This window comes from Pseudophryne corroboree, chromosome 6 (assembly GCF_028390025.1).
Source record: "Pseudophryne corroboree isolate aPseCor3 chromosome 6, aPseCor3.hap2, whole genome shotgun sequence".
Classification (NCBI taxonomy): Eukaryota; Metazoa; Chordata; class Amphibia; order Anura; family Myobatrachidae; genus Pseudophryne; species Pseudophryne corroboree.
In genome coordinates, this window is record NC_086449.1 from 398,714,574 (window position 1) to 398,786,662 (window position 72,089).

Sequence of the window (72,089 nt, forward strand, 5' to 3'; positions counted from 1 at the left end):
GCCCTAGATAGCAACTCCCGAGTTCTGGCAATACCCGGGTGACCTGCCGACTTCTTGGCATGGAATTCCAGGAACACTCGCTGTCTTAACCTAGGAGGCACAAACAAAAGACCTACCGGAAGGTCTGGAGGAGCCTGCTCCTGTGCTCTAAGGCCTAATGATAAGAGGTCCTGGGTAATGCCCACTTTAATACATGATGGGGAAACAATGGGCAACGGCTCCTCGGTGGTCTCCTGGATTGGAGCAAAACTCTGCGAGAGCGCATCAGCCTTGATGTTTTTTGACCCAGGGCGATATGTTATCAAAAAATTAAAGCGAGCAAAAAACAAAGCCCATCGTGCCTGCCTGGCATTGAGACGCTTCGCTGACTCTAAATATGCCAGATTCTTATGGTCAGTGAGAATTGAGACCACAAACTTAGCCCCCTCAAGCCAGTGTCTCCACTCCTCAAGTGCATCCTTAATAGCCAACAATTCCCGGTTACCCACGTCATAATTCATCTCGGCAGGCGAAAATTTACGGGAAAAGTAAGCACAGGGATGAAGGCGATTATCAGACACTCCCATCTGAGAAAGCACTGCCCCAATACCCATCTCAGAGGCATCCACCTCCACCACAAAAGGACGCTCTGGATCTGGGTGTCGCAGCACCTTGGCCGAAACAAATGCCCTTTTGAGACGGGCAAAAGCCGCTTTAGCCTCACAAGACCAGTGAGCAACATCCGCCCCTTTCTTAGTGAGTGCCACTAAGGGAGCCACTATAGACGAAAATCCAGCGATAAATCGTCTATAAAAATTCGCAAAGCCCAGGAAACGCTGAAGCGCCTTCAAACTAGTGGGCTGCACCCAATCCAGGACTGCCTGTACCTTGGAACCCTCCATTTGGAAACCTTCTGGGGAGATAATATATCCTAGAAATGCGATTTGCTGAACTTCAAATTCGCACTTCTCCAGCTTCGCCCCAAGCCGGTGGTCTCTGAGTTTCTGGAGGACTAAGCGTACATGCTTCCGATGTTCCTCCATGGAATGGGAGAAGATTAGGATGTCATCTAAGTATACAACTAAGAATCTATCCAAATATTCCCTGAGCACATCATTCATGAAATCCTGGAAGACTGCCGGGGCATTACAGAGCCCAAAAGGCATCACCAAATATTCATAATGCCCTGAGTGGGTATTAAAGGCAGTCTTCCATTCATCCCCCTCTCTTATTCGGATTAGATTGTACGCACCGCGTAGGTCAATCTTAGAAAAAATGGTGGCAGTACGAAGCTGGTCAAACCAGACCGAAATGAGAGGCAGTGGGTATGAGTTTTTAATCGTGATACGGTTCAATTCCCTGAAGTCGATGCAGGGTCGCAACGAACCGTCCTTTTTACCCACGAAGAAGAACCCCGACCCAACTGGAGACTGTGAAGGTCTGATAAATCCCTTAGCTAAGTTCTCCTGAATGTACTCTGCCATAGCCTGAGTCTCAGGACGTGACAGGGAGTACAACCTGCTCTTGGGAAGCTTAGCATTTGGCAACAAATCAATGGCACAGTCATAGGGGCGATGGGGAGGTAGTACCTCTGCAACTTTTATGGAGAACACGTCCGCAAAATCTGCATAACACCCTGGCAATCCTGGCAAACTTAGCTGCGAGAGCCTGACTGGAAGGCTCAAGCAACTCCTGAAACAATCAGTACCCCAACTAAGAATCTCCCCAGAGACCCAGTCAAATTGAGGATTGTGGGCCCTTAACCAGGGTAACCCCAACACCAATGGGGCAAAAGTACAGACAGTCACATAAAAGGACAATTTTTCAGAGTGTGTGGCTCCAATAAACAAAGAAATCTGGCTAGTGCAAGAGGTAATTTTACCTTGGGATAATGGTTCCCCGTTTAACCCACAAATCTCAATTTCCGATGCCAAGGGTACTAAGGGAACAGAGTGTTTCAGGGCGAATTGGCGGTCCATAAAAACCCCGTTGGCCCCACTGTCCACAAAGGCCTCAGTCTTGACAGTTTGACCGAGGATCTTCAAGGTCACCGGAATGATAAAAGTCTTCTTGGGAAATTCTGACTTCTGGCCTGACAGGATATTTCCCATCACCCTCAGGCCCTGAAGTTTTCCGGCTTTTCTGGGCATGATACTACCACATGACCTTTATTCCCACAGTACAAACACAACCCCTGCTGTCTCCTCCGCGTCTTCTCACACGAGGAGAGGCGGGTAGCCCCAATCTGCATAGGCTCCTCGGAAAATTCCTCAGAGTCTGAGGTTCCCTTGGGAAGGAAGGAAATCTCAGTCTCCCTTTCAAGCCTACGCTCTCTCAGCCGTCTATCCACCTGGATGGATAACTGCATGAGCTGATCCAAGCTATCAGGCAAGGGATATTGTACCAGTTGGTCCTTTATCTGGTTAGAAAGACCTCTTCGGTACTGGTGTCTCAGGGCTGGGTCATTCCACTGGGTATCATGGGCCAACCTCTGAAACTCCGTACAGTAAACCTCAACTGGCCTTCGCCCTTGCTTAAGGATCGAAATCTGAGCCTCGGCTGAGGCCGTCTTGTCAGGGTCATCATACAACATGCCCAGTGCCGTAAAAAAAGCATCAACACTTTTAAGCGACGGACAGTCAGGCTGCAACCCATATGCCCAGACCTGTGGGTCTCCTTGTAGCAAGGAAATCACTATGCCCACCCGCTGAATCTCCGACCCAGAAGACTGAGGCCTAAGCCGGAAGTATAGCTTGCAGCTCTCCTTGAAACAACAGAACTGCGAGCGATCTCCAGAAAAACGATCCGGGAGATTTACTTTCGGCTCCTTAACCCCTGCAGGTGCTGCTGCGGGAGCTCCGCCAGCAGCCTGGGAGGTGTGCATTTTAATGAACAAATCATTAAATTGTCGAGTCAGGACCTGCACCTGATCGACCACCTGTTGCAACTTATTTTGAGGGGTATGCTCCATATTCCCACAAAATTTCAACAGGAGTATTAGGCTGCTGAATATGTTATGCACACCAGTACCTGCAGGAAAGTACTGGTGTCAGAACTATTATGCACTCCAGTGCCTGCAGGAATGTACTGGTGTTTGAACTGTTATGCAAAACAAATGGACTCACAGACAGACTGGGGAATATGACATAACGTACACAGAAGGTGATAGGGTAACAAAATACACACAAAGTGAACAGAGAAGCCCAGAGGCTAAGGAACTGGGTATCTCCCTTGTATTAGAAATGCTCAGATGGGAAAAGCAAGATGTTGTGTTTTAATACGTAGAGAACCCGAAATGCTGTTGCTAAGGGCAACAGCAAAACCCTAAAGGGTTACCAACGGGTGTGGCAGTAAACTCCTTGGTCAGAGATGGAATGATAGACACAAGGAGAGTCTCCACAATCCTAATTCTCACTTGCAGTGCACAGGTTCAGCTTACTGCCACTAAACTGACCCCTGACACCTAGCACAGTGAGACAGGATTAGACAGGCAAGTCTTAGAATACAGCCGCAAACTTGCTAAGTTCACAGAGTAATAACAGAACCCCAGCAAGCTAAACGACTGACTCCACTCTTACTGCTAGGTCTGGATTGGCAGAGTGTAATACCAAATCCCCAGGCCTATTTGCAGTAAGCAACAAACAAATACAAAGCTACACAGTACTGGTTAACTTTCAGGAACTGACTAACCAACAAAGATTCAGCAGCATCTGCTTACCCTGAGAAGAGGCCTTATAAAGCAGGTGCTGTCCACGCCCCACTCAGACCTCACAGACTGTGAGCACAAAAACCAGCACCGGATCCCCTGCCGTGCACAGAGCCTATAACCACTGCACAGCAAAAGACCCGAACCGAGGTATCAGCTGCGCTCAGGTTACTCCGCTAGCACTTGTCTCCCGGTTGCCATGACGACGTGGCAGCACAGGGCAGGAGACCCTAACAAATAAATGGAAAGGTTTACTAAACAAAACACATCTGAAAAATGTATCTATTAACTTCAAATGTGTCTGTCACCTACTGTATACACATCAGCTTATAAAACAGATGTCTAAGTAGACAACACAGAAATACGTGTGTGTATATCACCAGTGTGTTACAGCTTTATAGTTTCTCTTATTATCTCCTATTCACCATCTTCTGAACAGCTTTTAATGAAAGTGTGAAAAAACTATGTAGTAGCATAACTTAGTTAATGAAATATAAGGCACAATATAGGTTGGGGTTAGAACAGAAAACAAGGAGATGCTTATAACAGCAGAAATAAAATGCAGAATATAGTAACTAATCTGCAATTTATTCCATATATTAAAGTAGATGACTAATATTGTAAGAACAGAGGATGTACATTGGTAGTATAAGGAAAGAAAAAGAAAGAAAGAAAGAAAGAAAGAAAGAAAGAAAGAAAGAAAGAAAGAAAGAAAGAAAGAGAAAGAAAGAAAGAAAGAAAGAAAGAAAGAAAGAAAGAAAGAAAGAAAGAAAGAAAGAAAGAAAGAAAATAGTGCAAATTTGGGTATCCTATGTAATATATATGTAATAAGATACCAAATATAAAATAGTATATAAAATGAAATTATTGATGCGAATGGAAAATACATCAAAGAATTATGGGGTCCTATTTATAGGGATTCCAACTACCCATATTTAAACTGTGACCCTGAAGCTGAAAGTACCAATTACAGGGGAAGCATTAATGCACTTGCTATTAACTAATATAAATTATATTATATATAATACAGGTTGAGTATCCCTTATCCAAAATGCTTGGGACCAGAGGTATTTTGGATATCGGATTTTTCCGTATTTTGGAATAATTGCATACCAAAATGAGATATCATTGTGATGGGACCGAAGTCTAAGCACAGAATGCATTTATGTTACATATACACCTTATACACACAGCAGGAAGGTAATTTTAGCCAATATTTTTTATAACTTTGTGCATTAAACAAAGTGTGTCTACATTCACATAATTCATTTATGTTTCATATACACCTTATACAAACAGCCTGAAGGTCATTAAATACAATATTTTTAATAACTTTGTGTATTTAACAAAGTTTGTGTACATTGAGCCATCAAAAAACAAAGGTTTCACTATCTCACTCTCACTCAGAAAAGTCCGTATTTCGGAATATTCCGTATTTCGGAATATTTGGATATGGGATACTCAACCTGTATAAGGTAAGGGGCACTTATAGTAGATAATAGTGATCATAATGTGATAGCATATTAATTCTGTTCTAGGAAGATTTTCATTAGGTCTGCATAAGCCATGAATTTCGGAAAGGCTAAATTTAATCAATTTACAGAACCATTAAAGCTCATAGACTAGGAAAGCACCCTTCTAAAGAAAGGCACAGAGGGGAAATTGGTCATTGTAATAATATAATAAACAAGAACTGTTGTATGTATATTTCTTATGGCAGCAAAAGGGCTATTAATACAAATAAATTGGTGTGGAGACATAAAAATGAATTGAAGTGAAATGACATTGATAATATGTGAAAAACTAGTGTACCTGAATGATGGGATGTGCTGTATTTTCTTTAGAATGATAAAGTGAACCAACTTAAAACTCTTCTCAGTCTCCACTCTTCTCAAACTCTTCTCAGTCTCCACTTTGAAGATTCAAAGATAAGAGTAATCTTTCTGGAGGTGCTAAGACATGTTTGTGGATTAGACAGTATCCTGACTATTTGTAGGCCCCAAAAAACTGTGGAGCGTCATAAGGACTAAAGTATTGAAGTCAAAGGATTGCTATTAATTCATCGTGCTTTATAGTTAATATGGGTCCACTATATGGGTCCATTACATAAATCAGTATTAGGCACTGTACTTTTTAAAATATTTTTTTTATGAAAAGCCATATTTTCAAATGCCTGTATATAACCACAGGATAAAATAGCATGTCACTGCAAAATTACAAATTTTGACATTATAATAACATAATTATGGAAAATTATGGTTTAACATTGAAAATATATCTTAAATTAAGCAATCTGAATGCAGTTTTCTAGATATAAATATAAATAGCTTGTCACTGAAGTAGTGATCATTATGCCATCAACTATGCCTTGTGACCTGGTAGGTGGCACTAGTTGCTTAACCATCGGTAAACATGGTAAACTAGATATACTTGCAAGTAGTTTATTGACAAGTTATTCATTCTGAATAGTTGTTAAATGGGCATTTATATATTTGCTTCACAATTTTGTAATAAACCCATCAATGTTAAATCAGGAAGAGCTACAGTAGCACATTTATCATTACTAAACTGTCTTCTATAATTTCCAGAATTTAACTGCATGTTACGGTAGATAATATAAATGAGTCTCCGTTGAATTTAATTCTTCTGTACTAAGCTTATATAATGGATACAGCAGCAAATCAATATACTGACATTGGCCCTCATTCCGAGTTGTTCGCTCGCTAGCTGCTTTTAGCAGCATTGCACACGCTAGGCCACCGTCCTCTGGGAGTGTATCTAGCTTAGCAGAATAGTGAACGAAAGATTAGCAAAACTGCTACTAAATAATTCTTTGCAGTTTCTGAGTAGCTCCAGACCTACTCATAGATTGCGATCAGCTCAGTCCATTTAGTTCCTGGTTTGACGACACAAACACGCCCTGTATTCAGCCAGCCACTCCCCCATTTCTCCAGACCCTCCCGCATTTTTCCCTGACATGCCTGCGTTTTTTAGCACACTCCCAAAAAACGCTCAGTTACCACCCAGAAACGTGCCTTTCCTGTCAATCATTCACCGATCAGCAGTGCGACTGAAAAGCGCTGCTGAATCCACAGCAAAACTGCTAAGTTTTTAGTTAAATAACTAAGCGCATGCGCCCTGCGTGCCTTGCGCATGTGCAATTAGCAACTAATCGCAGCATAGCAAAAATCGGCAACGAGCGAACAACTCGGAATTACCCCCATTGTTTCTTGTTATAAATGTGCAACTACAGTTGAAAGTGCAAGATTTGCTTAATAAACCCTTACCTGATGAAGTGTTGCAAATCATTTTGACACATATTCCTCCAAACAAGTGAGCATGGTAAAACAACATATATTCTCCCATATGCTGAGTTATATGCATCAAGTGTTTGGTAATCTTTTATGTTGCATCTCAAGATATGACTGCTTTTATGTGTGCACCTTGTTTGCTACTAGTCATCTTCATCAGTAAGGACTTGCACCTTTACTAAACTGGATGCAAAAAAGGATAATGCCAAATACTGTAAGCATTTTTTCAATGAAGTCCAACCCTGCATAGCGAGCACTTTTGTCAACATGACCTCACTAAATGTAGCCTATGTGAGAATGCCCATTAAAATCCAATTTTGCCTCTTTGATCATAATTGTAGATGTGATTGAAATGCATATAGTTATGCAAACAGATATATGTACAATTCAGCATCCTGACACATGCTATATGTTAAATACACTTCAGGAAGCAGATTGATGACATACTGTACATCACCGGTTTACTGGTACTTAAAATATAAAATACATGTAGAATTTTTTTCAATACAGTATGCCCAAAATCAGTTTACAGTATATCTTTAAGATATTTAAGAGTAAAAAGTTTGAATGGTGTTTTACTGTTTTACTAGTCCTGACTTTCTTTCTGTTAGCAGACTTTCATTGATGAAATCCTCTTTCCATTTATCAATACTAAACCATCCCTAAATCAATGCAGTGCTGCAAGTCTGTTGGAATCTATCTGTTTTAGTGCACAGATTACAAACCTCAGAATCAATACTTGTCCTCTTTTAGCTTCTTTGAGTTATCAGCTACCAGATTTTGCATCATAAGGTGTCTTGAAATAGAATGCACTTTTTGAAGATGCACATTTCTACTACATGACTTAGATTCTATTATTTCTTTAAATGACAGCATTCATTATCTTATCTACATCGCCTTTCAAGCACTAAATGCATAGTAACATATTTACATAATGCATGTTATAGAGGCTAATTATTTTGCATAATTACTCTTTCTGTGCTAGTGAATTTACTAACAGTTGCAACAGAACCTCTCTAATATATTCACTAACAAATAATTGCTGCTTTTGATCTTGCTTCCATGAACTAAGCTGTCTTCTTGCAGAAGAGACGATATGTTAATATTTTAGGTTTGTTACATTTACATTTTCAATTTTTTCATGTTCTAATCTTGCTTGCTTTGGTATATCTTTGCAGGGTTTTATTTTCATACATGAACTATCTCTTGTGGTGATTGCTCACCATCCAACATGCACAGTTAAGGTGGTTGCATTTCATTATCAAGATCATTTTCTGAGTGCAAAATTTCTGGAAATCTTAAACAAAAAAACTTCTATTATACATAAAATGCCTGAAAAAAAAAAAAAGAAGTGATAAATGATATTTCTCATTAATGTCAATGGAAAATGTATTCAATGGGCACATATTGCTGATTGAAATTAAATAATATTACACTGCTTTGCTGCTAATGCCACTGCAATGGAGCTGAGCACTTCTGCAGTTTATAACGATGAGAAAACTTTAGCTTTTCACATTTGATATTCAAAACATAACACCACCTGTAGTTGGTTTTGTCTACTTACATGCTTCTCAAAGTGGAGAAAAACTGTGAGTAGAAAGATTTCTATCTGCTTTCTACCATTGTGTATCAGCACTCAGCATCTATTCTGTTCAGCTGTCCAGATATTACTCAGTATTTTCATTAACATCCGCACTGTTATTTTGCAATCAACCTTGAATTAGGCCCACAGTGCGGATGTTAATGAAAATACTGAGTAATATCTGGACAGCTGAACAGAATAGATGCTGAGTGCTGATACACAATGGTAGAAAGCAGATAGAAATCTCTACAATTTCTCAGTTATAAAAATTGTTCAAACATTATTAGTTGTATATCTTTTTGTAAAATAGTTGGCACACATTCTCTGAATTTACATAAATTGCTTGTTATAAAAAAAAATTGTGAATAGTGCAAATTATTATAAGGTACACAATTAAAACACCCCAAAAATAAAATACAACACCAGCCTGAGGCTGGGTACACACCAGAATGATGGGCAATTGGGCTGGACCATGCCCTATTGCCCGTACACACCAGCTCATTATAATAAAGGACAGAATGATCACTGTTCCATCCTTCATTACAAAGCACTGGGTCATATGTGAAATCTTATGGTTGGATGTGCAGCACATCCAACCGAAAGATGTCACATACAACCCGTGGGAAAGTTCTGGTGTGTACCCAGCCTAAGAAGTCATATATATCAAGGTAACCCAAACTGGGTCCTTAGGACAGGTTAACAGGCAAGGGTTTTAGGATATTTCTGCGTGTTCATTCACCTATGCTTAAAGATGCATTCTCTTAACACCAGGTCTGTTAGGTGACCTGAGAAGCCATTTTGAGACCCATTGCTGTACATCGTTGAGGTAACAGTATATAAAATATTTAAGTGTAAACATAACACTCTATAAAAATCCCATAATGTTTGGCTTTCTACATATCATGGTAACCCAAACATTTGGGACCCACTGCCGTACATCCTTCTTGTTAGATTGTGCCAAAAATTGCACAATCCCATTACAAGTAGCTAGGGTGTGCAGTTCATGCCCCTCCCTCCAATAAGTTCCACATGGGCCTGGTGCTGAAATTTATGAAGGGTCTATTGTGTGCTGCCGCAGGAAGTGTGATCAGTGCTGCAGAGAAGTTCTCCCTTTGTGAGAATGGAAGTGCGGTGGAATACTACAGCAATACTCTACATCCCCACACTAGGGGTGAAATTGAATAGCCTGCGAGTTGAAGGCTGTGCAGGACTTTATGCGATTCTGCCTGTATTTTTAAAGCTGCAATTATGTACACAGTAAAAACAACCTCATTGTGCTGTGTAAATGGTTGGAGATTTTAAAAAAATGGGCAGAATTGGATAATAATAATAATAATAATAATAATACATTATTATATAGCACTTTTCTCCTAATATGATTCAAAGTGCTTTACATATACCTTTAAATCACAAAATATAACATAAACTTAACAGTAGATATTAGTGAAATGCTTGAGTAAATAAGCAAGTCTTGAGTCTATTTTTGAGGTAGTCGGAGCCACAAAGAAGAAATCTTGTTCCCCAGATGAATTCAGGGAGATTCTAGGTATTGTTAGTAGTCCTTCAACAACAGATTGCAGTAATTGAGTGGGACAGTAATGAATCAGCACTTGAATCAGAAGTTGCTTCAAGTATCTTGGGCCCTGGTCATATAGGGCTTTGAAAACAATTAGTCATCTTACAGGTAGCCAGTGAAGAGTGTAGAGCAGGCATTCCCAACCACGGTCCTCAAGGCACACCATCAGTGCAGGTTTTAGTGATATCCAGGCTGCAGCACAGATGATTAAATCAAAATAACTGAGGTGCTAATTAAATTACCTGTGCTGAAGCCTGGATATCACTAAAACCTGCACTGTTAGTGTGCCTTGAGGACCGTGGTTGGGAATGCCTGGTGTAGAGAATGGGTGTTATGTGGCTGGAATGGGACTAGTTGGTTAATAGCCTGGCAGCTGCATTTTGTGCCATCTGCAAGTAGTGAAATTCTTGCTGGGATACCTAGTTAGAAGGCATTGCCATAATCTAGGCGTGATGATACAAATGCATGTATGACTTTAGGCAGATCTTCTGAGGAAATTAAGTGCTTGATTCTGGCTATGTTCTGCAGATGAAAAAATGAGGATTTGATCGTGGCTGATACCTGATGTTTAAGCCCTGTTGGTTGGATATGCTGCAGTCTTGTCTTGTGATCTATCATAAGGACTTTTATTTTATCAGGGTTTAGTTGCAGCCAACTGGCACTAATTTACTTCTGGAGCTCAGTTAGACAGCCATTTAGGAATGTTATTGAGTTATCAGTAACTGGAAAAAAATACAGGTATAGTATAGTTGTATATCATCTGCATAGCAGTGGTAGACCAGGCCATGATATCTGATTATTTCACCCAGTGATAGCATGTACAGTATACTGCAAAAAGCATGGGAAATGGTATAGAACTCTGTGGGACACAACAAGTCAATGGCCTGGTGAAAATGAGTATACTCTGTGACCTGCCAGTGAGAAATGGTCACCAGTTGATGGTGAGAATCAACTAAGGATTGTGCCATCCAATCCTTGTGCTCAATTAGAATCCTATAATCCACGGTGGCAAATGCAGCAGAAAGATACAGTCACCTCTATCTCTTGCCATTAGATGATATTTAAGCACAGATACCAGGGCTGTTTTGGTGGATATGACTTCTCCTAAAACCTGACAGGAGTGGATCAAAAATATCATGGGTTGACAGGCAGGTTGAGGGCTAGTTGAGTTGCAACCACTTTCACAATAACCTTTTCTAGAAAAGGAAGGTTTAATACTGATCTGTAGTTGGTCAAGCATTCGGTGTCTAAATTAGATTTTTAAATCTGCACAGCCTACACCTCACAGGCTAATACATTTCACCCTACATCACTTCACTATATCACTACTACACTACATCTCCATACTAAATACCTGCACTACTTCTCCTCACTACACTTCCACAGTATATCACTCCTACACTACAACCCATACTATATCACTGCATTACATCCCTGCACTATATTAATACAGGATATGTTCAGTTTGCTGGCTGTCATAATCCCGGCGGTCAGGACACCAATGCTGTAATCCTGACAGCTGACAATCCCGCCAGCCAGAATCCTGGCAAAACAGGACTATTCCCACTCATGGGTGTCCACGACACCCATGGAGTGGGAAAAGATCCTGTGGCAAGCGCAGTGAGCCCGCATGGGTACTCTATGCACTCGGCCCGCTTCTAGCATTCTGGTGGGTAGGATGCTGCTGTCGGGATATGGACTGCTGGCATCCCGCCCACTAGTAAATCATACTGAATCCATTATAATACACTACATCTCCACACTGTCTCCCTGCGCTACTCCACACTACAACACTGCAGTATATTACTCTTACACTACCTCCCCACACTACAACTCTGTACTATATCACTGCATTACATCTAGAGATGAGCGGGTTCGGTTCTTGGAGAACCGAACCCACCCAAACATTGAGATCCGAACCGGTATCCGAGTCTGGCTGGGGACTTCCCGCCATACTTGGGTCCCAAAGCGAGGCCAAATCATCTTCCCGCTGTTGGATTCTTGTGGGCTTTGGATTCTATATAAGTCCCCTTGTATTGGTGTCATCTTTGCACCAGCTGTGGAGAGTGTACTGGACAAATGTGACCATCTCAGTACTGAAAGGGGTGCTCTGACTGCTGTATCAGTCCAGGGGTCCTCTGTCTGCTGTATCAGTCTAGGCAGGGTGCTCTGTCTGCTGTATCAGCCAGGGGTGCTATCTGCTGTAGCAGTCCAGGGGTGCTAAGTCTGCTTTATCAGTCCAGGGGTGTTCTGCCTGCTGTATCTAAAAAAAGGGTGCTCTCTCTGCCTGTTGTATCTGAAAAAGAGGTGCTCTGTCTGCTATATCTGAAAGGGGTGATCTGTCCATCAATCCAGGGGCTCGGCCCCAGTGTAAAATTAAAAGAATAAAAGCTAAAAACAAAAAGCTTAAAAAATATATAAAAAATATATATGTTGTGCTGTACCCCAGTGTAATATACAATTTTTATTTTATTTTCATAAGTACTGTCACAGTGCCAGTCAGACTGCAGTATATTATTTTGTACTAATACATGTATTGTGTGACACTGTTGGTGAAGGTCAACCACAGTGTTCAACTACCATTTCTGACTCATACACATATTGTGCAATGCTGTTGGTAAAGCTAAACCGCAGTGTGTAATAATATATATTTCTGACTCATTTGTGTGACACTGTAACTGCCATTGTGTGATATAAAAAATAGGATTTTGATAACCTACCAGTAAATCCTTTTCTCCTAGTCCGTAGAGGATGCTGGGGATGACATCAAGACCATGGGGTATAGACGGGATCCGCAGGAGACATGGGCACTCTAAAGACTTTTCATTGGGTGCGAACTGGCTCCTCCCTCTATGCCCCTCCTCCAGACCTCAGTTGTAGGAACTGTGCCCAGAGAGACTGACATTTTTAGGAAAGGAATTACTTAACTAGTGGTGAGATATCTACCAACTCACACCCTCAACCATGCCGCACACATGGCATTCAACATAACACATGCCAACAGGCATGAACTAATTGCAGCAACATGCTGAAACCAAAATAACACAACTTGTGTAACTGTAATAACTAAACTGCAGGTAAAGTACGCACTGGGATGGACGCCCAGCATCCTCTACGGACTAGGAGAAAAGGATTTACTGGTAGGTTATCAAAATCCTATTTTCTCATATGTCCAAGAGGATGCTGGGGACAACATCAAGACCATGGGGTCTATACCAAAGCTCCAGTACGGGCGGTAGAGTGCGGATGACCCTGCAGCACCGATTGACCAAACTTTAGGTCCTCATCGGCCAAGGTGTCAAACTTGTTGAACTTAGCAAATGTGTTTGACCCTGATCATGTTTTTGGAAGAACACCGGCAAGGCTGAAATTTGGACCTTGATTGATCCCAATCGTAGGCCCGTCTCCACACCATCCTGCAAAAAATGGAGAAAACGTCAGAGACACATATTTTCTCCAAATACGGTGGTAATGTTTTGACATTACTTCCTTTCTGGCCTGAATAAGGGTGGGGATGACCTCCTTAGGAATACCCTTCCTGGCTAGGATACGGCGCTCAACAGCCATGCCGTAAAGCGTAGCCGCGGTAAGTCTTAGTACACACACGGCCCCTGCTGAAGCAGGTCCTCCCGAGGAGGAAGAGGCCGAGGATCTCGAATGAGTAACTGCTGAAGATCTGGGTACCAAGCCCTTCTTGGCCAGTCTGGGGCAATGAAGATTGCTCGAACCCTTGTCTTTCTTATGATCCTGAGTACCTTTGGGATCAGCGGAAGTGGAGGGAAAACATACACTGACGGAAACACCCACTGGGTCACCAGTGCATCCACTGCTACTGCTTGAGGGTCTCTCGACCTGGAACAGTATCTCTGAAGCTTCTTGTTGAGACGAGATGCCATCATGTCAATTTGAGGAACTCCCCAAAGACTTGTGACCTCTGCAAAGACTTCTTGGTGGAGACCCCACTCTCCTGGATGGAGATCGTGTCTGCTGAGGAAGTCTGCTTCCCAGTTGTCTACTCCCGGAAGGAATATTGCCGACAGAGCTTGTAGATGTTTTTCTGCCCAGTGGAGGTTTTTTGTTGCCTCTTCCATTGCCGCTCTGTTTTTCGTTCCGGCCTGCCTGTTTATGTATGCGACTGCTGTTCCATTGTCCGCCTGGATCTGCATGGGACGGTCTTGAAGAAGATGTACCGCTTGTTGAAGGCCGTTGTAAATGGCTCTTAGCTCCAGCACGTTTATTTGAAGGCAGGCTTCCTGATGTGACCAACGTCCCTGGAAGTTTTCTCACTGAGAGACTGCTACCCAGCCTCTGAGACTTGCATCCGTGGTTACTAAGACCCAGTCCTGAATACCGAACCTGCGTCCCTCTAGCAGGTGAGAGCTGTACAACCAACACAGGAGCGAAATCCTGGTTTTTGACGACAGGATTATCTTTCTGTGCATGTGTAGGTGTGACCCCGACCACTTGCCCAACAGGTCCCACTGGAATACTCTGGCATGGAACCTGCCAAACTGTATGGCCTCGTAGGCCGCCACCATCTTCCCCAACAACCAAATGCACTGATAGATCGACACACTTGATGGTTTCAATATCTGTTTTACCATTTTCTGGATTTCCATAGCCTTTTTCAGCGGAAGAAATACTCTCTGAACTTCTATGTCCAGAATCATCCCGAGGAAGGACAACCTTGTCGTCAGTTCCAACTGTGACTTTGGGTAATTTATGATCCACCCGTGTTGTTGGAGTATTGACAGGGAGAGGGGTATGTTTTGTAATAACTGCTCCCTGGATCTCACCTTTATCAGGAGGTCGTCCAGATAAGGGATTGTATTGGCTCCTTTCTGACGAAGGAGGACCATCATCTCCGCCATCACCTTGGTGAATACCCTCGGTTCCATGGAGAGACCGAAAGGTAACATCTGGAATTGGTAATGGCAATCCTGAATCGCGAATCTCAGATAAGCCTGGTGAAGAGGATAAATGGGAACATGCAGGTAAGCATCCTTTATGTCCACCGACACAAGTAGTCTCCCTCCTCCAGACTGGCAATCACCGCCCGAAGTGATTCCATCTTGAACTTGAACCTTTTCAGAAAGAAATTCAGATTTTTTAGAGTTAGAATCGGTCTGACCATGCCGTCCGGCTTCGGAACATCAAAAAGGCTTGAATAAAAACCCCGCCCTTGTTGTGACAACGGTATCAGAACTATGACCTGGTCTTGACATCATTTTTTGGATTGCCGCTGTTACTGCTTCTCTCTCTGGCGGAGAAGCTGGCAAGGTCGATTTTAAAAATCGGCATGGGGAACATCTTGAAACTCTAGTTTGTATCCCTGGGATACTATTTGCAACACCCAGGGTTCCAGGCCAGACAGAATACAATCCTGGCTGAAGAGTTTGATATGTGCCGACACCCGAGCGGCCTCCCGCAAGAGAGTTCCAGCGTCATGCTGGGGATTTGGCAGAATTAGGGGTAGACTTTTGCTCTTGGAAACCTGGAGCCGGTGTGGGCTTCTTTCCACTTCCCCTTCCTGCAAAGAAGGGGGAACCTCTCGTCTTTATGTATTTATTGGGCCAAAAGGACTGCATTTGCAGGTGATAGGTCTTTTTTGCCGGTGCAGGTGCAGAGTACAAAAATGTTGACTTACCTGCGGTAGCCGCCAAGACTAACGCATCCAGGCCATTGCCAAATAAGGCCTCACCTTTATATGGGAGAGCCTCCATGTTTCTTTTGGAATCTGCATCCGCGTTCCACTGGCAAATCAATTATGCCAGCCTAGCCGATACTGCCATGGTAGCGGCTTGTGAAGTCAAGAGTCCAATATCCTTCATTGCTTCCAGCATGTAGGCGGCAGCGTCCTTGATATTCCCTAACTTAAGGAGTATCTCATCTTTATCAATCATGTCAATTTCTGATGACACGCTTTCTGACCATTTTTCAATAGCGCGACTCACCCATGTGCAGGCAATAGTGGGCCTGAGCAGTGTACCATTGGTAACATAAATGGATTTCAATGGCATTTCCATTTTGCGGTCTGCCGGCTCTTTAAGAGAAGCCGTGCCAGGAGCAGGGAGAATTACCTTCTTTGCCAACCTGGAAAGTGCACTGTCTAACACAGGGGTGGGCAATTATTTCAGCTGAGGGGCCACTTGACATTTCCTGTCAGTATCCGAGGGCCACATACAAAATAGCAGCTCGCCCCACTTGCCAAAAATATAGGGACGTGGCTTCATGTGGAAGGGGTGTGGGCAAAAAATAATACAGATTCATATTAGGCTGCACAATAGTCTCCATTATTCAAATTGCGCCACACAGCGCCACTTACACACATTACACCAGGTAGAGCCCCTTTTACACACATTACGGCAGGTAGAGAGCCTTTTTACACATTAACATTCTATTTAGGATAATTATTGTGCAGCAAGCAAATTATCCAGTGTCTTATGGCCCCTGGGGAAAGGTGTGACACGGTGACAGAACACGGTGGGGGTGACACAGTGACAGAACACGGTGGGGGTGACACGGTGACAGAACACGGTGGGGGTGACAGAACACGGGGGGGTGACACAGTGACAGAACACGGTGGGGGTGACACGGTGACAGAACATGGGGGGTGACACGGTGACAGAACACGGGGAGGGGGGGTTACAGTGACAGAACATGGGTGTGTGATACGGTGACAGAACACGGTGGGGGTGACACGGTGACAGAACATGGGGAGGGGGGGGTGACAGTGACAGAACACGGGTGTGTGACACAGTGACAGAAAACGGTGGGGTGACAGAGTGACAGAACATGGGGGGGTGACAGTGACAGAACACGGATGTGTGACATGACAGAACACAGGGGGTGTGACACAGTGAAAGAACACGGGGAGGGGTGGTGACAGTGACAGAACATGGTGGGGGTGACACGGTGACAGATCACGGGGAGGGGGGTGACAGTGACAGAACACGGGGGGTGTGACACAGTGACAGAACACGGTGAGGGTGACAGTGACAGAACACGGATGTGTGACACGGTGACAGAACACGGGGGGTGTGACAGTTAAAGAACACAGGGAGGGGGGGTGACAGAACACGTGGGGGTGACAGTGACAGAACACGGGGGGGTGACATGGTGACAGAACATGGTGGGGTTGACAGCGACAGAACACGGGGAGGTGACACAGTGACAGAACACGGGGAGGTGACACAGTGACAGAACACGGGGGGTGTGACACAGTGACAGAACATGGGGAGGTGACACAGTGACAGAACATGGGGAGGTGACACAGTGACAGAACACGGGGGGGGGGTGACGTAGTGACAGAACACGGGGGGTGTGACACAGTGACAGAACACGGGGGGGTGACAGTGACTGACCACAGGGGGGTGACACAGTGACAGAACACGGGGGGGTGACACAGTGACAGAACACGGTGGGGGTGACAGTGACAGAACACGGATGTGTGACATGGTGACAGAACACGGGGGGTGTGACAGTGAAAGAACACAGGGAGGGGGGGTGACAGAACACGGTGGGGGTGACAGTAACAGAACACGGGGGGGTGACATGGTGACAGAACATGGTGGGGTTGACAGCGACAGAGCACGGGGAGGTGACACAGTGACAGAACACGGGGAGGTGACACAGTGACAGAACGCGGGGGGTGTGACACAGTGACAGAACATGGGGAGGTGACACAGTGACAGAACATGGGGAGGTGACACAGTGACAGAACACGGGGGGGTGACGTAGTGACAGAACACGGGGGGTGTGACACAGTGACAGAACACGGGGGGGGTGACAGTGACAGAACACGGGGGGGTGACACAGTGACAGTGACAGAACACGGGGGAGGGGTGACACAGTGACAGAACACGGGGGGGAGGTGACACGGTGACAGAACACGGGGAGGTGACATGGTGACAGAACATGGTGGGGTTGACAGCGACAGAACACGGGGAGGTGACATGGTGACAGAACATGGTGGGGTTGACAGCGACAGAACACGGGGAGGTGACACAGTGACAGAACACGGGGGGTGTGACACAGTGACAGAACACGGGGAGGTGACACAGTGACAGAACACGGGGAGGTGACACAGTGACAGAACACGGGGGGTGTGACACAGTGACAGAACACGGGGAGGTGACACAGTGACAGAACACGGGGGGTGTGACACAGTGACAGAACACGGGGAGGTGACACAGTGACAGAACACGGGGAGGTGACACAGTGACAGAACACGGGGGGGTGACGTAGTGACAGAACACGGGGGGTGTGACACAGTGACAGAACACGGGGGGGGTGACAGTGACAGAACACGGGGGGGTGACACAGTGACAGAACACGGGGGGGTGACACAGTGACAGGACACGGGAGGGGTGACAGTGACAGAACACGGGGGGGGTGACAGTGACAGAACTCGGGGGGGGAGGTGACACAGTGACAGAACACAGGGGGTGTGACATGGTGACAGAACATGGTGGGGTTGACAGCGACAGAACACGGGGAGGTGACACAGTGACAGAACACGGGGGGTGTGACACAGTGACAGAACACGGGGGGTGTGACACAGTGACAGAACACAGGGAGGTGACACAGTGACAGAACACGGGGAGGTGACACAGTGACAGAACACGGGGGGGGTGACACAGTGACAGAACACGGGGGGTGTGACACAGTGACAGAACACGGGGGGTTGACAGTGACAGAACACGGGGGGGGGTGACACAGTGACAGAACACGGGGGGGGTGACAGTGACAGAACACGGGGGGGTAACACAGTGACAGAACACGGGGGGGAGGTGACACGGTGACAGAACACGGGGGTGTGACATGGTGACAGAACATGGTGGGGTTGACAGCGACAGAACACGGGGAGTGTGACACAGTGACAGAACATGGGGAGGTGACACAGTGACAGAACACGGGGAGGTGACACAGTGACAGAACACGGGGGGTGTGACAGAGTGACAGAACATGGGGAGGTGACACAGTGACAGAACACGGGGAGGTGACACAGTGACAGAACACGGGGGGGGGTGACGTAGTGACAGAACACGGGGGGGTGACACAGTGACAGAACACGGGGGGGTGACAGTGACAGAACACGGGGGGGTGACACAGTGACAGAACACGGGGGGTGTGACACAGTGACAGAACACGGGGGGGGTGACAGTGACAGAACACGGGGGGGTGACACAGTGACAGAACACGGGGGGGTGACACAGTGACAGGACACGGGAGGGGTGACAGTGACAGAACACGGGGGGGTGACAGTGACAGAACTCGGGGGGGGGAGGTGACACAGTGACAGAACACAGGGGGTGTGACATGGTGACAGAACATGGTGGGGTTGACAGCGACAGAACACGGGGAGGTGACACAGTGACAGAACACGGGGGGTGTGACACAGTGACAGAACACGGGGGGTGTGACACAGTGACAGAACACAGGGAGGTGACACAGTGACAGAACACGGGGAGGTGACACAGTGACAGAACACGGGGGGGGTGACACAGTGACAGAACACGGGGGGTGTGACACAGTGACAGAACACGGGGGGTTGACAGTGACAGAACACGGGGGGGGGGGGTGACACAGTGACAGAACACGGGGGGGGTGACAGTGACAGAACACGGGGGGGTAACACAGTGACAGAACACGGGGGGGAGGTGACACGGTGACAGAACACGGGGGTGTGACATGGTGACAGAACATGGTGGGGTTGACAGCGACAGAACACGGGGAGTGTGACACAGTGACAGAACATGGGGAGGTGACACAGTGACAGAACACGGGGAGGTGACACAGTGACAGAACACGGGGGGGGTGACAGAGTGACAGAACATGGGGAGGTGACACAGTGACAGAACACGGGGAGGTGACACAGTGACAGAACACGGGGGGTGTGACGTAGTGACAGAACACGGGGGGGTGACACAGTGACAGAACACGGGGGGGGTGACAGTGACAGAACACGGGGGGGTGACACAGTGACAGAACACGGGGGGTGTGACACAGTGACAGGACACGGGGTGTGTGACACAGTGACAGAACACGGTGGGGTGACATTGACAGAACACGGGGGGGGGGTGACACAGTGACAGAACACGGGGGGGGTGACAGTGACAGAACACGGGGGGGTGACACAGTGACAGAACACGGGGGGGAGGTGACACAGTGACAGAACACGGGGGGTGTGACATGGTGACAGAACATGGTGGGGTTGACAGCGACAGAACACGGGGAGGTGACACAGTGACAGAACACGGGGGGTGTGACACAGTGACAGAACACGGGGAGGTGACACAGTGACAGAACACGGGGAGGTGACACAGTGACAGAACACGGGGGGTGTGACACAGTGACAGAACACGGGGAGGTGACACAGTGACAGAACACGGGGTGTGTGACAGAGTGACAGAACATGGGGAGGTGACACAGTGACAGAACACGGGGGGGTGACGTAGTGACAGAACACGGGTGGTGTGACACAGTGACAGAACACGGGGGGGGGGGTGACAGTGACAGAACACGGGGGGTGACAGTGACAGAACACGGGGGGGGGGGTGACACAGTGACAGAACACGGGGGGGGTGACAGTGACAGAACACGGGGAGGTGACACAGTGACAGAACATGGGGGTGTGACATAGTGACAGAACACGGGGAGGTGACACAGTGACAGAACACGGGGGGTGTGACGTAGTGACAGAACACGGGGGGGGGTGACATAGTGACAGAACACGGGCGGTGACAGTGACAGAACACGGGGGGGTGACACAGTGACAGCACACGGGGGGTGTGACACAGTGACAGAACACGGGGAGGTGACACAGTGACAGAACACGGGGGGTGTGACACAGTGACAGAACACGGGGAGGTGACACAGTGACAGAACACGGGGTGTGTGACACAGTGACAGAACACGGGGAGGTGACACAGTGACAGAACACGGGGGGGTGACGTAGTGACAGAACACGGGTGGTGTGACACAGTGACAGAACACGGGGGGGGTGACAGTGACAGAACACGGGGGGTGACAGTGACAGAACACGGGGGGGGTGACACAGTGACAGAACACGGGGGGGTGACAGTGACAGAACACGGGGAAGTGACACAGTGACAGAACATGGGGGTGTGACATAGTGACAGAACACGGGGAGGTGACACAGTGACAGAACACGGGGGTGTGACGTAGTGACAGAACACGGGGGGTGTGACATAGTGACAGAACACGGGGGGTGACAGTGACAGAACACGGGGGGGTGACACAGTGACAGCACACGGGGGGTGTGACACAGTGACAGAACATGGGGAGGTGACACAGTGACAGAACACGGGGGGTGTGGCAGAGTGACAGAACATGGGGAGGTGACACAGTGACAGAACACGGGGAGGTGACACAGTGACAGAACACGGGGGGGGGGTGACGTAGTGACAGAACACGGGTGGTGTGACACAGTGACAGAACACGGGGGGGTGACACAGTGACAGCACACGGGGGGTGTGACACAGTGACAGAACACGGGGAGGTGACACAGTGACAGAACACGGGGGGTGTGACACAGTGACAGAACACGGGGAGGTGACACAGTGACAGAACACGGGGTGTGTGACACAGTGACAGAACACGGGGAGGTGACACAGTGACAGAACACGGGGGGGTGACGTAGTGACAGAACACGGGTGGTGTGACACAGTGACAGAACACGGGGGGGGTGACAGTGACAGAACACGGGGGGTGACAGTGACAGAACACGGGGGGGGTGACACAGTGACAGAACACGGGGGGGTGACAGTGACAGAACACGGGGAAGTGACACAGGGACAGAACATGGGGGTGTGACATAGTGACAAAACACGGGGAGGTGACACAGTGACAGAACACGGGGGGTGTGACGTAGTGACAGAACACGGGGGGTGTGACATAGTGACAGAACACGGGGGGTGACAGTGACAGAACACGGGGGGGGTGACACAGTGACAGCACACGGGGGGTGTGACACAGTGACAGAACATGGGGAGGTGACACAGTGACAGAACACGGGGGGTGTGGCAGAGTGACAGAACATGGGGAGGTGACACAGTGACAGAACACGGGGAGGTGACACAGTGACAGAACACGGGGGGGGGGTGACGTAGTGACAGAACACGGGTGGTGTGACACAGTGACAGAACACGGGGGGTGACAGTGACAGAACACGGGGGGTGACAGTGACAGAACACGGGGGGGTGACACAGTGACAGAACACGGGGGGGTGACAGTGACAGAACACGGGGAGGTGACACAGTGACAGAACACGGGGAGGTGACACAGTGACAGAACACGGGGGTGTGACATAGTGACAGAACACGGGGAGGTGACACAGTGACAGAACACGGGGGGGGTGACGTAGTGACAGAACACGGGGGGTGTGACATAGTGACAGAACACGGGGGGTGACAGTGACAGAACACGGGGGGGGTGACACAGTGACAGCACACGGGGGGGGGGTGACAGTGACAGAACATGGGAGTGACATGGTGACAGAACACTGGTGGGGTTGGTACAGCGAGAGCTAAAGATCTCTCCCCCAAACCTAAAAACAGTCTGACGCCACTGCCAGGGGCAAACGCAGGATTTAGTGAGGGGGGTTTCCATGGGTGGGTGTGTATGTATATGCGCATGTATGTGTAATAAATATATGTGTGTATATATATATGTGTGTATATATATTTGTGTGTATATATATATATATATATATATATATACACTTACATACATACATACTGTACATACACACGCACATACATACAGTACATATATATGTACGGAGGCAGGACGGCACTCATAGAGACTGGTAAACCATAGAAAATCAGCAGAGGACGCTGAAGCTGTTTGTCAATGTTTCAGAGTTAGACTCCTTTAAAAGAGTCTAACTCTGAAACGTTGACCAACAGCTACAGCGTCCTGTGCTGATTTTCTATGGTTTACCAGTCTCTGAGTGCCGTCCTGCCTCCGTACATATTATCTAACTCTGACGGGCACCGGAGCATGTTGTGCGGTACTAGTAAGGAATGCCATTCATCATTTGCAGATATATATATATATTATATACACACACACACAACATCGAGGGTGCGGCACTCTTGGCGACTTGGAGAAAAAACTTGTTAAACAGCGTGTAGAAGCAACGTTTCAATGACTTTTACTCCGTCATTTTAATCAGGTTTAACAATTTTTTTCTCCAAGTCGCCAGGAATGCCGCACCCTCGATGTTGCATGGACATACCTGTGAGGGCACCCGGTGCATTTAATTCAGTATTGGGAGAGTCGGGCATGCTGGTATATATGTGTGTGTGTGTGTGTGTGTGTGTGTGTGTGTGTGTGTGTGTGTGTATATATATATATATATGTATATCAGTACAGCAGCAGCCAGCACTCACAAAAACACACAGCCTGCTCAGGTGCCCGAATCCAACAGTCTGTGTAATATGACAGTCAACGTTTCGGGGCTTAAAGCCCCGTCGTCAGGACCAAAAAATACAATTGGTACACAATGTGACAAGGAACTTACCCACATAAATACCCCCAGTGGATTGGCACCATCACTCGCGAAGCTCCACGAGCATCTCACTGCCAGGGTCGGCTTCCGTCACCGCACTTCCGGTCCCGGCGCTGTCCGTCACCATAATATATACATAAATAACACGCATTTATATATACATACACAAATACACACATGTAAACACACACACATACATACATACTGCACATACACAAGCACACACACAAACCCACATACATACATACATACATACATACATACATACATACATTCCATACAAATACACACATGAACAAAGATTAAAAACTTACATATAGTATACAGCGTTGCACTACACCAGGGCTGGGAGCAGAGAGGCAGCCGCGGCAGCATGAGGGAGAGTGAGGACGGAGGGAACTGCTGTGGCTGCGCATGTGCAACCAGCAGCTCCCCCGTCACCCTGGACATTCTGTAAACAGAGAGCTGCATAGCTCTCTGCTCTTGCTGAAGTTCCGCGTCCGCGATCGCGGCTTTTGCTGAGACGGAGACAGCTGTGTCTCCGTCTCAAACAATGTTTTGCAGTCATCAGGGGGGGTTTCCAGGTACTCGGAAACCCCCCCTGCGTGCGCAACTGACTGCCCGCACACACAAATATATGCACACTATCACTCACACACACACACAACACACACACACACACACACACACTTTCTTTTACTTTTCCCATTAACTTACTGATCTGGCTGGCAGTGGCAGGAAGGATGGATCTGTAGCAGTCTGGCTCTTGTCCCGTGTAGCTCCGCCCCCTGAGGGCCCGTGTAGCTCCGCCCCCTCATCGGCACGTAGCCCCTCCCCCTTCTCGGCTGAACACAGCCGTTGTCACTGGGGACTCTGGAGGAGGCTGCTACAATGCAGCAGCAGGGGAGAGAGGCGCCGCCGGCAGCTTGGAGGTACTGCAGTGCAGAGCAATGACAAGCAGCTCAGCCGGTCGGGCCGCTTGTCATTGCTCGCTGGTGGGAGGCAGTGGGCTGGGCAGGATCGGTTTGCGGGCCGCATCCGTCCCGCGGGCCGTATTTTGCCCACCCCTAGTCTAACACATGGGGTGATTCCCATTTTTTCCTGTATTCAACCGTGAAAGGAAAAGCTATGTGAATCCTTTTGGGAATACAAATTTTTTTATCAGGATTCACCCACATGCCTTCAAACAGATCATTTAGTTCATGTGAAGGAAGGAACGTGACTTTGGATTTCTTTTCCTTACATAAATAAGCTTTCTCCTGAGGTACAGGAGTGCTTTCTGTAACCTCCAACACGTCCCTTATAGCCACAATCATATATTGTATACTTTTTGCCAATTTATGATCTCTCTCTCTGGATTCACTATTGTCGACACAAGAATCAGAATCCATGTCGGTATCAGTGTTTACAACATTTGCAAATGGTCTCTTATGTGACCCAGAGGGGCCGCCCGCATAAGGAATAACAGCATCCTGAAAAATCACATATTCCACAGATTTTCTCCAGCATGCAGCCTTAGATTCAGACTTATCCAATCTACAGTTAATCAGATGCATACTGTCACGTAGCTCTTTCACCCATGCAGGCTCTTGGTGTGCCGGTAGCACCACCACATTACAACTCTGTGTCCCTAAAATGGCTTCCTCCAGGGAGGAACTCCCTGCCTCAGACATGCTTTACACGTGTACACCACACTCACAGATACACTGGGACTTATTTTGGGGAAAGACCCACAGTAAAATCTGTCAGAGGGACACAGGATAGGAGCAGCCAGTTCACAAACCCAGCGCCAGTATTGCCTGTGAACACAGTATGTCCACAGCCCAAAAGTGCTTTTAAATAGTAATATACACTATCAAATGCACCACAATCACTTTGTGTCCCCCTTTATAGCACCCTGTACTTGTCAGAAATAGAGGAGAGGACCAGCATGTTCTCTGCATCCTGAGGAGAGAGAGAAAATGGCGCTGAGTAGTGTGCTGGCTGCCTGAGGAAGAAGCTCCACCCTTTTTACCTCAGAAACTTTTCATAATATTTATACTGGCGGGGGTAGGACTGTGCCAGTGCATCTTATGCCCCCTATTAGCCAGTTTGAGGTATTTTTCTTGCTGCCCAGGGTGCCCCCCCGTGCCCTGCACCCTGCAGTGCCTGTGTGTGTGGGCAGCAATGGCACATTGCGCTCCCGCCAGCCGCACTACACCTCTGCCATCACTTACTTGATTGAAGATCATTCTTCTCATACTCACCTGTCTTCTGACTTTTGGCTTTGTGAGGGGGGTGACGGCGTGCTGTGGGAATGAGCATCTAGACATGGCTACCGTTCAGTTCCCTTCAGGAGCTAATGGTGACCTGTCAGCCAGAAGCAGAGCCATGAAACTCTGAGGAAGTTGGTTTTGCTTCTGCCCCCTCAGTCCCACGAAGCAGGGATTCTGATGCCAGCAGATCTCCCTGAAAATAAAAAAACCTAACATAAATCTTTTCAGAGAAACTCAGTAGAGCTCCTCAGAGTGCATCCAGTCAACCTGGGCACATTTCTAAAACTGAGGTCTGGAGGAGGGGCATAGAGGGAGGAGCCAGTTCATACCCAATGAAAAGTCTTTAGAGTGCCCATGTCTCCTGCGGATCCCTTCTATAACCCATGGTCTTGATGTCGTCCCCAGAATCCTCTAGGATGTATGAGAAATAATAATACATATTTCTGACTCATTTGTGCAACCCTGTCGGTAAAGCTAAACCGCAGTTTGTAAAAATATATAGGAGGTCATTCCGAGTTGTTCGCTCGCAAGCGGATTTTAGCAGATTTGCTCATGCTAAGCCGCCGCCTACTGGGAGTGAATCTTAGCATCTTAAAATTGCGAACGATGTATTCGCAATATTGCGATTACACACCTCGTAGCAGTTTCTGAGTAGCTCCAGACTTACTCGGCATCTGCGATCAGTTCTGTGCTTGTCGTTCCTGGTTTGACGTCACAAACACACCCAGCGTTCGCCCAGACACTCCTCCGTTTCTCCAGCCACTCCTGCGTTTTTTCCGGAAACGGTAGCGTTTTTTCCCACACGCCCATAAAACGGCCTGTTTCCGCCACATTACGATCGCCAGAACGATGAAAAAGCCGTGAGTAAAATTACTAAGTGCATAGCAAATTTACTTGGCGCAGTCGCAGTGCGAACATTGCGCATGCGCATTAAGCGGAAAGTCGCTGCGATGCGAAGATTTTTACCGAGCGAACAACTCGGAATGAGGGCCATATTTCGGACTCATTTGTGCAACACTGTTAACACTGGTATGTGATATAGAAAATAATAATACATATTTCTGATTCATTTGTGCAACACTTTCAGTGAATCTAAACCACAGTGCGTAAAATATATATTTTTGACTCATTTGTGCAACACTGGAACCACAGTGTGTGATATAAAAAATAATACATATTTCTGACTCATTTGTGCAACACTGTATCTGCAGTGTGTTATATAAAAAATGATATATTTATGTTTTAATTTAATTTAATATTATGTGCTGTGTCATCCCAGTATACATCCAGGGACGGCAGCTGCTCCATCTAGGGGTGTTCTGTCAGTTCACCCAAATAAAATACATCTTTAAAAAAAATTGCTATATCCTCCTAGTATACATCCAGGTGTGCTCCATCTATTTCAGGGTGCTTTGTCCGTAGCTCATATCCTTATGTTATAACTTATTGTCCTATTTTCATAATTATTCTTATCACAATTATTGTTATCACAATGAATCACATTGTGATTCATTCAAATCAATATTATTAATAATAATAATTATAAAATAACTAAATTTAAATTAAATAACTTATCTGTCCACTCTTAAATAGCGAACGTTCTGCATGTCCAATGGGGGTCATTCCGACCTGTTTGCATGCAGCGGTTCTTCGCTCCAGTGCGAATGGGTCGGAACTGCACATGCACGGCACCGGGCAATGACAAGAAGAGAGAAAGTGATTGCTAGCGCAATCGCAAGAAGATTGACAGCGGGTAGGCATTTTGGGGCAGATACTCACCGTTTTCCGGGCATGGAGATCCGAACTCAGGCGTGTCCAGGCGTTTGGAGGGCGGATGTCTGACGTCAATCCCGGGACCTTCATCGCGAGATCCATCACACAGGGTAAATCTGACCGTGGTCTTGTTTTGCAGGAAACTTTTTTAGCATAGCAGGGATGCACAAGCGATCGCAGCCCTACTATGCTAAAATACACTCCCCCATAGGCGGCGTCAAGTTGATCGCATGAGCAGCATAAAGTTAATATGTGTGATCAACTCTGAAGGAGGGCCAATATATCTTTGAGGGACAGAAGAACTTAATCCTAATTTAAAAATATTTTTTAACAGATGATTAGCAAACCTTCTCCATGTTGAAGATATATTTGAGGAACAAAAGAACTTGGTCCTAATTTTAAAATAATTTTAACAGATGATGATGATGATGATTATTATTAACAGTTTCGTATATTGGGGGTCATTCCGAGTTGTTCGCTCGCAAGCTACTTTTAGCAGCTTTGCACACGCTAAGCCGCCGCCTACTGGGAGTGAATCTTAGCTTCTTAAAATTGCGAACGAAAGATTCGCAATGTTGCGATAAGACATCTCTGTGCAGTTTCTGAGTAACTCGAAACTTACTCGGCATCTGCGATCAGTTCAGTGCTTGTCGTTCCTGGTTTGACGTCACAAACACACCCAGCGTTCGCCCAGACACTCCTCCGTTTCTCCAGCCACTCCCACGTTTTTCCCAGAAACGATAGCGTTTTTTCACACACACCCATAAAACGGCCAGTTTCCGGCCAGAAACACCCACTTCCTGTCAATCACAGTACGATCACCAGAACGAAGAAAAAAACGTGAGTAAAATTCCTAACTGCATAGCAAATTTACTTGGCGAACATTGCGCATGCGCACTAAGCGGAAAATCGCTGCGATGCGAAGAAATTTACCGAGCGAACAACTCGGAATGACCCCCATAGAGCAGCATATTCCGTTGCACTTTGCAACTAGAACAACAGTAATAGAACAAAACTGGGCAAAAGCAGACAAACATAGAGGTAGGAAGGCCCTGCTCGCAAGCTTACAAACTATAGGAAAATAGGCATTGATACTCAAGAATAGATGCTACCTATTGCATAATGGTAAGCCAGATTGCTAGGTTCTTAATGGGTTGTATGATATGATCACCCAGCAATGTTGGAAGACAACATATGTGAGGTTATGTTGACTGTACAGAGAGGATGTAATTAGATAGGGAAGCATTGAAGATTATGTGAGTGGGTCTGGAATTTGACAGGCTTGTTGGAAGAGGTGAGTTTTCAGGGAACGTTTAAAGGTTTGGAGACTAGAGGTGAGTCTTATTGTGCGTGGGAGGGCATTCTATAGAGTGAGGGAAGCCCGGATAAAGTCCTGTAATTTTTAGTGGGAACAAATAATACGTGTGGATGAGAGACGCAGATCTTGTGCAGAGCGGAGAGGTCTGGTAGGGAGATATTTTGAGATGAGTGAAGAGATGTACAGTATGATGGTGCAGTTTGGTTAATAGCCTTGTATGTAAGTAAAAGTATTCTATGTTTAACACGGTAAAATACCATTAGCCAATGGATGATTACAGCATTAAAAAATATATTAACTGCCACGTGTTTGCTGCCCACTGCTGTCGCTTAGCTTATTCATCCAGCTAACTCAGTGCAACCTTTTGGCCTAAACTGGATAAAAACAATATTGTGAGCAGTGAGGTGTTCAGAATAGACTAAAAAAAAAACAAGTGGAAATGGATGTTATTGAGGTTAATAATATTGTAGGAACAAAAACACAGCCAAATTCTGATATTTTAGCTGTTTTTATGATTTTTCCAAAAATATCCAGATCCAAAACCAAAACTGCAAGGGCATTTTTGGCAAAACCAATACATATCCAAAACATGAAGGTGATCCTAATCCAAAACCAAAACCTGAAAAATGTCCCAGCGCACTTCCCTAATTACATCACTGCATTATGGAGTCTATGCACTAAGCCTTGGTGAGAGCTAAAGTGGCCAGAGATAAAGCATCAACCAACCAGCTCCTAACTGTAATTTTTCAAACACAGTCTATAACAACACATTTATGAGCATAATTGGATCATGCTTTATTTCTCTCCAAGCCATATACATAGACCCCTTTGTTAACTACTTACATTACATCCTTGCACTATATCACTGAACTACATCCACACCACTGGCGTTTCTATAAGGGGTGCAGTGTGTGCGGTGAGTCCAGAGGGGGCCCGACCATGCACTCTGCACCCATTTCTAAATACTCACCCCTCCGGAGTCCCGTGCCAACGTCCACAGCGGTGTTAAAATTCAGTGAAAATGGCCCAGCGCATGGAGTTTTGCGCATGCACAGAAGAGAAATCTCAGGGAAAATGGCCACCGTGCCATTTTCCCGGATATCTGTGCATGCGCAGTAGAGTCTGAGCGCTCTAGTGCTCAGACTCTCATCGCTGCCGGCAGAGAAGAGGTGGCCCGAATGGAGGAGGCTGCACCCAGGCCTCCTCCTCTCTTAAAGTGACCCTGAACCACACACTACATCCCAACCTTATATAACTGCACTACCTCCCCACACTATATATATCACTATCAGTGCTGAAAGTAGGGTGGTACGGGGTGGTACAGAGTACCATTAAAAAATACTCAGTACCACCAGCCCACCGCTGGGGCATAATTTATAAAGGGCATTTTTATGTGTGGGACATAAAATTGTGTCTTTGGCATAACTGTGTGGCATAATATGTAATAGGCATTATGGTGTGTGGTATAATACTGTATGTAAGGCATTACAATGTTTGGCAAAATGTGTAATGGGCATTACGGTGTGTGGCATAATGTGTAATGGGCATTATGGTGTTTGGCATTATGTGTAATGGACATAACGGTGTGTGGCATAATGTGGCGATGCCCCTATTGTCATGTAGCCACTCCCCTAGTTTGTGTGACCACGCCCCCTCATGACATATGCCCACGCCCATTTTTACTATCAGTACCACTAAGAATTTTTTTTACTCGCACCACAGATCACTATGCTAGCTCCCCACACTACATCCCTGCCCTATATCATTTTGCTACCACCCCACATGATGAGGCTCATTGAGGTGTGATCGGAGGTGCTTGGAAGCAGCAGTAATAGTTCTGTATGGTAATGAAGTAGATGCCACCTGCTACAGTAGTGATCTTAGCTGCGTCCAGGATGCAGCATCAGATCTCTCTCCCACAATTGGGCAGCTTATGTCACCTATGATGCTACACAAGCCACCCATCGCAGAGGCCAGCAAATCTCTATCCCATCCCCTAAATGGCAGCATCTCACATTGATTTTCACAAACGGAGGCTGTCGCTGCCTTCTCTCTGCCCCACTGAAAGTCTGCTGCTGCCCTGCTTCCTACGTCGCAGGACCCATTTGCGCGAATGAGCAGAATGGATCCTCTGTATGTGCAAATACAAACATCGGTACTTTGTACATGATAATGCACCTGAGGGAAACCCTATGTTTCTACACTATACCTTTCGTAATTATTTTACCTACCGACACTAGGGGCCTAATTCAGACCCGATCGCACGCTGCTGCTTTTTGCAGCCGTTCGATTGGGTCTCACCTGCGCATGCACGTCGGCCGCATTGTGCAGGCGCGTTGCTGCTAGGCGACGGCCATCACTAGGCAGCGATGGAAAGTACGAAGAATGCGATCGTACCCGCGACAGCAAGAAGATTGACAGAAAGAAGGTGGACCTGGGCGGATACTCACCATTTCCATGGAGTGTCCAGGCGTGTCCAGCCGTTTTCAGGGAGGGATCATGACGTCAGCTCCATGTCGGATCATCGCAGCGGGTGAGTAAATCCTGAACTGTACAGAGACTGCACAAACTTTTGGTTTGTGCAGTCTCTGCAAAAGCGACCGCAGCCCTGCACATCCCTAACCCCCTTCCCCTGTAGGTAGCCATTACCTGGTTGCAGCAGTGCAAAAAACAGCCTGTGTGCGACCAGGTCTGAATTTGGCCCTAAATCCCTGTTCTATGGGCCTAATTCAGACTTGATCATAGCCGTGCAAGCTACAATCAGCCACCCTGACTTGCGGGAAGACGCCCAGCACAGGGCTTGTTCACCCCGCATGTCTGGTCCTCCCTCCACCGCACAGGTACAAAAGCATTGCACGGCGGCGATGCTTTTGTATTTGAAGAGTAGCTCCCTACCAGTGCAGCTCCTGTGCACTGGCAGGGAGCTACCCATTGCTCTCCGGGTTGCAGTGGCTGCGTGTGACATCACGCAGCCGCCGCGGCCCTCTCCCCACACGGTCCGGGCACGCCTAAAATGGCGGACCAATGCCACCGTCCCTCCCCTTTATGCCCAGCGAACGCCTCTACCTGTCACTCAAGCAGAGGCAATCGCTGGGCTGAGATGCTGATAGCATCTCTGGCATGCTCCAGTGCACTGCAGTGCCTGCGCATGCACAGTTTAGACCTGATCGTCCACTGTGCGAACATGCACAGCAGCGATCAGGTCTGAATTAGGCCCTATATACCTGATCTACTTTCCCACTCTACATCATAGGACTTAGCCACTACACTACATCACTATGCAACCTCCCCATGCTATATCCCCACACTCTATAATTCTGTTTCCACCCCAGACTATATCCCCGTACTATACCTCCCCAAACTATGGGGCAGATGTATTAACCTGGAAAAGGCATAAGGAAGTGATAAACCAGTAATAAGTGCAAGGTGATAATCGCACCAGCCGATCAACTCATTACAGTTAATTTACATATTGGAGCTGATTGGCTGGTGCGCGTATCACCTTGCATTTATCACTGGTTTATCACTTCCTTATACCTTCTCCAGGTTAATACATCTGCCCCATAGTTACCTAGACTATGCAGACTGGACCCTGCAGTAGTCACACAGGTGCATTTTTTGTACATTAAGGCATGCAGCTGATGTCAGATACATGCCCCAAAAATGGCCATAACATGCCTGCATTTTAATTACCACTGCCGCTAACACCATGTTAACATCCCCAAATGGTCACTTCCTGTCATTCACTTTGCAAAGGAATCCTCATTGCGTGCAGGTTCGCAGCCGCACCTTGATGCATGCACATGCTGTTACGATCCTGATGCTCAGGACAGGGGAGATCTTATGCAGTGAGTCCAGAGCACCAGGACGTGATGCTGGGATAGGGAAATGGAATGGAAATAGCCCCTAGCACCCTACCTCCGTTGTCTTACCGTGTTGTCAATTCACGCCTGAACGACTATGGTTTCTTGGGCCCACGGCAGCCGCGTTTGAAGGGCGGATTAGGTCTGCCCAACTCCGATGCCCCCAGGTCTTGAAGAGAGACAAAGCGTGAACTGAGACAGGGTAATAACAAGGGGACCTCTAACTGAAACAACCAAGCTAGGGTCTACTAACTACCTGAAAACTAAACGTATGTGCGGCACGCCGCCAAAGGAAAAGAACTACAAAGGATACCACTGTCCACTCCCCCACACGGCACCGCCGAGTTCCGGGGAGGACAGTGAAAGCGGAAACCTCTGCAAAAGCACCAACTCAAAGAAACGTGAATACTAAGCGGCCTAGGCCGCAACACGCGGCAGAAGCCGCTACTCATGAAACCGGGCGAGAACCCCAGATGACAGTAACAGGTTCACAAGGACCAGAAGGATTCCCAGGACCGGCTTCAGAACTTCAGAATACAAGAGGGCAGGGAGCAGGATCGACCAGATGCAGCTGACCAGGAACAAACTTCTACAAGGCAGGAACAGCATACAGGAAGCTATCACCGGCGTTTGTGTGAGACACTGAGGAGGCGTATAACAGGGAACCCTCCAATGGCAGTACAGAGCCTAATTGATAAATGTCATGCAGCTGCCTTGCTGCACGACCAGGGGATAACAGGTGAGTAATCTTATGGCAATGGGGAACGCGGTCCACCTGTGGCGTCCCCGTTGCTTTGGACCCGGCGGCCCTGCACGCACGGCGTCCTAGCGTTGCCAGGGACCCGGCGGCTATCGCGCGCACGGCGTCCTGGCGTTGCTAGGCGCCGTGCGGAAGCAGAGAGAGAGAGAGGCGCGGCGGCCGTGACCGCTGCTCTGTCAGGGCATGGCCGAACACCGCCGCGCCTAACAGTACCCCCCCTTGAGGAGGGGTTAAAGAACCCCTAGAGCCGGGTTTCTGAGGAAACTCCTGAAAGAATATCTTCTTAAGTTTAGGAGCATGTAAATCCTTATCCAACACCCAAGACCTTTCTTCAGGGCCATAACCTTTCCAGTGGATTAAAAAATAAAGCCGGCCACGAGAAAGCTTAGAATCTAAAACCTTCTCCACCAAGAACTCTTGTTGTCCCTGAACATCCACTGGAGATGTACCCTGGGAAGTCCTCCGAGGAAATCTCCTGGAAGAAAAATACTGTTTCAAAAGGGAACAATGAAAAGTATTGCCAATTTTGAGTGATCTCGGCAAACGTAGCCGAAAAGCAACTGGGTTAACTTTCTTAATGATAAGGAATGGCCCAATAAATTTGGGTCCCAATCTAGCCGAGGGTTGTCGGAGCTTGATGTTGCGAGTTGACAACCACACCTTATCTCCCACCTTAAAAGTGCAAGGACGTCGGAGCCTATCAGAAAATTTCTTTTTTCGGAAGGCAGCTTTCTTCAGGGCAAGGTGCACCTATCTCCAAATCATTCTGAGATGGGAGGTTAAGGTCAACGAGGAGACTGGAGAATGAGGGAAAAAAGAGTTGGCTCTAGGATGAAAGCCAAAGACCAAAAAGAATGGGGACTCCTTGGTGGAAGAATGACAAGAGTTATTATAGGCAAATTCAGCTAAAGGAAGAAATTCAGACCAATCATTCTGAAGTTTGGCCGAATATAACCATACATACTGTTTTAACGACTGATTAACTCGTTCGGTTTGTCCGCTAGATTGTGGATGGTACCCAGATGTTAAAGAGAGTTTCATATTTAATGAGGCACAAAAACGTTTCCAGAAACGGGCGATGAATTGCGGACCCCGATCAGAGACAATATCCCTGGGCAACCCATGGAGCCTGAACACATGGTGGAGAAACAAGACTGCCAACCCTTGAGCAGAGGGTAATCGGGGAAGAGCAATGAAGTGAGCCATCTTACTAAAACGATCTACTACCACCCAAATGACTCGAAATCCGGCTGAAAGAGGAAGGTCCACCACGAAATCCATGGATATATGTGACCATGGCCTGAGAGGAACGGCTAAAGGTATGAGTTGCCCGATCGGCAACGAACGAGAAACCTTATGCTGTGCACAAACCTGACAGGAATGGACAAATTCCCTTACATTTTTAGAAAGATTAGGCCACCACACCGAGCGAGAGATTAACTCCAAGGTCTTAGTGATACCTGGATGACCAGATACTTTGTTGTCATGAAACTCAGCTAAAACAGTGCCTCTCAGAAATTCAGGGACGAAGAGACGATCAGCAGGAGTAATTTTGGGAGCCTGCCGTTGAAGCTGGACTAACTGAGTAAATAAATCCTGTGTGAGGCCTGCCCGGATGACAGATGATGGAACTATGGGGGTAGTAGCAGGATGGTTATTGTGAACCGGAAGAATACAATGTGACAGGGCATCAGCTTTCGTATTCTTGGAACCGGGCCTGAAGGTGATAATAAACCTGAAACGAGTAAAAAACAATGCCCAACGTGCCTGCCGAGCATTAAGCCGTTTAGCTGACTCAATATACTGCAGGTTCTTATGGTCAGTAAACACCTTGAGGAAGGCTCACATATAGAGCTGAAACGCGTTAGGTGATTGATTGGAGGGACCTTCCATGACCAGAGGGGAGCAAAATCAGCAGTGAATCTGCATGTTTTGACCGATGCTGCTAATCCCGGGAGGCAACCTTCCATGCGAATTTGGGTGGGCTAGTTGACACCCCATGAAATCTGGTACGCAGGTCCGCCTAATCAGTGGTGGATTTTTATATTATTTTTATTGATTGCTGCTATTCATATCCTTTGTGGTATACTATTTTGATTGTGGGAAGCGATACCCCATGAATTAACTTGAATTGCACTGAAATTACCGTATCTATTGCTGCTATTCCTACCCATTGTAGTTATGTGATGTAATATATGGGAAGTTATACCCCATGAATTTTTATTTGCACTGAATACTTTATTTGCACTGAATACTTTACGCTAATTTGCACACCAATTAGAATAAAATTGTACTTCACTATATGCGAACTTCTATTTTTTTGGGGATATCTATGATGGTGAATTGGTGGAGTGTTCAGAGAGAAGATATAAGAATTTCCCCACGTCTGTCTTACTCTCGCTGATCAAGGGTGGATGAACATAGTACCGTGCCATTGGATCCTACCATAAACTGTCGTTAGCTGACCCAGGGAGCGCACCACAGCAAATCCAGAACTTTCTAGTAACTTTAAAGGACTGAGGTGACTGTCCTGTCTGTCTGGTTGCTGCACCTTTGAAGTGAAGCACCATCTTTGCATTTTTTCTTTTCAGTGAACACTGTAATGGTATGCCTAGCTCCCTCCAGCCAATGCCTCCACTCCTCGAAAGCCCATTTAACTGCCAGCAATTCTCGATTACCAACATCATAGTTGGATTCCTGGACATGAAGGCACAAGGGTGTAATTCCTGAGACTCCGGATCTTCCTGAGAAAGGATAACCCCCACTCCAACCTCTGAGGCATCTACCTCAACTATAAAGGGGAGCTCTGGGTTAGGGTGCCTGAGAACAGGAGCCGAGACAAAGGCCTGCTTCAAGGCCAGAAAGGCAGACTCAGCTTCAGGCGACCAATTGGAAGGGTCCGCTCCTTTTTTAGTCAATGCTACTATAGGAGCGACCAAATCAGAAAAGGTATGAATGAAACGCCTATAATAAGTTGCAAACCCTAAAAAGCGCTGAATTGCTTTTAAATTCGTGGGTTGCGCCCAATTAAGGATGGCCTGGAGCTTTTTCGGTTCCATGAAAAACCCCTGGGGAGAAATAATATACCCCAAGAAGGACACTTCTGTGATGTGGAAATCACATTTCTCCAGTTTAGCGTATAAATGATTCTCCCGTAGTTTTTGAAGGACCAGTCGCACATGGGAAATATGTTGTTCCATAGACTCAGAGTAAATCAAAATGTCATCTAAGTAAACGACTACGAATTTCCCTAGAAAGTTACGAAGAACATCATTAATGAGGTCTTGAAATACCGCAGGAGCATTTGACAGCCCAAACGGTATCACCAAGTATTCATAATGACCCGACTGTGTGCTGAAAGCCGTCTTCCACTCATCCGCAGATCTTATTCGGATGAGATTGTAAGCTCCTCTAAGATCGATTTTAGAGAAGATAATGGCAGAGCGTAACTGATCAAACAGTACTGAAATCAAGGACACGGGGTAGGTGTTTTTAACAGAAATTTTATTCAGAGCCCGAAAATCAATACACGGTCTGAGCGACCCATCTTTTTTCTCAACAAAAAAGAACCCTGCACTCAAAGGAGATTTCGAGGGCCTAATGAAGCCTTTTTTCAGGCTCTCCTGAATATAATTATCCATAGCCGTGGTTTCCGGCCCAGATAGGGCATATAATCTCCCCTTTGGTAATGTGGCACCTGGGATTAAATCAATAGCGCAATCATAGGACCGATGGGGAGGCAGAATGTCCGCATTACCCTTGGAGAAAACATCGGCAAAATCCTGATATTCCAAAGGAATAAGTTCTGGGGTAACTGCCGCAACCCGGACTGGATGGGAAACACACTCCTTTACACAAAAGGGACCCCATTGGGAAATCTCCCCAGACCACCAATCTATGGTGGGATTATGAAAGGCAAGCCAGGGATGACCCAAGACTACTGGAACTGCCGGACAATGTGTAAGGTAAAATTCTATTTTTTCTGAATGTAGGGCCCCCGCTGTCAGTTGTACTGGAGGTGTGCGGTGAGTAATTACCCCATTGGAAAGCGGACCACCATCCAAGCCGTGCATGGTGATACATTTATCCAAAGGTATCTGCGGAACGCCTAAAGCCTTAGCCCAACCTAAATCCATAAAATTTCCTGCACCTCCACTGTCGACGAAGGCCGACACCAACGAACTGAGGCTACCAAAGGAAATCTTTACAGGAACTAATAAAGAATCATTAGAGGAGATTAACTGCAGACCCAAGTGAACCCCGTCACAATTCACTTGGTCAGAGCGTTTCCAGGCTTATTCGGGCAACCACGTGCGATATGTCCCTTGCCACCACAATACAAACAAAGACCAGAATTTAACCTTCTGGTTCTTTCCTCTGGGGACAGCCGGGAGAGACCCATTTGCATGGGCTCCTCGACGTCCTCAGGGAAAGTATACACACATGGACTAGGCATAAAAGTTGTTCCTCTTTCAGCCCTCCGCTCTCGGAGACGACGATCAATTTTAATAGCGAGCTCCATGAGTTTGTCTAGAGTCTAAGGAGCGGGGTACTGAAGGAGACTGTCTTTAATAACTTCAGACAAACCGAGGCGAAACTGACTGCGCAGGGCAGGGTCATTCCAGCCACAGTCGTTCGACCAACGGCGAAACTCGGTACAATACACCTCTGCAGGATTTTTACCTTGCTTAAGGGCATGCAGGTGGCTCTCAGCAGATGCTTCTCTATCTGGGTCATCATATAAAAGGCCTAAGGACTTAAAAAAGGCGTCTACTGATAACAAGGCAGCATCATCCGCTCTTAGCCCAAAAGCCCAGGTCTGTGGATCACCTTGGAGTAAAGACATCACAATACCGACCCGTTGAGACTCAGTACCAGAGTAACGGGGCCTTAAATGAAAATAAAGCTTACAAGCTTCCTTAAAATTAAATAAATATTTTCGGTTACCCGAAAAACGGTCAGGTAAATGCATTTTTGGTTCTGGAACCATACTCGGGGAGGCTCGTAAAAGATCTTCCTGCGATCTCACCCGAAGAGTAAGGTCCTGAACCATCTGAGTTAATTCCTGAATCTGGTTGACCAAAAGCTGACTGGTATTTGGCCCTAAAACTGCCGGATTCATGAGGCCGAATTTCTAGGCCCACCAATACAAAGGAAAAAGAATTATACCCCTTTTTGTGGGCCGGTGATAATGTTACGATCCTGATGCTCAGGACAGGGGAGATCTTATGCAGTGAGTCCAGAGCACCAGGACGTGATGCTGGGATAGGGAAATGGAATGGAAATAGCCCCTAGCACCCTACCTCCGTTGTCTTACCCGTGTTGTCAAGTCACGCCTGAATGACTATGGTTTCTTGGGCCCACGGCAGCCGCGTTTGAAGGGCGGATTAGGTCTGCCCAACTCCGATGCCCCCAGGTCTTGAAGAGAGACAAAGCATGAACTGAGACAGGGTAATAACAAGGGGACCTCTAACTGAAACAACCAAGCTAGGGGCTACTAACTACCTGAAAACTAAACGTATGTGCGGCACGCCGCCAAAGGAAAAGAACTACAAAGGATACCACTGTCCACTCCCCCACACGGCACCGCCGAGTTCCGGGGAGGACAGTGAAAGCGGAAACCTCTGCAAAAGCACCAACTCAAAGAAACGCGAATACTAAGCGGCCTAGGCCGCAACACGCGGCAGAAGCCGCTACTCGCGAAACCGGGCGAGATGACAGTAACAGGTTCACAAGGACCAGAAGGATTCCCAGGACCGGCTTCAGAACTTCAGAATACAGAGGGCAGGGAGCAGGATCGACCAGATGCAGCTGACCAGGAACAAACTTGAACAAGGCAGGAACAGCATACAGGAAGCTATCACCGGCGTTTGTGTGAGACACTGAGGAGGCATATAACAGGGAACCCTCCAATGGCAGTACAGAGCCTAATTGATAAATGTCGTGCAGCTGCCTTGCTGCACGACCAGGGGAGAACAGGTGAGTAATCTTATGGCAACGGGGAACGCGGTCCACCTGTGGCGTCCCCGTTGCCATGGACCCGGCGGCCCTGCACGCACGGCATCCTAGCGTTGCCAGGGACCCGGCGGCTATCGCGCGCACGGCGTCCCGGTGTTGCTAGGTGCCGTGCGGAAGCGGAGAGAGAAGGAGGCGCGGCGGCCGTGACCGCTGCTCTGTCAGGGCACGGCCGAACACCGCCGCGCCTAACACATGCATATTCTGCCAATAATCGCTTTGCCCTGGGGCCTACAGTGCTGTTAAGATGGCCCTGATTAAAACAGCAATTTGACAACTGCTGCCAACAGTGCCCCATAATCTGCAATGCTATGTGAGGTGGCACATTCCGCACACACCCAGTTACGGCCCTGTTTGTACTGTAATGTATGATTCAATAATGACATTGCTGTACCATAGTTCATTTTGTTAATAATCCAGATATGGTGTTTGGTAAATCAGACCTAATGTATAGCCATCTTTGTGGGTGCTCCCATGAGCAGTATTTTAGCTTTTATTATTGTCATATAATAGTGATATAAATCATTTATATCAAGAATTTTCTCTATGAAAACTGACATTTCCAAGGGTGACAGTGCATATAAGGAGTTTACTTGTTCAGTGCACTTTGATAATGAGGTGAAGTGGTTGGGGTGGGGCAGCACTAAATGATGCAGACTGAGTCAAGCTGAATACAGTATTTGTGGGATAAGCTATACAGAATCAATTTTCAAATTTTCTATGAATTATTAAATTCTATCTCGGACAGGGATAGGGTGACTTAACATTGAGACATGTCATCCTTCCTTTATTGCATTGAGAGAGAGAAAGAGAGAGAGAGAGAGAGAGAGAGAGAGAGAGAGAGAGAGTGAGAGAGAGAGAGAGTGTGTGTGTGTGTGTGTGTGTGTGTGTGTGTGTGTGTGTGTGTGTGTGTGTGTGTGTGTGTGTGTGTGTGCAGGCCAATTTGCAGTATATACCAACCATTTTAACCCTGTAGGCTTGATAGCTAATCACAAGTTCTTGTTTTGTTCTTTAAGCTAAAGGAGCATTAAACCACTAAGCAAGTATGGTGTGAATAAACACATTCATGGTTGCAGATATACTATCTAGCTAATATGCAGTTTTCCATACAGCTTGTGTCAAAAAAGTTTTTTTTTTCTTTTCAAAGTCATGTTTTTGTCAATATTTGTACTTTAAAAATACATTTCTAATATTGGATATTTGTTAATTTAATAGCCCACATACATTGCATATCATTATCAATTTTATGTTATAATAATAAGCTAACATTTTGCATTTCAATCTAAATAATTATTCTTCTTACTGTCCTCTCTTGATTGCTCTGTAATTAACAGTGGGGGCATAGGAGCCTTACTTCATGTGACAGATATTTGTTTAATATATCGTGTGCTGCATACATTAACATTTCTTTATCTGCTGTGTCTCTAAAGTGGGGGTGTAACAATAATGGCATAATTGCTAATATGGTCTGTTGCAGATAAACCCAGAAGGAAATCACTGTTAAAGGACAGTTAGAATGAAAAGACAATAGTTCTCTGTGTGTGTGACAGATACCTACAGTTTAATTGTATCTCTCCTCAATGAATAAATATATGAATCTGAAATTTATCAATTACATTTTTACTTCAACATATTAATGCTTTAAAAATACTGTTTTAAAAAACCTCATAACATAATTATGATACAGTACCTTGTTCCAATGTTGAAATTTTTTTTAAATCTATTCATGAAATTATATACTTACAAAAAAGTAATAATTACAGATATATTTGAGAAAATAACAGTCTCCAAAAAAAATCTGACAAGTAAAAACAACAAAGGCATTAATACAATTTCCTTGTGCCCACCAACACAGGGGATCACACCACTATAGTGGTAATGGATTATGGGGACACTAAGGCACTGGCGTAACCACAGACCCAACAGCCACTGTAGAGGCTTGGAGGCGACAGGCTTGGGGGGGCGCCGCACTGTTTAAGCAGCAGATTCCCATGCGGACTAGCTGTCTGCATGTAAATCTGCTGAATATCTCTCCTAAAATGGCCACCGCCTTGGAGGCAACAGATGCCAGAGGTCATACTTGACCTCTAGCATCTGACAGGGAGCTGATAAGTACTGGGAGTGCTTAGCACTGGTGCCAATGAGTAATACACCCCTGGTATTAAGCATTGCAACCCTGCCAATGAGCATTACACCCAGAGCATTGAAACCACTGTCAACAAGCATTACACTCCCCTTGCAACGAGCATGACACCCAGAGCATGAAACCCCTGGCAACTAGCATTACACCCCTGGCAATGAGCATGTCACCCAGAGCACTAAACCCCTAGCAATAATCATTACACCCCTGGCAACGAGCATGACACCCAGAGCATGAAACCATTGGTAATAAGCATGGAACCCAGAGCATGAAACCACTAGCAACAAGTATGGAACCCAGAGCATGAAACACCTGGCAATGACCAGGTCATTTAAATGTAATGAGAAGCCTTACTGTGGGGCATAATGAGTAATGGGCATTGTGGTGTGTGGCATAATGTTTCACAGGCATTCCGCTATGCGGCATACTGTATTGAGGGCATTGCGGTGTGTGGCATAATATGTCACAGCCATTACGGTGTACGGCATACAGATGTAGTCATGCTCATCTTTGCTGCAATGCAGCATGCTGCAACATGGCTTGCTGCATGGCATGCCAGGCTGCAACTATTTGCTGCCATCATTTGCTCTATTAATTCCTAAATTAATTAATTAATGAAGTGATCGCCAGCTGCAAATAGTCACAGCCTGTCATGCCATGCAGCATGCCATGATACAACATATTGCATCACAGTAAGATGAGCATGGCTACATGTAAGAGGCATTGTAGTGTGTGGAATAATGTGTATGGGACATTACTATAAGGAGGAAAAATGACAAATAAATTAAGAGGCATGAATCTGGATTTTTTTTCCTGTGGTGGCTAATGTCTGGGTGGGCAGGTTGCAAAACTGGGGTAAAAGGTAGTCTTTTCCCACAATCGAAAGCACCTTGCAGTAAGGCCATGAGCCTTGCAGTGAGACCACAACCCCTTTTTGGATCACGCACCTACAGAGAGAGCAAATTATTTAATGTTCAAATGGCAATCAAAGGCCGGGGTGGCGCCAGAAACTTTTTTGGCTTGGGAGAACAAAATTTCTAGTTACACCACTGCACAAAGGGGTAAAATTACTAAGAATAGTGTTTTGTTGAGATTGCATTCTCTTGTGAGTTTATCCTGTTTTTTCAACTCTGAAATTTGCTAAAGCAAAACAGTTGTAAAAACACAGTTCTTTCTGAAAAACATTGCTGAGCACACAAATAGAATTTAATACACCGTCAAACCATCTTGCTAGCACTTTCCATAGACGGGAAAACAGCACAAAGATTTACAAAAAATCATGTTTCTAAACATGGAGGAATCTCGGATCAAAATAGATACATGAACTGGAGAGCAGCGTGTAGTGCTGAAGCCTGCACAGATCAGTGTGATGTGTGCAGTGATTCTCTGTGATAGTGTAATGAAGTGGTTGAAAATAGAAAATTAAATGAGTGCCCACCCCCTCCCCCTCCCCAAAACTATAATCAGCACCACTGGGCACTATGAGCCAGTGGAAACTGCATAGTGGTACCAAGCATGGGGTTAAAGTGAGCCGGAACGGGGCGGAACTGTGTTCTGTCAGTTCCACTTGGAAACGGAATGCACTTCTGCCTCCTCCGGCTCACCTAACCCAATGTGTGCCGCACCTCAGGGAGATGCCGGGTGCCCGCTGAGATTGTGTTACCAGCAGGCTCCCGGCTCTCTCTTCACAGCGGAAGCTGGCGGCAGGAGCTCACTATTGAGCTCTGGCTTCTGGCTCCTGGCCCTGTTAGTGCGCGCTATGGGAGAGACGTCATGTGATTTGCCCAGGCTTTGATATTTAATTAATTGTTCATAATTTAAAATCAGGCACATTGGTGATTCTAAACCACATAGAGGTGGAGACCGTGAAGCTGCACTTCTGAAATGTGAAGCAAGATGGATTTTTGTACTCGATACAGTGACTCCAAGAGGATTGAATGAATAAATTCAATATAATATAATATTCCATAAAATATTCCTTTGCTCTAATTTTGCTTTTTTGTTCATTTTTGATCTTATGTTTTTTGGGCTTTTTTCTTGTTTATTTTTTGAAATGACCAGACACACTCTTTAATTTTTTTTTACATTTTTTTTTTGTATGGTTTATTTTAGTGATGAGCGGGTTCGGTTCCTCGGAAACCGAACCCCCCCGAACTTCACCCATTTTACATGGGTCCGAGGCATACTCGGATTCTCCCGTATGGTTCGGTTAATCCGAGCGCGCCCGAACGTCATCATCCCGCTGTCGGATTCTCGCGAGATTCGGATTCTATATAAGGAGCCGCGTGTCGCCGCCATTTTCACTCGTGCATTGGAAATGTTAGGGAGAGGACGTGGCTGGCGTCCTCTCTGTTTATTAATGTTGCTGCAAATATTTGTGCTTATTGCTTAATTGTGGGGACTGGGGAGCAGCTGTATTATATAGGAGGAGTACAGTGCAGAGTTTTGCTGACCAGTGACCACCAGTATTATACGTTGTCTGCCTGAAAAACACTCCATATCTGTGCTCAGTGTGCTGCATATATCTGTGCTCACACTGCTTTATTGTGGGGACTGGGGACCAGCAGTATTATATAGGAGGAGTACAGTGCAGAGTTTTGCTGACCAGTGACCACCAGTATTATATGTTGTCTGCCTGAAAAACGCTCCATATCTGTGCTCAGTGTGCTGCATATATCTGTGCTCACACTGCTTTATTGTGGGGACTGGGGACCAGCAGTATTATATAGGAGGAGTACAGTGCAGAGTTTTGCTGACAGTGACCACCAGTATATATAGCAGTACGGTACGGAAGGCCACTGCTCTACTTACCTCTGTGTCGTCAAGTATACTATCCATCTTGATTCTATACCTGTGGTGCATTTTAGTTTTGCAGTTTGCTGACAGTGACCACCAGTATATATAGCAGTACGGTACGGAAGGCCACTGCTCTACCTACCTCTGTGTCGTCAAGTATACTATCCATCCATACCTGTGGTGCATTTCAGTTGTGCGCAGTATATATAGTAGTAGGCCATTGCTATTGATACTGGCATATAATTCCACACATTAAAAAATGGAGAACGAAAATGTGGAGGTTAAAATAGGGAAAGATCAAGATCCACTTCCACCTCGTGCTGAAGCTGCTGCCACTAGTCATGGCCGAGACGATGAAATGCCATCAACGTCGTCTGCCAAGGCCGATGCCCAATGTCATAGTAGAGAGCATGTAAAATCCAAAAAACAAAAGTTCAGTAAAATAACCCAAAAATCAAAATTGAAAGCGTCTGATGAGAAGCGTAAACTTGCCAATATGCCATTTACGACACGGAGTGGCAAGGAACGGCTGAGGCCCTGGCCTATGTTCATGGCTAGTGGTTCAGATTCACATGAGGATGGAAGCACTCATCCTCTCGCTAGAAAAATGAAAAGACTTAAGCTGGCAAAAGCACAGCAAAGAACTGTGCGTTCTTCTAAATCACAAATCCCCAAGGAGATTCCAATTGTGTCGGTTGCGATGCCTGACCTTCCCAACATTGGACGGGAAGAGCTTGTGCCTTCCACCATTTGCACGCCCCCTGCAAGTGCTGGAAGGAGCACCCGCAGTCCAGTTGCTGATAGTCAAATTGAAGATGTCACTGTTGAAGTACACCAGGATGAGGATGTGGGTATTGCTGGCGCTGGGGAGGAAATTGACAAGGAGGATTCTGATGGTGAGGTGGTTTGTTTAAGTCAGGTACCCGGGGAGACACCTGTTGTCCGTGGGATGAATATGGCCATTGACATGCCTGGTCAAAATACAAAAAAAATAACCTCTTCGGTGTGGAATTATTTCAACACAAATGCGGACAACTGGTGTCAGGCCGTGTGTTGCCTTTGTCAAGCTGTAATAAGTAGGGGTAAGGACGTTAACCACCTAGGAACATCCTCCCTTATACATCACCTGGTCCGCATTCATCAGAAGTCAGTGACAAGTTTAAAAACTTTGGATGACAGCGGAAGCAGTCCACTGACCACTAAATCCCTTCCTCTTGTAACCAAGCTCCTGCAAACCACACCACCAACTCCCTCAGTGTCAATTTCCACCTTACACAGGAAAGCCAATAGTCCTGCAGGCCATGTCACTGGCAAGTCTGACGAGTCCTCTCCTGCCTGGGATTACTCCGATGCATCCTTGAGTGTAACGCCTACTGCTGCTGGCGCTGCTGTTGTTGCTGCTGGGAGTCGATCGTCATCCCAGAGGGGAAGTCGGAAGACCACTTGTACTACTTCCAGTAAGCAATTGACTGTCCAACAGTCCTTTGCGAGGAAGATTAAATATCACAGCAGTCATCCTGCTGCAAAACGGATTACTCAGGTCTTGTCAGCCTGGGTGGTGAGAAACGTGTGTCCGGTATCCACCGTTAATTCACAGGCAACTAGAGACTTGATTGAGGTACTGTGTCCCCGGTACAAATACCATCTAGGTTCCATTTCTCTGGGCAGGCGATACCGAAAATATACACAGACGTCAGAAAAAGAGTCACCAGTGTCCTAAAAAATGCAGTTGTACCCAATGTCCACTTAACCACGGACATGTGGACAAGTGGAGCAGGGCAGACTCAGGACTATATGACTGTGACAGCCCACTGGGTAGATGTATTGCCTCCCGCAGCAAGAACAGCAGCGGCGGCACCAGTAGCAGCATCTCGCAAATGCCAACTCGTTCCTAGGCAGGCTACGCTTTGTATCACCGCTTTCCATAAGAGGCACACAGCTGACAACCTCTTACGGAAACTGAGGAACAACATCGCAGAATGGCTTACCCCAATTGGACTCTCCTGGGGATTTGTGACATTGGACAACGCCACCAATATTGTGCGTGCATTACATCTGGGCAAATTCCAGCACGTCCCATGTTTTGCACATACATTGAATTTGGTGGTGCAGAATTATTTAAAAAACGACAGGGGCGTGCAAGAGATGCTGTCGGTGGCCCAAAGAATTGCGGGCCACTTTCGGCATTCAGCCACCGCGTGTTGAAGACTGGAGCACCTGCAAACAGTCCTGAACCTGCCCTGCCACCATCTGAAGCAAGAGGTGGTAACGAGGTGGAATTCAACCCTCTATATGCTTCATAGGATGGAGGAGCAGCAAAAGGCCATTCAAGCCTATACATCTGCCCACGATATAGGCAAAGGAGGGGGAATGCACCTGACTCAAGCGCAGTGGAGAATGATTTCAACGTTGTGCAAGGTTCTGCAACCCTTTGAACTTGCCACACGTGAAGTCAGTTCAGACACTGTAAGCCTGAGTCAGGTCATTCCCCTCATCAGGCTTTTGCAGAAGAAGCTGGAGACATTGAAGGAGCTAAAACAGAGCGATTCTGCTAGACATGTGGGACTTGTGGATGGAGCCCTTAATTCGCTTAACCAGGATTCACGGGTGGTCAATCTGTTGAAATCAGAGCACTACATTTTGGCCACCATACTCGATCCTAGATTTAAAACCTACGTTGTATCTCTCTTTCCAGCAGACACAAGTCTGCAGAGGTTCAAAGACCTGCTGGTGAGAAAATTGTCAAGTCAAGCGGAACGTGACCCGTCAACAGCTCCTTCACATTCTCCCGCAACTGGGGGTGCGAGGAAAAGGCTAAGAATTCCGAGCCCACCCGCTGGCGGTGATGCAGAGCAGTCTGGAGCGAGTGCTGACATCTGGTCCGGACTGAAGGACCTGCCAACGATTACTGACATGTCGTCTACTGTCACTGCATATGATTCTGTCACCATTGAAAGAATGGTGGAGGATTATATGAGTGACCGCATCCAAGTAGGCACGTCAGACAGTCCGTACGTATACTGGCAGGAAAAAGAGGCAATTTGGAGGCCCTTGCACAAACTGGCTTTATTCTACCTAAGTTGCCCTCCCTCCAGTGTGTACTCCGAAAGAGTGTTTAGTGCAGCCGCTCACCTTATCAGCAATCGGCGTACGAGGTTACTTCCAGAAAATGTGGAGAAGATGATGTTCATCAAAATGAATTATAATCAATTCCTCCGTGGAGACATTCACCAGCAATTGCCTCCAGAAAGTACACAGGGATCTGAGATGGTGGATTCCAGTGGGGACGAATTAATAATCTGTGAGGAGGGGGATGTACACAGTGAAAGGGGTGAGGAATCAGAGGATGATGATGAGGTGGACATCTTGCCTCTGTAGAGCCAGTTTGTGCAAGGAGAGATTGATTGCTTCTTTTTTGGTGGAGGCCCAAACCAACCAGTCATTTCAGTCACAGTCGTGTGGCAGACCCTGTCGCTAAAATGATGGGTTCGTTAAAGTGTGCATGTCCTGTTTATACAACATAACGGTGGGAGGGAGGGCCCAAGGACAATTCCATCTTGCACCTCTTTTTTCTTTCATTTTTCTTTGCATCATGTGCTGTTTGGGGACTATTTTTTTAAGTGCCATCCTGTCTGACACTGCAGTGCCACTCCTAGATGGGCCAGGTGTTTATGTTGGCCACTTGTGTCGCTTAGCTTAGTCACACAGCGACCTTGGTGCGCCTCTTTGTTTCTTTGCATCATGTGCTGTTTGGGGACAATTTTTTTGAAGTGCCATCCTGTCTGACACTGCAGTGCCACTCCCAGATGGGCCAGGTGTTTGTGTCAGCCACTTGTGTAGGTTAGCTTAGTCACACAGCGAGCTTGGTGTGCCTCTTTTTTTCTTTGCATCATGTGCTGTTTGGGGACTATTTTTTTGAAGTGCCATCCTGTCTGACACTGCAGTGCTACTCCTAGATGGGCCAGGTGTTTGTATCGGCCACTTGTGTCGCTTAGCTTAGTCACACAGCGACCTTGGTACGCCTCTTTTTTTCTTTGCATCATGTGCTGTTTGGGGACTATTTTTTTGAAGTGCCATCCTGCCTGACACTGCAGTGCCACTCCTAGATGGGCCAGGTGTTTGTGTCGGCCACTTGTGTTGCTTAGCTTAGCCATCCAGCGACCTCGGTGCAAATTTAAGGACTAAAAATAATATTGTGAGGTGTGAGGTGTTCAGAATAGACTGAAAATGAGTGTAAATTATGGTTATTGAGGTAATAATACTATGGGATCAAAATGACCCCCAAATTCTATGATTTAAGCTGTTTTTGAGGGTTTTTTGTAAAAAAACACCCAAATCCAAGACACACCCGAATCCGACAAAAAATTTTCAGGGAGGTTTTGCCAAAACGCGTCCGAATCCAAAACACGGCTGCGGAACCGAATCCAAAACCAAAACACAAAACCCGAAAAATTTCCGGTGCACATCTCTAGTTTATTTATGACCATGCTATTGATATTACATGTGTTTTGTGTATGATGCTATTGTTTCCACTGTGGTGAATACTCTGCAGATTGTAGTACAGTACCCCTCTTTATACATGTGTTTTGGTTACTAATGGGAATTTCATGAAGTTTAATAGAATTTTGAATAATGATTAGTATTCACTGTGCGTCCCAGCTGGTTTCCGGCGGCTGTGTTCATACTGAATGCTTTATTGTTTTTATTGCCGTGATCGGAACTTCTGCTTCCGGTTTTGTGGTCCAGGACTTTGAAGTGCCGTTTTCACTTTTTTTATTGAGCTAAATAGAGTGCTTTTGATATGATTGAGGCTTGATAGTCCTCTTGTGTGGATTGCTGCTGATCACACTTGTTACAAGTAACCGATTACTATACTTTTTTTATGGGTGTGGTTTGTAATTAATTGAGAGGAGTATTTAGATCTGCCCTTGTTGAAGGTGGTCATTCTGTCTCCTGGCTGCTTACCTTGCGCATTTTCCTTGCTGCTATGTCCTGATGATGTCCATTTTAAGGGTCCGAAACATTGACGATGGTATGCACTTTATGATGTGAAATTCTTCAATATTAAACTCTGAATTGCTTCAATTTGAGTTGGTGAGTGCCCAAACAATTATGCTTGGATTTATTATAAAATAGTATAGCGTATACCTTAATATGCTTTAGTTATAAATTAAGGATGCATTTTTATTAGAAAGGAACAACATTTATTGGCCTAAATCATTAACCATACAGAACCTAAATTATATACATACTTGTAATTAGTGAGGTGCAGTGAGGTCAATGGCTGGGAAGGAACTGACTAGTATCAGAGATAGATTTACACACACATATTATTTAGTGGTGAGTTTTTACTTTAAAAATTATTAGAACCATCAAAAGTTGATATAAATAATACAAAGGGGTGGTAGAAGATAGATTGACTGGTACAAAAGGTTGACAGGTTCAAAAGGTCAATATGACAATGGTCGACACGCATATGTGTTCTACACAATTATTTACAATTTTATTCAAGTTTTTTTATCATTTACTGTCCATGTGGACTACAACTGGGAAAAGTAACCTGTGCAGAGTGCAGCGGCAGCAGAGTAAGGCACCTTGCCCGAAGCATGGCGAGCGAAGCAGTACAATAATTTTGGTTCAAGATGAAAAATAGCATCAAAAAATTAAGAAACTTGTGTCAACGTTTTTTTGTGTCTACTATTTCCATGTCGCCCTTTCATCCTGACGACCTTTAGTACCTGTAGACCTTTCAGCTGTTGACCTTTTCCATGTCTACCTTTTGACCCTGTCAACCTCATGCAAGTTGACCAAATGGTGCTGACCTATTGGGTGTTGACCTCTTCATTGTTGATCATGTAATCCACACCCATACAAAGGTGACATTTACAAGTTCTAAATATCATCTTTGTATTTTTCCAATAATTTTTATAGTCAAAACTCTGGAGTATACTGGAGTATGACAGGAGAAGATCTGCCTACCCTGAGCACAATTAACTGCTTGTAATTATAGAAATGAAAAGAAATGGCCATGCATCTCACTTGGCCAAATTACAGTAAATGAAATGTTAACCATTACAATTTAATTTGCCCACAGTAGAGAATTATAAAGAATATTAGAATGCCGGATTTGTTTTACCACACAATCATTAATGAATCAAATATTTTGTGTTTTGACAACTACAATATATAGTAGTTGTACTTTCTGTTATCAAAGGTGAATCACCACTGCTTCAATACTATGAGAATATACAGTATGTTGTAGATTTGGCTCTGCTAATAAGGGTGCATATATACAGTATATCCATTTAGCTACATGTCCCCTATGCTTTAGCTGCATTCTGTTTAAGCTGTGTTTTGACAGAATACAGCTTGAATAAAATGTTACAAATTACATCATCAAACCAATATTTAATTGATAACAATGGCTGTTCAGTGATTCATCACTAACCTGTCCCGCAGGTCAAGTTTACTAGTTGTACTTGTATTGTGGAGCCGATACATGGATGTCCCCATTTTGGATCTTGTCATCTGGTAATTTTGGGTCTCCTCCAGTCAAAGTGTTCCCTTGCCTCAGCTTACTCTAACAGAAATTCTTTGACCTGCAGCTCTTATGTAAACATTTTCTGATCACTAGCTTACTACAACAGCAATAAGACACTTTGCTTAAATCCTGGTCCCTGTTTAGCAGTAAGTCTATAGATCCCAGTTTCGCTACAGTGCCTCAGTATTGGGTTTCCTTTCTGCAAACATCAGCACTGCTAAATCTTTCCAAGCAACATATTTCTCCTGTGTTTCCACTGCATCTAATCAGCTAAGTCTCAGTATTCCAAGTTACATATATTACCTCTTACTTTGGTCTCTTAAGCCAGTATTGCTTCCAGCTGCACTTCACTAATTAGTATGACAGCCTTGTTTATATACCTGCACCTTAGTTCTGCTGGGTCTCTCTCTCCTGATTGTGTTTCCCCTGTAAACTTCCCTTTATCTATAGCATTGTGTCTTGCCTGCTGTTTTCAAGTACTGCAGAGTTCAACTCTTATCTGTTAATAACCGGTTACATTCTACTCTTGGAATAGTGCACCCTAATGCATTAGAAGTGCGATTGTCCCACTATAGCCTGCTGCATATTGCTGTTTATCACTCCATTGCATGATTATCATCCATTGCATACTAACAGGAATTAGGCCCATAGTTCTCCTGATATCTCCAGCATTTTCCAGCAAGCATATACAGTAGAATTGCGTTTGCATTTCCTCATCTTCCTACCACAGTACAAGCACTACAGTATATACACAGGTGCAGTCTTCAAGTGTCCTGAGGCTACTACATTATTGGTCCTAGCCCAGCTCCAGTGTTATGCATTACCAGTCCCAGCCCGGTTCCAAGCATTATTAGTCCTAGCCCAGCTTTAACCTGCTCTTTAGCATTACTGAACTCATCAATACCAGTTCCAATCTGGTTAGCCCAGATACCAGCATAGCCAGTCCCAACCTTGCATCAAGTGTTGCTGGTTCCAGCCCTGTCTCAAGAATCACCAGTTCCAGCCCAGTCTCAAGCATCACCAGTTCTGGCACAGTGTCAATTGCTGATCCACTAGTTCCAACACAGTGTCCATATAGACTAGTTCCGGATGAGTGTCCAGCTCATGTAACATTGGTTCTGGCTCAGTTTTCAGTTCCACTGGTTCCAGCCTGTTGTCCAGCTCTGCACTGGTTTCAGCCCATTGTACATTTCCACTGTTTTCCGCCTAGTGTCCAGCCCCACCAGTTCTGGCCTGGTGTTCAGGTCAAGTGCCACCAGTCCTGTCTGGTGTTCAGTTCCACGGATGCCAGCCTGGTGTTCAGTCCAAGTGCCACCAGTCCCATATAGTGCTTAGTTCCACCAGTATCAGCCCAGTGTTTAATTTTTCTTATTCCAGCATTATCACTTCCAGGTTGGTTATTTGTATAGCCCGTTCCCTCAGAATCTACTCAGGGAAGTAGCATCATTAAAGTATTTAGCTATTTTCACCACAGCTTCATCTACAGCCCAGTGGTCCCAGTTCCTATGCCCACAGACTCATGCTGATTCCAATGGGTCCAGACAGTACAGATTCGGACAGAAAATCAGTGTCTCATAGCAAGGGTCCATGCGCTTCAACATGTTTCACCACACTATTTGGCTTTTTCAAGGAACAGATAGGCTTATGTATTATTGTATTTCATGTTTAGTAAATTGTATTATATTTTGTTACCAAGACTTGTTTTATTTCTCTAAGTTCCACCTGTATGTTCATTGGGAGAGAGGTAACGTTCTTCTAATTTAGGTTGGTAGCTGAGATTAAGTATTATTTAGCTTTTGTGTTTGAACTTATTCACTGTGTGGCAGCAGGAATATTGTTTTTTATTAAGAACAGTTAATTTGATAAAGTGTAAATTCTTCTTTTGCATATCAAGATTGGTCTTGTGAAAAACTCTGTTAAAGTGATGGACAAACTGTCTCCCTGTATTAGTGTTGCCAGAACTAAAGTACATATGTTGTATGCCCTCAAATCAGAAAATTGTTAAGAGATGAGAAATTTGATGAAGAGTTAAACATAGTGGAGAAGTCTGCATGGCAGAGTTTCAAAACTGTCTGCAAAAACTTTTTGGTGGAATCACTAGGCCTAAAACTATTCTGAAATAGTAAGTAACCTTCTAACAAAACAGTGCGGTGCAATATGTTATTAAAGTTTCATATCTTGGCCAGTTGGTACTGAAAACGTGTGTAGTGAGTTAGGGATGTAACCAGACTTTTGTGTGTCCCAAAGCAACATATTGAAGGGGCCCCAGCCCCAATGCTTCTTGGGAGACTCATCTCTGCAGCATTTATTAATTTTATGCCCCATAATACTGTCCTACCATAGTAGTGCCCTAGTTTATTTTATGAAGAATCGTAGTTCCCTAGTTTACATGATGTCACACTGTAGAGCTGCCAGTACACATTATGCCACACAGTGTCTCCAATTCACATAATGATATAGGGCCTAATTCAGACCTGATCGCTCCTCTGCGAATTTGCAGAGGTTTGCAATTAGATAGGTGCCGCCCAGACAGAGTAAAAATCCGCCCCTTGCAAGTCTGCATACGCCGTGCGAAAAGCTTTGCAAACACTGGTCAGCTGCAAATCCGTTTGCAACTCACTCGCCATCAAATGTTTTTTTCCAGTCTGTGCAGTCTGTGTGTAGCCCAGGATCTACTCCTACAGTGCAATAGAAACAGGCTGATCAGGACTGGAGATGACGTAACACACCCTCTCTGAAAACACTTGAGAATGCTAGCGTTTTAACTGACACTCCCAGAAAACGGCCAGTTACCACCCCAAAAGTCCGCTTCCTGTCAATAAACTTGCGTACGTCTAGCGATAAAAAAAGTTGCTGAATTGTTTTGCAGTTTAGCCTTGCTCACGCACACTACAATTCATACGCATGCACAGTCAATTGATAATCATCCACCTTGTGAATTTGCACAACAGCGATCAGGTCTGAATACACAATTTAGGCTGGGCAATGTATTAGACCCAATTTCTTAGCAGTCAATTCTGGGAAATTGGTATGCAACTATATAAACCGGATCAAGGCCCCCTAAGCCTCTGGGTCCCATAGCAATGGCATGCGTTGCACCCACTATAGTTACTCCCATGCAGTGACTGTTGAACATGGTAAGAGTTTTAATTAGGACATTTCTAACATGGCATATGGATCCCTTAGTTTCCTGGCTGACTGGTGCTGTACTCTTAAGGGATACCTTGCTCAGGCAAATGGTGGGCCATGTTCAGATGTGGTTACTATTTCTATATTTACACAATTGAGTGATTATCAGCCAACTGCATTTGTATCTAAAGGGGTAATTCAGACCTGATCGCTGCTGTGCGTTTTCGCACAGCATGCGATCAGATCTGAAATGCGCATGCATCACAATGCGCAGGTGCAACAGACCGCAGCAACGGGTATCACCGGTCAATGACGGGATGGTGCGATAAATCGCATGGGCGAATGGGCATTTGCAAGGTGATTGAAAGGAAGAAGCCACTGGTGGGTGGCAACTGACCATTTCCAGGGAGTGTCCGGCATATCAAAACATTTAAAGGGATGGTGTCTGACATCAGCTCTGGTCCCGATCATCAAGAAGCAATCGCAGCAGCTGAGTAAATCCTGGGCTGAGCAGAGACTGCACAAAATCAGTTTGTGCAGCTCTGCCACACATCCGAATGCACAATTGCACAGTGAATTCACCCTCCACCTGTAGGCGGTGACTATCTGATCGCAGGGCAGCAAAAAAGGCAGCCCAGTGATCAAGTCTGAATTACCCCCCTAGTCGCAATGTGCACGCATGCTCATGATTGAGGTGACTACAATTGCAGTGAGTATTTATTTGCAAGTGAAGAAATAATTCTGATGCTTCCATCTTCCCCTGCACTTGATCTTCTATAAGGGCATATTTATTATTTACCAACTAGTTTTTGAAGTAAACCCCCCTCCCCCCAACAGTTGTTTTTGACGGGTACATGCAGACACCAAGTATCCCCCAGATATCTACTGTTGTCCTTTTATTTTCATTTGCAAAATCAGCACCTATAGGTTTCAGATGCTCTGCACACTATACAAGTGTGATTGATTTTGTTGGGTTAATAATAAAGATGAACTGTGGGGATCCAAGTAGTACCAAGTCCCAACTCTGATTAATTTTAGGGATCCAAGTGGATCAAGTATCAAGGCAGGTGTTCCCTTGAGTTCGTAACTAGGACTTAAAAATGAATCTTAGGTTTTGGTTTACATATACAGATGAGTCCTCTTTCATTGTTGCTGCAGGATGCAGCGTATCCCGGTGCAGACACAATGCATACGTATCACGGTAAGGCATTGCCTCCCACAGCCTCCTGCAGCCGCTGTCTGCCCCACTCATAGCATATGAGTGGCAGGAGCATGTGTATGCACAATCCACACTACCATACTATGCTGCGGTATGCATCCCATGATGCGAACGTATCATGGGCAGCAAAGTAAAAAGACACATCTGTAAGTCCATCCCTCATGATTTCAAGTCCCATTTCACTCTGGAGAGTGAATGGTGAAGTGGGCAAAATTGACTGGAAATTAAGGTTATTGATGTTAATAATACTATATGAACAAAAGCAGGCCCAAGTAGTCTATGTGCAAATCACCCCAGGACTTGGTAAAACTGCACATTTGTGACTTTTACCAACTGCAAGTCATGCTGAACAATTGCTGCAGGAGCACTTCCTGTAAAACAAACACTTCCTGTATAACAAACATTTTCAATGAGATGACAATGATGCAACTTCTGCCATCCACGTAAAGCATACATCTACTGCCGCTTAGACTATGAGTGATTGTACTGAAACACTTTTTTGGGGGACAGCCATCACTTTATTATTTTTCACCCATAAGGTTGTACAGCCCGTCAGGACCTGCAATAAATATGCTTCATGACAAGTATATATTACATGAATATGATTTTACTGTACACTACCGTCACTTTCCCACCCCTTTCCTTACCCCACCTCAAGTGTAAGATGTATCAGAATCAGCATACAGAAGTAAACATAAGCAGCGGTGTTACTAACAGAGAAAATGGAGGCATTCACTTTGAAGCTCCAGGTGTCAGGAAGGTGCAAAGGGGAGTGTAATAACTAGTAAAAGAGAATAATGGAGCTAACAGCCTAGGGTGCAAAATCTTTGTAGTCTGCGTAGGCAAGCTCAGCCATTAAACTGTGTGTCCCTGGACCCTTCTGCACTTCAGAATCTGGGCTATGAGCTGGTAAGTAATGGGGTAAGTGAACGGGAAGGGCCTTGGAGAAGAGCTTGCCTCTGTTCGCTGGCGATAAAGTATTACCAAAGATGTAAGAATGTTTTGGTGCATACAGTAAGTACAGTCCAGACTTGCATATTTTATGCAAACAAACTAATAATGCTATGATTTTAGAAACTAAAATATTTGGTCAAACCTTCACTTAATGTAATGTGCATTTTTAGTTATTTGTAATATATAAGCCTTAAAGTACATACTTCTAATAGTGGCCAAAATAATTACTTCAAACAACTAAATAGCAGCAGCTTAATCATTTTGGTATGCAGATTGGGTATTAAACAGTATTAAAAATAAGGGGAGATAGTCAATAAAGCAAGTGCAATTTAGACTTTCCTTGCAATATCACCTTAGTTCTTTGCAACCCTATGATAAATAGAAGCTGTTTCTCGTGACACTTGTGAACAATGGGTGAAATGGATATTAGAAAAATCTCATTTATCTTCTGCTTTATTTCTTGATAGAGGTTCTTGTCACCATGGCTATTATGTGACCAGCCCTGCAAAGGCCATCTCATTAGTTTTCCTTATCAAGATTGCATGGTGTTTTTTTCAATGGGATATCACTTACAGTTTAAATTCAATTAGAAAACAGAATATTTTTTTCATGCTGTTGCTCTGTGAGATGGATGTTTGATTCTATAAAAACAATATGAATCTTGTTTCCATAGTAGCTACATGCATACAATGTTCAAATAAATCAAGCTTGACAGATCCACTACAATATCTGCATGCTGCAAGCAAAAAATGCATTTAAATAATTAAAGTAAACTGTTATATGCAGAGTTTTTTCCTTCTGATATATTTTGTTATTGGAAAAACATACTATAAATCAACATATTTGTCAAAACCAAACATTCATTCATTTGTCTATAAAACATTAAAATAAGCTTTAATACTGTAGCATATATTTCCAATAAGATAATGTTCTATGTTCTTAAAATTATTTTATTTATGTACCAGAGTTTGCCTGTGGCTTTGCCCGCACGGATGTCTGTTATTGCTCAGCGGAACTAATTTTGCAAAGACGGTAGTGCTGCCTAATATTGTGATGTATATTTTATATTGTACACATTGATCACAACATTTCTTTGTAACTATGAGCCTAATTCAGGTTGGATTGCAAATCACGATCCAACGGAAATTTTTGCATTCATCCGGCATGCACATGCGCAGGGCCCATCCTGTGCATGCGTCAGTATTTACTGAGGGTGACCTGCAGTAAATGCGAATACCTCTGCCTGTCAATCAGGCAGAGGTGTTCGCAGGGCAGGAGGGGGGCAACAACGCTCTGTTTCCTAAGCATAGATGCAGCATTGCGAGGGCAGTGGCTTCGGAAAGGGGGGCGAGATGTGGGCATGATCAGAGCGGCTGCCTGACGTCACATGCAGCTGCTCCGATCAAAAAGATAGTGTCAACCCTCCGCTGGAGAATTCCTTACTTTCTGCAATCATGCACTAATTGCAGTGCAATTGCAATTAGTGTGTGATCACAGAAGGGGCAGCAGTTAGCATGCTTGGCGGCCTTGCACCGTGATGGGTGGTCACCAGCATGTGAGACAAAGGATTGCAAATTCTGCTAAAAAGCAGAATTTGCAATTCTTACTGAATAGGGTCCTATATTTGCAGTTTTCCTTCAGGAATTAACACAAAAAGATGCTTGGGGCTACTAACTTTTGAGCAAGCCATGTAAAGCTGCTCATGGGATAAGCAGTTGGTCCTGAGATCTACGCCTGCAGCCCTGAGCATTTGCCTCTGCGACTTAATTGTTAAAGTAAAGCAGATGCTTACAGAAAACTGTAGAAATTGTTGGGGATAAGGGGTATATGTGGTATAAACCAGGGGCAGAACTCCCAGAGGCAACGGAGTTGGTTGCACATGGCTCCTTCATGTACCCTGACTCATAAGTGTGCACCCACTATATGTAAAGAGCCGCAGACAGTGGTGCAAGTACCGCCTGCCGCACATTTCCCCCGAGATCCACCATGCCAGGGCTGCCGGTAGGCAGAAGCGCGGCACCAGCACTACATCACGGCCACACATGCTCCCCGCCTTTCTGATCATGCAGTGAAGAAGCTGCCCTTACTGTCTGTTCACCAACTTACTGTCAGGTAAGGCCGGCTACCAGCAAATAGGATGGGGAAAGCAAGGAGAGAGAGGTGAGATGCAGGCTGAAAGACTGGGGGAGAGGGGGGCTCTGGGGGTAGGAGGAGATGGCAGGTTGAAAGATAGAGTGAAGGTAAAAGCTGAGAGGCACAGAGTGAAGGGGGGCAAGCTGAGAAAAACATTCAGAGTGAAGGGGTGCAGGCTGAAATGCACAGAGTGAACAGGTGCAGGATAAGAAACACAGAGGCAAAGAGGCACAGAGGGAAAGGGGACAGGCTGAGAGGCACAGAGTGAAGAGATGGAGACTGAGAGGCACAGAGTCAACAGGGAGGGTAGAGAGACACAAAGTGAGGTGGATGGTGGGAGATTAAGGCATGGCTGAAGGATGCAGACAGGAGATGATTGTGTGCCGAAAGATGACTCAGGGAGGAGAAGATGGTGTGGCTGAAAGACTAGGGCAGGAGACAATGGTGTAACTGAGAGACGCAGGGAGCAGATGGTGTGGCTGAGAGACGCAGGTGGGAGATGATGGTGTGGATTCAGTATGGAATCCCGATGGTCAGGATCGCGGCGGTCATAATACCGATGCTGGAATCCTGGCACACAGGATCCCGACGGCGAGTGCAGAGTGTCCCCTTGTGGGCTCTCTGCGCTCACCACATTTCAGGCCCGGTGGTGAGCTTAGCTTGCCACACTAATTAATTCCCCCTCGGGGGGTGGCATGGACCACCCCCCAAGTGGGGATTCAGGGTCCCTGTTGCGATTTTAACTGCTGGGATTCCCTTGGATGTTGGTATTTCGGCATTGGTATTCTGACTGCCGGGATCCCGACAGTCGGGAAACTTGCTACTTCCCGATGGTGTGGCTGAGAGACGCAGATGGGAGAGAAGATGGTGTGAGTTAGAGATACAGAGAGGAGATGGTGTAGCTTAGAGAAGCAGGCGGGAGATGATAGTGTGCCTGAGAGACATGGGGAAAGAGGGTATATCACTCCCACAGGGGAACGGCATGGCTCCCTTAGGAAGAAGGGGAGATATCACTCACACAGGAGAATTGGGGCATGGTTCTAACAGGAGGAAAAATGGGACATGGCTCACACAGGGGCTAAAAGAATGGGGGGACACAGGAGTTCCTTGTAATAATAATACAGTCACACCAATCAGCCACGAAGAGGGCACTACAGCCTGAGGCTTAGATACTCATTGAGAGTGGAAGTTTTGATTTTTGTGTGTGTGTGTGTGTGTGTGTGTGTGTGTGTGTGTGTGTGTGTGTGTGTGTGTGTGTGTGTGATTTTCCTGGCCGCGCCAATGTGTTAGTTATTTTTCATGTGAAGCCAATATGTTTTATTATTTTCATTGTGGTTGCCTATGTTCTGTATTATGTTCCTGCAGTGGCCTATGTGCTGTATTATTTTACTGCTGTGGCATATGTGCTGTATTATTTTCCTGCGGTGGCCTATGTGCTGTATCATTTATCTTGCCTCTGGGCAACTGGGAGGAAGTTACGCTACTGGAATAAACCCAGTCTCACCTGCACCACATTACATTAGAATCTCTGCCTCACTTATGTTCTTCTGCAGAGCAGTCACTTTAATCTGGTTCCATTGCATAACTTGGGCAAAGTCAAGTTCCAGCGAAGCATGATCGCAACACCAACTTTCAGTGCAATAGTGTGCACTCAAAGTCCAGCTGTACTAACTGATTTCAGAAATTGTACACATATAGTAATTTTGGACTTGAGGAGCCTGCACACTGCACATGCCAAGTTCTGAATGTCTGTTCAGGCCTCGTGCTACCTGCTCAGCAAGGGTATGCAAAGCAGGTAGGCGCTGACCTGAAGATGCGCTCTCCCTGCTATGCTACCCTGCTGCTGTCTGCAGTGACGTGCAGTGTGTCATGTGTGTGTTTTTACCTACAATAGGGTCTGTAATGCAGTGTAGGGTATAGAGGGGTCTGTAATTTAGTGTACGGTATAAATGGGTCAATAGTTTAGTGTAAGGTATAGAGGTGTCAGCAATTGAGTGTAATTTAGTGTAGGGTATAGAGGTGTCAGTGATTTTTTGTAGGGTCAGTGATGTAGTGGCAGTCAGTTAAAATACAATTTTTTTTGTAGGGGGGGCCACAAAACATTTATCTTGCCTCCAGGCAACTGGGACGAAGTTACACTACTGGTATAAACTCAGTCTCACCTGCACCGCATTGCGTTAGAATCTCTGACTCAATTATGTTCTTCTCCAGAGCAGTCACTTTAAGTCTGGTTCCATTGCATAACTTGGGCAAAGTCAAATTCTGGCAAAATATGATCGAAACACCAACTTTCAGTGCAATAGTGTGCACTTGAAGTCCAGCTGCACTAAGTGAGTTCAGAAATTTTACACATATAGTCATTTTGGACTTGAGGACCCTGCACACTGTACACGCCGAGTGCTAAATGTCTGTTCAGGCCTCGTGCAAGGGTATGCAAAGCAGGTAGGCACCAACCTGGAGATGTGCTCTCCCTGCTCTGCTACCCTGCTGCTGTCTGCGGTGACATGCGGTGCTGCCAGTCACCGCTGCACCTGTCAAACTTTGTGACAGGTAGCAGTACTGGCAGTGTCAGCTGGGAAGCGCGTCTCTCCTCTCCAGTTCCTCCCCTTCCCTCTCCACTCCTCCTGTGAATAGCCCCAGCCCTGCTGGAGGGAAGCCAAACAGCCACCAGGAACTAGGACCATTGGCAGTTAACTCCAGTCAGCTGGTACACACAGCATAGGACTCCACGCAGCCAGGAAACACACTGTATTGGTGTCCAGATGTTAATTGGTTAATGGGATGATGGGAAAAATAATGTGGGGGCTTTCCAAACTGGATTTAGAGGGATGAGGGGGACGTACATTGTCACCATGTTTACTGTTTGTCCCTCTGCCACCCCACATATATGCCCCTATGTTACCCTGCGTATGTCCCTCAGTATTTTTAATAAATACTGGAAGTGCATGTAGTTGATTTTTTTTTTTCAATTGAGACAATTAGTGGGCATATCCTTTTATGATTGTGACCAAAGAAAATATAAAAACATTCATAGTAAACACACAGATAAACTATACTGTATGTATCTTTGAAGTATTTGAAATTGTTTTATTTTGTTCATTTGTTTTCACACCACTTGTTTCTGTGGGATGTGGTTAACATGATGGCTGCAGTTGGAATATCGACACCGGAATCCTGACACCTGTCAGAATTCTGACACCGGAATCCAGAAAGGTTCAGGAGACCGACGCTGGAATCCCAACAGGTGCCATACAAACCATAGTAAATATTATGCGGTTTAGGTTTAGGGCAAGGGGGGATTCATTTAGCCACCACCACAGGGAGGTTAGGGTTAGGCTTCACCACGGGAGGTGAAAGGGTTAGGCTGTGGGGAAGGAGGGATTAGGGTTAGGCACCTCCCCGGGTAACATAGAAACATAGAATTTGACGGCAGTAAGAACCACTTGGCCCATCTAGTCTGCCCCTTTTTTTATCCTTTAGGTAATCTCAACCCTTTTTGAACCTTAATTCTTTGTAAGGATATTCATATGCCTATCCCAAGCATGTTTAAATTGCTCTACAGTCTTAGCCTCTACCACCTCTGATGGGAAGCTATTACACTTATCCACTACCCTTTCTGTGAAGTAATTTTTCCTTAAATTTCCCCTGAACCTCCCCCCCTCCAGTCTCAGTGTATGTCCTCAAGTTCTAATACTTCTCTTCCTTTGAAGAATGTTTCCCTCCTGCACTTTGTTAAGACCCTTGATGTATTTGAAAGTATCTATCATGTCCCCGCTTTCCCTTCTCTCCTCCAAACTATACATGTTAAGATATTTTAGCCTTTCTGGGTACGTTTTGTGATGTAGGCCATGCACCATTTTAGTTGCCCTTCTTTGTACACTCTCTAATGTATTTATATCCTTCTGGAGATATGGTCTCCAGGACTGGACACAGTATTCCAGATGGGGCCGTACCAATGACCTATACAGCGGCACTATCACTTCTTTTTTCCTGCTACTGATTCCTCTCCCTATGCAACCAAGCATCTGACTTGCCTTTCTCATTGCTTTGTTGCATTGCTTTCCTGCCTTCAAGTCACTTGAAATAGTGACTCCTAAATCCCTTTCCTCCTCAGTAGTTTCCATTATAGTACCCTTGATGCTATATTTAGCCTTTGGGTTTTTGAGACCCAAGTGCATGATTTTGCATTTTTTAGCATTAAACTGTAGTTGCCACATTCTTGACCATTTCTCAAGCCTACCTAGGTCATCAATCATTTGTTTTACCCCTCCTGGTGTGTCTACCCTTTTGCATATCTTTGTATCATCTGCAAAAAGGCATACCTTCCCTTCAATACCATTTGCAATGTCACCAACAAAGATATTAAAGAGAACTGGACCAAGTACAGATCCCTGGGGTACTCCACTGGTAACATTTCCCTCCATAGATTGCACTCCATTAACTACAACTGTCTGTTCCCTATCCTGCAACCAGTTTCCTATCCATTTAACTGTTTTATAATCCACCCCCACGCTTTCAAGTTTATTTAGCAGTCTGCAATGTGGGACAGTGTCAAATGCCTTACTAAAGTCTAGATATGCTACATCTACAGCTCCCCCTTGATCTATTATTTTCGTCATAGAATCAAAAAAGTAAATAAGATTTGTTTGGCATGATCTCCCACCAGTAAATCCATGCTGTTTTGGATCCTGTAAGTTGTATGATTTAAGATATTCCACAACACTTCTTTTAATAGTTTTTCCATTTCTTTCCCCACTACTGATGTAAGGCTTACTGGTCTGTAGTTACCAGCTTCTTCCCTGCTTCCACTCTTGTGCAGTGGAACTACATTTGCTCTTTTCCAGCCCTCTGGAATGGCATCTTAGAGACTAGTTAAATAATTCTGTTAAAGGTGTAACCAGCACATCTATTAGCTCTTTGAGTATCCTTGGGTGTATCCCATCTGGTCCCATTGATTTATTCACTTTTAGTTTTGAAAGTTCTGCTAGGACCTTCTCCTCTGTGAATGTACTTTCATCTACCATATTTTTATGAATGTCCTTGCAACTTAACTGTGGCCCCATCCCTTCTTCTGTAGTAAATACTGAGCAAAAATAATTATTTAGGTGATCTGCTGTTGTCTTGTCTCCCTCCACCAAATGCTAACTCTCTGTCTTAAGTCTTATTATTCCTCCATTTGATTTTCTCCTTTCACTTATATACTTAAAAAAGTTTTGTCCCCTTTCTCTACTGACTGGGCCATTTTCTCCTCAGCTTCTGCCTTTGCATGTCTTATCACTTTCTTAGCATCCTTCCGTCTATCCAGATACACCTCTTTGTCGTTATTATTTTGAGTCTGTTTGAATTTCCTAAAAGCCATCTTTTTTGCTTTCACACTAGTTGATACTTCTATTGTGAACCACACTGGTTTCCATTTCCTGGTGCTTTTCCTAACCCTTTTGATACAAAGGTCTGTTGCACTTAGTATTGCACTTTTCAGTTTTTCCCACCTCTCCTGCACTCCTTCCAAGTTTCTCCAGTATGCCAGTGAATCACTTAAACATCTCCCCATTTTTGCAAAGTCAGCATTTCTAAAATCCAACACCTTTGTTTTTGTGTGACAGGAGTTGGATCCTGTCTTTATACTAAACCATACTGCTTGATGATCCCAGGTGCTCACCCACATATGTGTCGGATATCATATCACATATGTTAGAATTAAATCTAATATTGAGTCTTTGTGAGTGGGCTCCCTTACCAATTGCTTGAGAGATGCTCCCTGTAAGGAATGTAGAAATTTGCCACTTGTAGCTGAACTTGCAAAAGAACCCTCCCAATTTACATCAGGTAAATTAAAGTCTCCCATGATTATGACTTCTCCCTTTAAAGCCATTTTATTGATGTCCAACAATAGGTTCCTGTCCAAATCCTGCTGCTGGCCCGGTGGTCTATAGATCACACCAATGCGAATAATGTCCTTCTCTGCGGTTTCTATGGTGACCCAAAGGGCCTCAGTTTTGTCTTCAATATTTTGTATTAAATTAGCATTTATGCTTTTTTTCACATACATTGCTACCCCTCCTCCTATTCTTCCTATTCTATCCTTTCTAAATAAATTGTATCCTGGTATAGCTATGTCCCAGTCATGTTTCTCATTGCACCATGACTATGTAATTGCCACAAAATCCAGGATATCCCTTGTCATTATTGCAATTAGCTCTGGAATTTTGGTCCTCATTCCGAGTTGTTCGATCGCTAGCTGCTTTTAGCAACATTGCAAATGCTAGGCCGCCGCCTTCTGGGAGTATATCTTAGCTTAGCAGAATAGTGAACGAAAGATTAGCAGAACTGCTACTAAATATTTTCTTGCAGTCTCTGAGTAGCTCCAGACCTACTCCTAGATTGCGATCAGCTCGGTCCGTTTACTTCCTGGTTTGATGTCACAAACACGCCCTGCGTTCGGCCAGCCACTCCCCCGTTTCTCCAGACACTCCCGCGTTTTTCCCTGACATGCCTATGTTTTTTAGCACACTCCCGGAAAACGATCAGTTACCACCCAGAAATGCCCCTTTTCAGTCAATCATTCAACGATCAGCAGTGCGACTGAAAAGCGCCGCACGGACACCAGCAAATCTACTAAGTTTTGTGTAAAATAACTTAGCGCATGTGCTCTGTGTACCATGTGCATGCGCATTTAGCAACAAATCGCAGCATAGTGAAAATCGCCAACGAGCGAACAACTCGGAATGACCACCTTTGTCTCCTAAGCTCCTAGCATTTGCACACATAGCTTTAAGAATTTTGTCTGTGCATTTGTTATTAGTAGCCCTGTCCAGACAGTACAAAATAAATGTCAAGTTTAAAGTTGAAATTACCTGTTTGGGGATGTTGCTCAGTGTTTGTTTTTGTTTGTTTTTTACTAATCAGGAATCACACTCTGTCCTGTACACCACGACTACACCTTAGTAAATGTAAAGATTAGCAGGGTAATTCCAAGTTGATCGCAGCAGGAAATTTTTTAGCAGTTGGGCAAAACCATGTGCACTGCAGGGGAGGCAGATATAACATGTGCAGAGAGAGTTAGATTTGGGTGGGTTATTTTGTTTATGTGCAGGGTAAATACTGGCTGCTTTAATTTTACACTGCAATTTAGATTGCAGATTGAACTCACCACACCCAAATCTATCTCTCTCTGCAAATGTTATATCTGCCTCTCCTGCAGTGCACATAGGAGGTCATTCCGAGTTGTTCGCTCGCAAGGCGATTTCAGCAGAGTTGCTCATGCTAAGCCGCCGCCTACTGGGAGTGAATCTTAGCATCTTAAAATTGCGAACGATGTATTCGCAATATTGCGATTACACACCTCGTAGCAGTTTCTGAGTAGCTTCAGACTTACTCGGCATCTGCGATCAGTTCAGTGCTTGTCGTTCCTGGTTTGACGTCACAAACACTCCCAGCGTTCGCCCAGACACTCCTCCGTTTCTCCGGCCACTCCTGCGTTTTTTCCGGAAACGGTAGCGTTTTTTCCCACACGCCCATAAAACGGCCTGTTTCCGCCCAGTAACACCCATTTCCTGTCAATCACATTACGATCGCCAGAACGATGAAAAAGCCGTGAGTAAAATTACTAAGTGCATAGCAAATTTACTTGGCGCAGTCGCAGTGCGGACATTGCGCATGCGCATTAAGCGGAAAATCGCTGCGATGCGAAGATTTTTACCGAGCGAACAACTCGGAATGAGGGCCATGGTTTTGCCCAACTGCTAAAAAATTTCCTGCTGCGATCAACTCAGAATTACCCCCATAGTACCCGGATCACAATGACCAAATTATCAAAAGAGGTTAACACCAGAGAGCATGCAATAATAAACTGTTTCACTGTGCAACTTCCCCACACATGCAATGCCAATTACAAGGCAATCATTACACATATACATAAACTAGAAGTTGCAAAGAAGTAAATTTGTAGTTGTTGTTGGTGCTTGTTGTTTTCTTTCAGTTTTTGTACAGTTTAAGTACAGGATAAGTACAGTAAAGGCTGAACCACTTATATTTCTCCGCTTTAATTTCTACACCCTATCTATGTCTGCCTGGCTTGTCAGCCATGTATCCCTTAATATGTAGACCAAATACCAAGTGTTTGCAGTTCATCTGATTAAGGCCACACCTCACTACCCATCACCGACAGAGGGTCAGTGAGGAGAGCAATACAATTAAAACAAACAAATGCTAAGGGGGGCAGATACCATCACATAAGTACAAAACAATAAGATCAAACTACTTTTTTACACATATTACAATTACCTAAGAATGCTGTTATATTAACTAAGCCCAATGTGTCTGCTGGGATCAGTAGGGTAGGGCATACCTCCCAACATGACCCTCTCCGGGAGGGACAAAATGCTCTGTTCCTGGACTTCCCTCTTAATTTGTGATTGCCGGCACCTGTTTTGAACAGGTTAATTGAGAAGAAAGGCGTTTCAGCACAAGTGAGGGCAATCATAAATTAAGAGGGAAGTCCAGGAGCAGAGCATTCTGTCCCTCCTGGAGAGGGTCATGTTGGGAGGTATGGGGTAGGGTAGAGTTAGGTTTAGGCTGTGGGAGATAAGGGTTAGATGGGAACAGTAGTAGGAAGCATGGGAGCAGTAATGGGAAGCAGGATGGGAGTCGCAGCAACACAAAATACACACAAAACCTGGTTATTTTATGGAGAGTATATGTGAAACTTAAAGCAACTCAACTAGTGCAGAGGAAGCTGAACTGCAACAAGGTAAATAAAAGGAGAAGAAAAAATCTTCTATAGTGTATATAAAGTAAATTGTGGAGAGGGGGCCCGGATTGCACACCCTGGATTTTTTTAATGGGATGTGCTACCTTGCTGGGATTTAGTACTACAATATAGGAACAAATGTGCAGGTGCACCATACACCATTAAAATTATAACAACCTTAATATTTGAGGTTCTTGGCATGTATTGGCCAGTATATGAGCCTGCCCACCTACTTCACAGTGAACTCATAGGACAGGTCCCTAACACTATAGGGGTTAATCTCTGGGGTGTAGAGCACCCCCAAACTACCGCAGCCATGCCACCCCAGGGCATACTTGCCTACTTTTGAAAAATAGTTTCAGGGAGATTCCAGGCGGCAGCAGAATGCGCCGTTGAGGTACGTCTCTAGCTCCGCCCCAAGGGCATTTCTACGCCCTATGGGCGTATTTATTGCAATCAGGGGTGTGTCCTGCAATGGCAGGTGAAAACTATACTACTAAAAGCAGCAAAAAAGAGTAATAATATACAGTAGGTGCACAATATATTAATGTACCCTGTACATTTGAGAGACATTTGTGAGAAGAGATGGACAAAAATGAAATCTACATACACTGGTGTGAGTTTGTGTATATATATATATATATATATATATATATATACACATACACATACACACACTACTACGCCCATATTTACATTCTGTATCTACATATTACATCTAGTACACACAGCACCATAATACATTACATTATACACACACCCCCTTTCCCATATTACACCCAGTACTTTACAATATCGGAGAGACATCTGTGCGCGCCGTAGGCGCGCCCCCAAAATTAGCGGCATGGCCTCGTGGATAGAGGTGTGGCCTCACAGGAAGTGCCACGAATACAAGCCATGCCCCTATTTTTGTTACTATGGGGGCATGAACAGCGCTCTATGAGTTGCTGGTCATGTCCTGCGTCGTCTCTGCTGGTGAATAGACGCTGTGCACATGCGGACAGGGGGGGTCATTCCGAGTTGTTCGCTCGGTAGCAGATTTTAGCAGCATTGCACACGCTAGGCCGCCGCCCTCTGGGAGTGTATCTTAGCTTAGCAGAATTGCAAACAAAAGATTAGAAGAATTGCGAATAGAAATTTCTTAGCAGTTTCTGAGTAGCTCGAGACTTACTCCTACACTGCGATCAGCTCAGCCCGTTTCGTTCCTGGTTTGACGTCACAAACACGCCCTGCGTTCGCCAGCCACTCCCCCGTTTCTCCAGACACTCCCGCGTTTTATCCTGGCATGCCTCCGTTTTTCCGCACTCTCCCTGAAAACGGTCAGTTTCTGCCCAGAAACACCCACTTCCTGTCAATCACTTCAACGATGAAAATTCTTCGTTCGGACGTGAGTAAATCTACCAAGTTTGGTACTAAAATACTTAGCGCATGCGCACTGCGTACCATGCGCATTTTTGCCTTAATCGCTCCGTTGCGAAAATCGGCAACAAGCGAACAACTCGGAATGACCCCCCCGTTTCTATTCACTATGCTAAGCAGAGCAGCGTGAGAGAGGGTCTGCCAACTGCGGGACACTGATAAATGGGAAACAAAGCGCTGTGAATAGCAATGCCTTAAGAAGATTTAAGAAGAGGAAAGAGAAGAATAAACGTTAAAGAAGGAATAGAGATTAAAAGAAGAAAAAACAAAATATTAAAATTAAATAAATTAAAATTAAATAAATAAATTTAAAAATTGAATAAAATCAATGTTTGCAAGCTCTCTGTTGTAATTAAGCAGCTTTTTTCTGGTCCGTTTATATGAATAATTGCTGGAGTCCATTTTTTGCCATTCAACAACCCTCACACGCTAACTGTCCCTGCAATCTACCTGTGTATCATGGATCCGTGACAGGCGTCTGTGATGCCGGGTGCTGTGCTGTGTTGAGCGGTCTGTGCGTGGCTGGTCTCCTTGCAGCTGGACGCGTTTTCTCCGTGCTGGCGTCTTGTGCTCCTTCCGGTGTGTCTGCTGGCTCCCGTGGGCGGGACACTGATGCCCGCGGGTGGACAACGGTACAGTCCATGAAAAACTAGACTGTCCAGCCAAAATCAGGACATTTGGGAGGTATGACATAAACATTATACACAGCCCCCCCCCCATATTACACCCAGCACATGACATTATACACAGCGCCCCATATTACATTATATACAGGCCCCCTCCCCCATATTACACCCAGCACATTACATTATATACAGGCCCCCTCCCCCATATTACACCCAGCACATTATACACAGCCCCCCCCCCATATTACGCCAAGCACATTACATTATATACAGGCCCCCTCCCCCATATTACACCCAGCACATTCTACACAGCCCCCCCATATTACGCCAAGCACATTACATTATATACAGGCCCCCTTCCCCATATTACACCCAGCACATTATACACAGCCCCCCCATATTACACCCAACATGTTACAAACAGCATACATACCCCCCTCCCCCATATTACACCCTGTACCAGATTACATACTATTATACACAGCCTTGCTCCCATATTACAGCAAGTGCCACATTACACCCCCCACCCCCATGACACTCTGCAGTTTGCACCCCTGCACCCACCTGGCTATCTTGCTCCTTCCTGTATGGACTGGGAGCCGACCTCAGTACAGTGTGGGAGGGCAGCATAGTGCAGGAACACCCAGTGAGAGCCGAAGTGCAGTGAGAGGAAAGCTGCTGCTGCTTGTGGTGCTGGTACACGCTGCTGAGTGAGGTGGGAGGGGCTAGGCACAAGGAAGCAAAACACTGCTTCAGAGGACGGCCTCTCAGTGTGCACAGCAGTACAGCTGACGCTGCGGCTGCATACAACCCTGCGGTGGCTGCCTGAAGTCTCCCGTGCAGGCCCCGCCCCCCGCCTCTCTGGAATTGCGCATGCGCAGTCCATATTTTTTAATGACGGACCTTAAAATCCGGGAGGGCGGACAAGGTATGCGGGGCAGCGGGAGGCTCTCTTAAAAATCGGGAGCTTCCCGCTGAATGCGGGAGGGTAGGCAAGCCTGCCCCAGGGCATCACACAGATAAGGGACAGAAGTGAGAAATCAGTGTTAAGAAAATGAAAGAGGCTGCTGAGTGTTAAAAAGTGGACAGCAGTACGAGTCAGAGTGTGAAAAAGTGAGGTTAGCTGATCAGTGTTACAAGTGTAAAAGATATGTAAATGTTTTTTTTTCCCCTTTGAGAAATTCTCCTATTTTGCTTGGGAATGGGAAGATACCAAGATGTACCTGTTATACAGCTAGATGCTCAATATCTCACTGTAAAACCCCAGACCTAATGGTGCTGGTACTGAGGAAAAATGTTGAGCAAAGCTTACCCCTTCGGGAATGGTGGTGATCAGGGCTGAACAGTTCAGCCTGAACTCACCCACCAATATGCTGTAAGCACTGTCACCTTGTGAGGAACTGTGTGTACCAGCAAGAAATGTATCTCTTTCGGCTACTAGAACGGATCAGCTGGCTAATAAGTTGCAGGAGCAGCTTAAAAGCCATTAAAAGAGCCGTGATACTTTGTGTACTTCCAATTTTCATCTATCAACTTCTGGTCCTGCGTTACAGATGCATATTACCAAGGCAGGAATAACGGCTCCCTTATCGTCTCCCCAGCAGCTCCTGCACACTCTCCTCTCATCCCTGCATGTTCCAGCTCACATAAGGCAGTCACGGGGACAGCCTGACCAATCCCAGAGAGAAAGGGGGATGGATAGGTGACAGAGGGAGGGGACACCACACAGATGATTTACATGTAGCTGACAGTTTCCGGTTTGCGTTCCACTGGAAAGCAAAAAACCCAGAAGCACGGTGGCCAACAGACAGTGTAGGCCCTGTCAGCAGTGTCAGCTGGCCCAGCAGAGAAGAGCTTGGGACCAACTCAGAGGGAACCTACTCAATATCGCAGTAGGCCACTCTCCCTGATACCAGGATAACTACTTTGTCAGCTTTGGTCAGGGGCTTTTTTTAGAGACTTTTGTATTTTAAGAAAGACATACAGTATATGAATAATTGAAAAGCCAGATATATGGGTTAGTTATGAATAGAGATGAGCGGGTTCGGTTCATTGAGATCCGAACCCCTCCGAACTTCACCTATTTTACATGGTTCTGAGGCAGCCTTGGATCTTCCAGCCTTGCTCGGTTAACCCGAACGCGGCCAAACGTCATCATCCCGCTGTCGGATTCTCACGAGATTCATATTCTATATAAAGAGCCGCGCATCACCGCCATTTTCACTGGTGCATTGGAGATTGAACGGAGAGGACGTGGCTACGTTCTGTGCCTGAAAAGCTCCATATCTGTGCTCAGTGTACCAGAAATATCTGTGCTCAGTGTGCTGCAAATATCTGTGCTCAGTGTGCTTCAAATATCTACGTTCTCTGCCTGAAAAGCTCCATATCTGTGCTCAGTGTGCTACATTTTGGTGACCAACAGTATATAGTTGTACAGTACAGTAGGCCATTGCTGTATCTTGCAGCTCTGTATCACTGCAAGTATCCATTCCATATCTGTGCTGCATTTGTGTAAGCAGTATATATAGTAGTACAGTGCAGCATTTTGGTGGCCAACAGTATATAGTTGTACAGTACAGTAGACCATTGCTGTATCTTGCAGCTCTGTATCACTGCAAGTATCCATTCCATATCTGTGCTGCATTTTTGTGAGCAGTATATATAGTAGTACAGTGCAGAATTTTGGTGACCAACAGTATATAGTTGTA